Here is a 60,948-nt window from a genome sequence, read left to right as displayed (position 1 = left end):
GAAGTTCAGCCTCAAATGAAGACTTTCTCACCGTCTGATCCAGCTCAAATTTGGAGATAATCAAGAGGAAACAATCAGATTTCCATATCACTTTACATCACAAAGATCCAACGGTGCAATCAAAAGATACATGGAGAACAAGTTGACCCGGTTCACCAGTCTCGGAAGACTCACCCGCGGTAAACACATGTTTTACCTGCCCTGGAAGAGTCTCACCCCTGGTGGACCTTAGGACGAGCCACAAGGCCCAACATCGAAGCCCCTTTGCCATTTTTCTTCAGAGAAGCCCAAAATGAGACCTGGAAGACCTTAGGACCTATAAATACATTGTTTAGCAGTCCTGAACGGGTGTGTGCTCCTGTAATAAGATTTTGAGCCACCTAGGGTTTGGCAACGGAGATGGGCATTCTTCCCAGATCCATTGTTCTTTCTACTTTTTATCTTATTAACTTTTCTGTTTCATTCTTTTGCATTATTCTATGTCTTTTATCATTCATTTTATCATGTAGATTAGTCCCAGAGAGTCAAGTTGTTTGAAGATATATACAAGCATATATATCAATTAGGATTTCTATTGTTCTTAGCCATATTCTGGATCTCATCTCTTCTAAGTTTTTCATAAAGCATGAGAGTAGATTCATGACCTATTCTCTGAGCCTATGATCGATCTGAGCCACAAGAGTGCTGTATCAGATCATCCGTACCTAGCTTCAGAAGAACATAGCCGCTATAGGAGTCGAGAACTATCTATAGAGAAGATGTGAGCAGACAAATTCAATATCTAATGCATGATCTTAAGTTTAGCATGAGAGCTAGAGTTAATTGCTAGATCTAAGAGATTAGTTGATTAAGGTGAAGAGAGTTGGTTAATCATACATATGTCTATTCTAGTTCAATGTAGATTCCCAAAAACAGATGAAGATAAATTGCCCGGAATCTAATTGGAAATGCCATCATACATCGATTAGAGTAACCCGGAGAAGTCTAAATCGCCACCAATGAGTTTAAGAGTCTTTAGTTTGAGTCGATATGCTTTAGATGTTCTTTTAACAATTTGATCATGCATTGCATTTCTTTGTGAATATTAGATTAGGTTTAGTTTAAGATCTTAACCAAAAACCCCAAAAACTTTTTATTGGTTTATGACTTTGCTTACTTCCCAGTTTGTTGTTTCTCGCAAATTAGACATCCTCCCTATGGATTGACATCCTAAGTCCTACAACGTACATCTGTGCACTTGCAAACTCTAGGGTTTTATAAATTTAAAATTTTTGGAGGACCAACGGGCTTGTTAAAAAACAACCCTAGGCCTGCAGGCCCATCAAGTTTTTGGCGCCGTTGCCGGGGAGGATTTTAATCTCTAGAGGTCTAAACCTGGAAGGTTGAAGCCGCAGAAGACTATATATATGTCGAGTTTCTGCCAAAGCAACATAGGAAGTAAACCAAATTAATAAACACCTAACTTTTTATTTTTCTGCTTATTCTCTCTTCTGTTTGCCCTAGTTTCAGAAACCTTTGAAGCATGGATCATTCAAGTTGCAACCTGTGTGAAGCTCCCTGCGCATGTGAATCACCCTCCAGGCGTGATTTTGATCATAATCTTCAGAACCCTATTCCGAACCACCACCATGGAGACTCGCGACCTCCACACCACCAAGATGAGCCCTATTCGCCGCACCTGGTGAACCGTCGACCATCTCATCCTCTTCCTCATCAGATTCTGCACCAAAACGCTGAGGCTGATCGATTTAGGCTCCAACTGAATCGATTACACTACAAGAAATGTGGGTATTATTAGCGGTCCTTAACCGCTATGAATCGTATAACATAGCGTTTCCTTAAGCGCTCTGACAGCGCCCGTCATCGTAGTTCTGGCACTTTAGATAGCGGACTTGTCGAATGCTATATTTAAGTAAATGCCAATAGCGTTTATGACGCTGCTATTATTAATTTTTATAATAGCATGTATTAATTGTTATGATTTGGTTGTATCTATCTGAATTGTTTGACAAAGATAGCATATATTTTTCTGTTATTAAATTAATTTATAATGACCCGAATTTAGATTTAAATAATTATTTTTAATAATAAAAATTAATTTGGTTTTATTAAACTGCAAATTATTTTGGTGATAATAATTTCATAACAAAAAATACCATTCATTAATCATTTCCACGTTTACAAATCCAAAATCATCAGCAACCAAAACCAAAAATCATCAACATTTCCATGTTTATTCTATCAATCAACCACTAATAACCCTTCACAATCATCCCTAACATAAACACTATCATCATCAGAATGTTCACCATCGAGATCTTCAACTTCTGGTACAGGTAAATGTGCAGAACCTAAATCCTCCTCTGTTTCCAACTCATGATAGCCTCTAGGTGGTGCTCTCATAACAACATACCAATTTGAAGAATCATCTTCCCTAGAGTAGAATACCTGTTTCGCTTGAGAAGGTAGAATGAATGGATCTTTCAAATATGCTGCTTGGTTCATATGAAGGTTCACAAGAGTGAAGCCATCTTCTTCTTTCACACCATTCCCTGAGTTGGCCCAATTGCATCTAAACAGAGGTACTTTGAACATGTGGTAGTCCATAAGTAGAATCTCCTTTATCACTCCATAATATGTAAGCATATCAGCTACCTGTCTTGTATCTCGTGCACTTGATCTACACATGCTAAATGCTTCATAAGTGACTCCACTGTTTTGTGTCTTCCGCTTAACTGCATCTGTGTGAAATCTCTGCCCATTGACGATGAACCCTTTATGTGCTTGCGCAACATTTCTAGGTCCAAATGCTAACCACTTTATCTCCTTGGAATGTCCTACAGTTGCATCTGAATGAATCTGATCCAGGAAAAAACCACCAATTTCAGAGCAATCAGTAATCTAAAAATCTGAACATGAACATGAACTAACCAATCCGTACATTTACTGAAATGGTAATCAAGAAGAGTGAAGATGACAACCTTTGTTTTAACCCATTGTGCAAACTGCTCTGTATGGTTTTTCCACAACAAAGTTTCATTTTTCTCACATCGAGCATCAGTAGCTTGTAATTCTTCCAAATGCATCCTGAGTTTACAGTAAACAACAACTATGAAAATGAAATACAAATTTTAAATAGAGCTGAACTAAAAGGATATCCTCTTACCCAACATACGGTTCCATACAAGCCATGTTCATTAGCACATAGCGATGTGCATTGTCTCTATCTTTATCAGAAAGGGTGACCTGTTTACCCTTCTGTAGAGGTCGACCTTGAAGCACCATCCTATCATCCTCAATATCTTCATTACGATTCACTCTTTCTTGAACTGGTACTGAATCTTGAAGGAACTCTAAACAAAATTGATATACTCATAAATTGCATCATTTAGTGTACATATTTTAGTCCAAATCATGTCTTATCTCATGCATTTTAGGTCTTTAGGCATTGTTTTAGGACTTAGAAGAATGCATTAGGTCCAAGAGAGTTTTGCATGGTTTGGAGTGTTAAACAGGTGCTTTTGGAGCCAATTTGGAGTGGAGGATGTGATTCAGATGAAGAAATGGAGTTGGAATGATCAAAAATGGTGAAAAGGAGCAATTTTGGGTTTCTCGGCAAAATGGTGTACTGAAGGTCGAAGGTTCTCGGCCAAAATCCTTCCCGCGGGCAGCTTTCTCGGCCAAAAACACGTACCGCGGCCAAGTCCCTCGGCCAAAAATCCCGGGTGTAGATACATTTCCGAAATCGCATCACCAGAAGATCTTGCCGGCCGATTCAGCTGTCGGAGTCTTCATAGAAGTTGGAGATAATTGAGTCCAGAGTTCAGAACAGTTAGAATCAAAGCATTTAGACCACGGAGCTTAAAGATATGGTAATCGGAAGACGAACAGGTCTCGCATCCATTCCGGAGCAATCCGATACTCCTGAATGATCGCCTGTCCGGGGAACCTTCCGGTCCGATTCAGTTGTCGGGGGCTTCATCAAAGTTGGAGACGATTGGATCATGGTTCCATAGCAAGTGGAATAATGGAATTCGAACGCGTGAGCAGAAAGTTGAGCTCCTCGGAAGAAACCCCTGTCTCGCTGCCGTCTTGGACCGACCCGATGATCTCCGAAGAATTCGAAGGACGGCGCACTTCCAGGAAGATTCAGTTTCCGGGGTCTTCATAAGAATCAGAGATGTTTGAGTCCTATTTCGATAACGTCCGAGATCATCCAATTCGGATCTATGAGCAAGAAGTTAACGTCTCCGGAATGGACACATGTCTAGACGCCTTTCTCTGATCGTGTAAATGCATTGCGAAGATGAGCCCTCCAGGAAGCCTTCCACTTCCCAAGCGCCGATAGTTTCTTCACCAAAGATCGAGCTGAATGAGTTATCTTTCTCATGGAACTGGTTTCAGGTCATTTGGAGTTACGAGCTGAAAGTTACACTGAACAGAAGAGAAGCTGCTCAATTCGGGTTTTAAGAGATGCGACTGTAAGCTAAGTGTTGTGTCCTACCTCGGCGTGAATACCTCCGCATGTTATGCCTAGGAGGCATGTTTACGAAGCCTTGGGACTATACCTCGAGGTAGGACTTCGGTCTTTCAACACCGAGGCTCCCTTGATCACCAAAATGATCCCCAAACGACTAAGTGTTGAAGCAGACCTTGGTGTGAACCCTTCAGCATGCTATGCCGAGCTCCTATGTTACACAAACCTCGGGTACCAGGCACCTCGGCATGTATGCCGAGGTCCTCATCTCTCCAACCCAGATCACAAACAAATCCTCTTCACGTTTCAAAGCTTTAACCGGATCAAATGCCAAGTCTCATGCATGTTCTTCAAGTGTTCATCAAAGTTTCAACCCAGCACATGACCCCCTGGTGTATGGCCCTCGGTGTGAGACTTCTTCAGATGGCGAGGGGTGGTTCCAGCAACCCAGAAAGGGCGGGTCAGTACCCAGTTTGTCCTGGGCTGACCCGGCCCACACCCTTTTATATAAATAGTTTTTAGAGACTAAAACCCTAGTTATGCTTTATCTTATCCTCTAATCTGCTTTCTCTTTGTTTTCTCTCTACTTCTTAGTGTAAAAACGAGTTTGATCAAGAGATAACTAGCAGATTTAATCATCTTAAAGCTGTTTCTTATCATCTAATCATCTCATCTCTGCTTCTAATCATGATTAACACCACCTCTTGCAAAAAAAATGGTGTGTTAATCATGATTAGTGAGTAGTTATCCTTTAAGCTTCTAGGTGTGTAGATTAGGGTGCTTAGATGATCGGTTTATGATGTTTAGGTTCTAGATTCTCATCTCCTTTCCTTAGTTAGCTGCTCTTAATGCTAGATCTTTGCACATCACTCTGATCTAAACCTTAGTCATTTCTCCACCCACAAGGTGTTTGATGAAATATCTGAATGAGCTAAGCTAAGGGTTTATGCCTTTTTCATCATGGGAATGATTTGTTAAATGCATGAATGACATATTAGAACTGTTTCTTAATGCTCACTGATTCATATTTCACAAATGATGATTTGGTTTGAAAGTGGATTAGTGTAGAGATTAATGCCTTCATGAGAGGATTAGTCTAGATTTGAGTTCTAAGTTAATTGCTTTTGAGATCATGTGATTGCTTGTTGCTGCTTTCTGTGTAAGATTCGGTCTCTTTGAAATAGAAACCGTTTGGTCATTATTAGACTTGATACTTTATGCTTGTTGATTGCTTGATCTTGCTTAAGGTGAATTAATCTTGATTAAGTGATTTACAAAGAGATTATTGTCATGGGAATGAATTAATCTGCTTTTGAAGTCTAGACTAAAGAGTAACTTGCATTGCATTATTGTTCTTAGCATCATGAATTGATATCTACAGCACCCTAATCAATGATCACATCTAGAGGTTTAGCTTTTACCATTTGCTTAATCACCATCATCTTGTTTGGCTTAATTGTTTAGTTCACTAATCATTACTTGTTTGTTTCTTGTTTATATTTTCACTTGTTACTTGTCACCAAACCTGTCTTTGATTAGCTTGACTTAAGAACTTATCTTATAAACTAGTGCCTAACTACCACACATATGGATTGACACCCCTTATACTACTTTGACAAGGGGATTGATAACCCATCTAAGAGCCTCAAAACTCTTAGTTATCAATTGGCGCCGTTGCCATATTGTGTGGGGCTAGTTAGCATTAGTTTCTGATATAGTTTTTGAGATCAAGTTTAGTTTGTTTTACTGATTCTCTTTCAAGTTCTGTCTTTGTTTTCAGGTGTATGATCACAAGAGGACAACTTAAAAGACAAAGCGAAAGAGCTGCTCATTTGGAGAGATTGGGAATGGATCAGCACGTTGGGATTGAGCACCAGGCTCAAGAAGCTGCTCACGGTCAAGGAGTTGGTATTGGAGCTAATGGGAACAGAAATCACGTTCCACACGGTCAGGTCCATCAGGGACCAGCTCAGGGTAATCAGAACCAAGACCGGCCTCAGGTTAATCAACCGCAACCCTTCCCAAACCCACCCTGGCGTCAAGAGCCTCCACTGGTCTATGTAGGAGACAATGACCGAGCCAATACACACCAATACAGGGCCGGCATTCAAGCTCCTCCAGTTCAGAACACAAGTTTTGAAGTGAAAGCCTCTATGCTCAACATGGTGCAGAACTCTAAGTTCTATGGGCTGCCAAATGAGGATCCTTTAGAGCATTTGGATCACTTTGATAGAGTTTGTGATCTCACAAAGATCAGTGGTGTATCTGAAGACAGTTTCAAGCTCAGGTTGTTCCCATTCAGTTTAGGAGACAAGGCACACCAATGGGAGAAGAACCTACCTAGCGGTTCAATACAAACTTGGGAACAATGCAAGTTAGCATTCTTATCTAAGTTCTTCTCCACTGCTAGAACCGCCAGGCTAAGGACCAAGATTTCAAGCTTCACTCAGCATTCTGATGAGACCTTTGGAGAAGCTTGGGACAGGTTTAGGAGCTATACAACTCAGTGCCCACATCATGGCTTTTCAGAAGCCTCTCTCCTTAGCACTTTGTATAGAGGAGCCGTTCCCAAGATCAGAATTCAGCTAGATACAGCATCAAATGGGAATTTCTTGGCAAAAGAAATCACTGCAGCTATGGAACTTGTTGAGAACCTAGCCATGAGCCAAGACACTTATGGGGAAGACTATGACCGGTGCTATAGAGGAGAAGGTTCTAGTAAACAACAAGAGCTGGAAAAGACCCTAGAGGAGTTGAAAGTTAAGTTTGCAAAGCTGGTAAAGGTCACTCAGCAACCTATACACTATGTAGCTGAAGAGAAGAGTTGTTTTACTAATGTCAATGAACCTGGTCTTGCTCAAGAGGAGTTACACTTCATTGGGAACCATAATAAGTTTCAAGGGTACCCTCCTCAAGGCTTTGTTCAAAAGAATCAGTACCAAGGTCAACAATCTTATCAGCCACAAGCGGTTCAGGCACAAGGGAACAGCTTCACAAACCAAGTCAGTTTTCAGCAACAAAGGTCTCCACCTCTTGGATTCGGTCAGCCACAGTTTCAGCAGAGTTCTATGCCACAGCAAGGTCCTGATATTGGTATTGTTCTCCAACAGATTTTACAAGGACAACAAAAGCTAGATTCCAAGTGTATTGACCTGACTTCTAAGATGGAGACATTAAGCTCTGAACTTATGACTCTTAGAAAGAACAAAGGCATTTGCACTTCAGAAACTCAGATCCCTCTTGCTGGTACAGCTGTTCAAAACCCCAAAGATTATTGCAATGCCATCTACTCAAGTGATGATCATTCAGCTGCTGTTCAAGAGATTGAATACCTTCTTTATGGTCAAGTCTCTGATGGGTCCAGTCCTAATAAAGAGGAAGAGGACGCCATTATAGAGGACTTCATGAGCTTGTTACCTGATCTCAATGAGGACATTGCAAAGGACCAGCCGGTTGCTCAGGAACAGCCAAAGAATGATGTTCCAAGCCTAGATTCACCAAGTGTGAAGCCTACATCACTCCCAAAGCTGGGTAATCCAGGGAAATTTACAATCTCTTGCACCCTTGGGAAGTTCAGAGTTGAGAATGCCTTGTGTGATTCAGGCTCAAGTGTAAATGTGATGTCTCTTAGCATGATGGAGAGACTTGGGATCAAGAACTTAAAGGAATATCCTTCTTCCATCACTTTTGGCGATTCTTACTCAAAGAAACCTCATGGGCTGATAGAGAACTATCCTTTGAAGGTTGGTGAGTGCATAGTTCCAACTGATTTCATAGTCATGAAGATGAAAAAGACAAAGGAACTTCCACTTTTGCTTGGAACTTCATTCCTTAACACAACTGGTGCAAGGATTGACTTTGATACTCAAAGAGTGGTGCTTACAAAGGTGGATAAGGACGTTTCTTACCCTGTCAAGCCTCCCTTAGCCGAATTTTGTGGATCAGCTGCTCAAGAGATAGAAGAGCCCAAGGTGCTTGAGATGCATTATGTGGGAAGTGTTGGAGTTTTAGGAGAATCTAAATCCCTTTCAGCTGTGGAGAAAGGAGAACAAGCCCACATCAACTATGGTCATAAGGATGAGAATGGAGAGCCTTTGATCAGATTAGAAGATATCTTCCTCACATGGTCTCCTACACTTAGTGAGCTAAAGATGATCAACAACAAAGGTGAAAGTTCAGCATCAAAAGAAAAGAGCCTTGAACTTGAATCTTCTTCTCAAGATTTTACTCTTACTCCTTGGAAAGATTCTGATGGATCCACAAAATACAACCTGGATTGCAATGGGAAATCAGGGTTATTTGCTGAACTCAGAACAGGTCTCACAAAAACGATCTTTGACAAGGATCCTGATGGTATTCAAGCGCTGATGCAAAAGGGTCTCAAGGTGGAGCTTAAAGAACAAGGTTCTAAGGGTACTCAAAGGAACCAGACCTCGGCATTCATGCTCAAGACAATAGAAGTGCTCAAGAGCATCAGTGCTCATCCTCACCCAACCTAAGACAAGGTTTTACAAAGTCAAACTTAGTGACTTTAAACAAAGTGCTCTTGGGAGACACCCCAAGCTTATCCTTGTACATATATCTTTTTAATCTCTTCTTTAGTCTTTCAGAATGTTTTGATGGGTTTGCTAAGTGATCTCAGGATTCTAGAAAGTGTTCTTGCTCAATGGTTTGAAGGAAAAAGTGCAGAGAGGAGCTTAAAGGTGGCGGCCTTATGATTCTGAGACCTCGGCCAAGCACCTCAAGATGATCATTACCGAGGTCTCTTGTTTGATCTTCACGGAACCAAGTGCTGTGAGAAGCCTTGGAGAGCCAAAGCCGAGGTGTTCCTGAGCTAATACCGAGGTGCCCTTGCCACTTACCCAGAAACTTGTCCACCTCGGTGTAGAAGCCTCGGCATGGCTAGGCAGAGGGGTCCCTGAACGAGCATGAACAAGGAGGAACGCTTGAGAGACTTGAGTCCAAGCAGAGGGTTCAAAGCACCAGCATCCTCCTCCATGTCCAATGCCTCCATTCCATCATGAACAAGTCTGGTAACTCTCCAAACTCTTTGTACATATGCATCTAGTTCTTAATTTTTCATTTTGCATTTTTCTTGCTTTTGCCTTTCACTTCTCTCTTATGCTTTTATAACACAGGGGACTGTGTTATTTAAGTGTGGGGGAGGAGTTTAGTGTTTACTAATCATGTTTTCTTTGATCTTATTTTCCAATTTGAGTCTTCAGTCTCATCTAGTTGCATCTAATCAGAAAATTTTCACAAAAAAATGTTCATTCTAGTTGCATTCACATTTTTTAGGATCGAGTCTAGTTGCATCATATAGGTTACATCTTGCTGGGAGTAATGATAGGTTTTCTAAGAGAGTACATCACTTTGAGAACTTGAACTGAATATGCTTGTGAATCTTTTTTCTGTGCTTGCAAAGTCTGAAATGATTTGAATCTGAGAAGCAAGTTTGAATTGAACTCAACTCTAATTAAGTGAGAACCTGAACTTGACTTGAAAATATCTTGTGATGCATTGTTTGAATAAGCTTGTGGATACCAACATACATACTTGAGCTAGAACCATTGTTTTTACCGCCCTTTTTCCTTAGCTCAAGTAGCTGAATCCACATCATGGATCAGTTCCCTCACCTTGAACCCATCCTTCTTTCAAGCCAATGTTTGTGTGTGAATTGAAAGGCCACCTTGGATCAAACTTAGCAGAAAGTGTTAGGTTTAGAGCGACAAGGGCAGGTCTCACTGAGTGCTGTGTTCCAATATTGAGGAACTGAGAGTGTTGGCGAGGAATAAGTGTGGGGGAAAAGACTTGTTGGTGAGTGAAAAAAAGGTGAGATGAGTGGAAAAGAGAAAGTGGAAATAGCTAGGGGAATGAAAGAAAAAGAAATGAGTCTTGGAGTTTTGAGTTAAAGAAAGTGAGCTCTGGTGTCTTGAAAAGAAATAGTCTAGCCCCTAAGTAAAAGAAAAAGAAAAGAAGCCAAAGAGCTCAAGTGTTTTGGAAAGAAAGAAAAAAAAAAGAGGCTAGAGGTTGCAAATAAAAAAGAGCTATGTAAAGTTTGAACTCCAAGACTTGAGAATGAAAATGAAAAGTAAGTCCCCTAGTGAGAGGAAAATGAGTGTGAAAAGTGAGGTTCTTGAGAGAGTGAGCAGTGAGAAAGCTTTGAGTAGAGTGTGGGGTGTGATGAGTCTTTGCCCTTGTATGCATAGGTTGCTTTTTACCTTTAGCATTCTGACAAAGTTTGATCATTCATAGAGAGATCCTTTTGCTGCATTAAACCCGCTTGAACACTGATGAGATCATTTTAATCTCATAGCCTCTCCCTAGCCAAGCCAGCTTGTTTAAACATTGCATCATTTAATTCACTTGATAAAAGCTTAATGAATGTGAAAGAGTTGAGAAAGAGGAGAACTTGTGGAGATTTCTTGTTGAGTTGATATATATCTGAGTATGGCTTTGCATTGCATAATTGAGCATGAACTTGAATTCTCATTGTGATCACTTCTCTCTAAAAGGAAATATGAACTCCCAATGCATTCAACCTCTCTCTCTCATTTGTTCTTTTTGCTTGAGGACAAGCAAAGGATAAGTGTGGGGGAGTTGATATACTCATAAATTGCATCATTTAGTGTACATATTTTAGTCCAAATCATGTCTTATCTCATGCATTTTAGGTCTTTAGGCATTGTTTTAGGACTTAGAAGAATGCATTAGGTCCAAGAGAGTTTTGCATGGTTTAGAGTGTTAAACAGGTGCTTTTGGAGCCAATTTGGAGTGGAGGATGTGATTCAGATGAAGAAATGGAGTTGGAATGATCAAAAATGGTGAAAAGGAGCAATTTTGGGTTTCTCGGCAAAATGGTGTACTGAAGGTCGAAGGTTCTCGGCCAAAATCCTTCCCGCGGGCAGCTTTCTCGGCCAAAAACACGTACCGCGGCCAAGTCCCTCGGCCAAAAATCCCGGGTGTAGATACATTTCCGAAATCGCATCACCAGAAGATCTTGCCGGCCGATTCAGCTGTCGGAGTCTTCATAGAAGTTGGAGATAATTGAGTCCAGAGTTCAGAACAGTTAGAATCAAAGCATTTAGACCACGGAGCTTAAAGATATGGTAATCGGAAGACGAACAGGTCTCGCATCCATTCCGGAGCAATCCGATACTCCTGAATGATCGCCTGTCCGGGGAACCTTCCGGTCCGATTCAGTTGTCGGGGGATTCATCAAAGTTGGAGACGATTGGATCATGGTTCCATAGCAAGTGGAATAATGGAATTCGGACGCGTGAGCAGAAAGTTGAGCTCCTCGGAAGAAACCCCTGTCTCGCTGCCGTCTTGGACCGACCCGATGAGCTCCGAAGAATGCGAAGGACGGCGCACTTCCAGGAAGATTCAGTTTCCGGGTTCTTCATAAGAATCAGAGATGTTTGAGTCCTCTTTCCATAACGTCCGAGATCATCCAATTCGGATCTATGAGCAAGAAGTTAACGTCTCCAGAATGGACACATGTCTAGACGCCTTTCTCTGATCGTGTAAATGCATTGCGAAGATGAGCCCTCCAGGAAGCCTTCCACTTCCCAAGCGCCGATAGTTTCTTCACCAAAGATCGAGCTGAATGAGTTATCTTTCTCATGGAACTGGTTTCAGGTCATTTGGAGTTACGAGCTGAAAGTTACACTGAACAGAAGAGAAGCTGCTCAATTCGGGTTTTAAGAGATGCGACTGTAAGCTAAGTGTTGTGTCCTACCTCGGCGTGAATACCTCCGCATGTTATGCCTAGGAGGCATGTTTACGAAGCCTTGGGACTATACCTCGAGGTAGGACTTCGGTCTTTCAACACCGAGGCTCCCTTGATCACCAAAATGATCCCCAAACGACTAAGTGTTGAAGCAGACCTTGGTGTGAACCCTTCAGCATGCTATGCCGAGCTCCTATGTTACACAAACCTCCGGTACCAGGCACCTCGGCATGTATGCCGAGGTCCTCATCTCTCCAACCCAGATCACAAACAAATCCTCTTCACGTTTCAAAGCTTTAACCGGATCAAATGCCAAGTCTCATGCATGTTCTTCAAGTGTTCATCAAAGTTTCAACCCAGCACATGACCCCCTGGTGTATGGCCCTCGGTGTGAGACTTCTTCAGATGGCGAGGGGTGGCTCCAGCAACCCAGAAAGTGCGGGTCAGTACCCAGTTTGTCCTGGGCTGACCCGGCCCACACCCTTTTATATAAATAGTTTTTAGAGACTAAAACCCTAGTTATGCTTTATCTTATCCTCTAATCTGCTTTCTCTTTGTTTTCTCTCTACTTCTTAGTGTAAAAACGAGTTTGATCAAGAGATAACTAGCAGATTTAATCATCTTAAAGCTGTTTCTTATCATCTAATCATCTCATCTCTGCTTCTAATCATGATTAACACCACCTCTTGCAAAAGAAATGGTGTGTTAATCATGATTAGTGAGTAGTTATCTTTTAAGCTTCTAGGTGTGTAGATTAGGGTGCTTAGATGATCGGTTTATGATGTTTAGGTTCTAGATTCTCATCTCCTTTCCTTAGTTAGCTGCTCTTAATGCTAGATCTTTGCACATCACTCTGATCTAAACCTTAGTCATTTCTCCACCCACAAGGTGTTTGATGAAATGTCTGAATGAGCTAAGCTAAGGGTTTATGCCTTTTTCATCATGGGAATGATTTGTTAAATGCATGAATGACATATTAGAACTGTTTCTTAATGCTCACTGATTCAAATTTCACAAGTGATGATTTGGTTTGAAAGTGGATTAGTGTAGAGATTAATGCCTTCATGAGAGGATTAGTCTAGATTTGAGTTCTAAGTTAATTGGTTTTGAGATCATGTGATTGCTTGTTGCTGCTTTCTGTGTAAGATTCGGTCTCTTTGAAATAGAAACCGTTTGGTCATTATTAGACTTGATACTTTATGCTTGTTGATTGCTTGATCTTGCTTAAGGTGAATTAATCTTGATTAAGTGATTTACAAAGAGATTATTGTCATGGGAATGAATTAATCTGCTTTTGAAGTCTAGACTAAAGAGTAACTTGCATTGCATTATTGTTCTTAGCATCATGAATTGATATCTACAGCACCCTAATCAATGATCACATCTAGAGGTTTAGCTTTTACCATTTGCTTAATCACCATCATCTTGTTTGGCTTAATTGTTTAGTTCACTAATCATTACTTGTTTGTTTCTTGTTTATATTTTCACTTGTTACTTGTCACCAAACCTGTCTTTGATTAGCTTGACTTAAGAACTTATCTTATAAACTAGTGCCTAACTACCACACATATGGATTGACACCCCTTATACTACTTTGACAAGGGGATTGATAACCCATCTAAGAGCCTCAAAACTCTTAGTTATCAATTAATGCAATGCATTCTTCAGATAAATATCCATAGGCCAATGCAACCTGTTAACACTCAATGGATCAGCACGGATTTTTTTTCGGATTTTACTTAATATTTTTACGCGCATATGCATATTAGACTAACATTATTGCATGAATTTCATATAGTAAAGTAATTGAGTACATCAAACCTTTCAAAGGGATACATCCAGCGGAAGTGGACTGGTCCTCCTAAACGTGCCTCTTTTGATAGATGTATTGGAAGGTGGAACATGATATCAAACAAGGATGGAGGGAAGAACCGCTCCAGTTGACACATTGTTTCCACAAACTCAGACTCCATTGTTATGAGTTTCTCCGGGTCAATGATATGCTGGCACAATCTGTTAAAGTAATTGCATAATCTGGTAATAGCAATCCTAGGTCCTCTACGTAACAAACCTCTTAACGCAGCTGGTAACAAGTTTTGTACTAGCACATGATGATCATGCGACTTCAAACTTCCTATATTAGGAGGGTTAACTGAAACACTGTTAGCAATATTACCACAATAACCATCAGGACCTCTAAACTTAGATAACCTTTGGCAAAAAATGGCCTTCTCTTTCTTGGATAACCAATAGGCTGCTGGAGGTAAGTATGTTTTCTTTCCCCTAACCTCTGCGTGCAAGTGCTTTCTGATTCCAATATCTTCTAAGTCTTTTCTTGCTTTCAAACCATCTTTCGACTTGGCAGTTTGCATCAAGATAGACAATATAGCATCCGAGACATTTTTTTCTACGTGCATCATATCAATATTGTGACGCACAGGCAATTCCTAAGACATTAAACAATAAACTGTTAGGCATATACGTATACAAGAAACTGAGAATATTGTTTAGTTAAGTTACTTTACCTTCCAGTAAGGTAGTTCAAAGAATATTGATCTCTTCTTCCACCGCCATAGATCATTTGATTCTTCACACTCATCTTCTTCAACCAGCTCATCATCTTCCAAATCTGTTCTTTTTCTTTTTTTTTCCTTGTCTAGAGGTCTTCCAAAATCATTCCTAAACGCCTTTACTGTCTCATAAATTTCAGCACCTGTTTGTATCCTATTAGCTCTCCCAACTTCAACAGTGTTGTCAAACCACCCTTTTTTAAATCTGTAAGGATGGCCAGGCGGTAGTCTCTTTCTATTTCCCATGTATACATACTTACGGCTAAAGTTAAGCCACATAGAAGGAGTATCCTTTCCACAGACGATGCAAGCTTGTTTCCCCTTGACTTTACTTCCAGACAATACTCCCAAGGCTGGATAGTCACTGATACTCCAAAGTAGTATGGCTCTAAGTGTGAAGTTCTCCTTCGCAAATGAGTCATACACTTCAATACCCTCAGACCACAAATCTTGTAAATCTTCAATCAAAGGTGCTAAGTAGACATCTATGTTATTACCAGGAGCTGATGGACCAGGGATCAACAAAGTTAACATTATATTCTCAGCCTGCATACACATTGTTGGAGGCGTGTTATAGTTGACCAACAATACTGGCCATGTGCTGTGATTGGTGTTTTGCATAGAGAAAGGGTTCATCCCGTCTGTACAAAGTCCAAGTCTAAGGTTCCTTGGTTCGGCAGCAAAGTCAGGCCATCTGTCATTCACTTGTGCCCAAGATATAGAATCAACAGGATGTCGCATTGTACCATCTTCAGTTGCATTTGTTGAATGCCAACGCAAATGCTCAGCCATCCTTTTTGATCTAAACATCCTCCTAAATCTGTCCTTGATTGGAAAATATCTAAGGATCTTTGCTGGAATCCCTATCTTCATCTCATTACTGTGCTTATCTTTCTCCCATCTTGAAACTTTGCACCTTGGACAGCTTTCTAGCTTTTCAAACTCCTTCCTATATAATATGCAATCATTCCTACAAGCATGAATATTCTCGTACCCAAAACCAAAGACCTTCAGAAACTTTTTGATTGCGTCTGTACTCTTCGGAAGCACATTGTCTTCAGGTAGCATATCTTGAATTAAAACCAACAGCTGATCAAAGTAGTTCTCAGACAAACCACTCTTAACTTTGATTCTGTAGAGTCCCATGATTGCTGCCACCTTTGTGTATTTCACACAAGTAGAGTACAATGGAGTTTCAGCTTCTCTTAACTTCGTCCTGAATTCAGTTTCTTCTAGAGCTTCATCCTCCTCATTTGGTTCCCCATTGTCATTCGGATTACCTTCACCTATACAAAATGCTGTCTTCAACAAATCAAAAGCCTCAGTTTCAGATCCAGGAGCAATATCTTCCGTACAATCTCTTTTCTCACCATGAATACTCCAACAAGAACTCTTATACTTCATATCCATACCCCTAATCACTAGATGCTCAACAATCTTCTCTAATAACTGATGGCTTAAATTGCGGCAATCTCTACAGGGGCATAGCATTTCAGACAGATTACCTAATCTTCTTGCTGATGAATTCACGAAATTAGTCACTCCTTCTGAGTACTCAAGAGTATTCCTACATGGTAAATCGGGAAATAGAAGTTAGCCTAACAAGATAAATTGGGAAATACAAGTATAAGATTGAGAGATTGTGTTAAGAAGATCAAACCTTGGCAGGAAAACCCATGCCTTGTCCATATGAAAACGACTGAGATCGAGATATTTCAGTTCGTCTGATAAGAGATGGTGTTACGAAGAATGTGTTATCATGTTAAGAAGAATTGTGTTAGAGATTGTATTAGGGATAAGGAGAGATCGAGATATCGAGAGATTGTGTTGCGAAAGATTGTGGTAGAGATTGTGTTCTTTTTTTTTGTCGGCGCCAAAGATTGTGGTAGAGCTAAATTTTTCATCTCAATCTAAATTTTTTCGGAAATTCACCTTTTCCCGGTTAAACGCATTCATCAGTAAAGGACGGCTCAGATTAGAGATGCAAAGGTGGAGAGACATATCCAACGGTGAAGTAAAGGCCACGTCTGCGATCTGCGTATAATTTATTCATTGGTCAATCTGTTTATTCCATTTTTTTAGTTTTAAAATAGGTTTATGGTATTAAAAATACGTATATAATCCAATTTTTTTTTGAAAATTTATAAAAATCAGTTTAAAAATATTCGAAAATTATTTCTTATATTTTGTATTCATATTTCAAATTAAATAATACAAACACTTGTTTGTATCCTACTTTAGGGTATATAGTCTACTTAAACACTTTAGGGTATAGTATTAAGTCAAACACTTAGTTGTAATATGTACAAAGAAGTTTTTAGTATGTTTTATGTTTAATCAAACACTTAGAGTATCAATTCATATAATCCAATAATTAATTTTAGGTATAAAGTTAGCATGGTTTAGGGTTTAAGAGTCTACCACTTTAGGGTATAGAATATGGTTTAGCTTTTATGGTATAATTTCATATAATTCGAAAATTAATTAATTTTAGACTTAGAGTATTGGTTTATTTTAAAATCATTTAGGGATTAGGGTATATGTATTTTTAAATAATTTCAGGTAATTAATTGTAAATAATTTAGGGATTAGGGTATAGAAATCTTGAATAAAATCAATTTAGGGATTAGGGTATAGAAATTTTGAATAAAATCAATTTAGGGATTAGGGTATAGAAATTTTGAAATAATTTCAGTAATTTATTATCATATTACTTCTTATATCTTTTAATTTCAAAATTGAAAATTTCAAATACCACATATTAGTGCTAATATCACATAATATAACATAAGTATCAGACTATTACACAAAATACAAAATACATCAAGTTTTAATTAAACGTAAACCATAACCGGAGCAATCAAACCGGACCAGCATATAAGACTATTACACAATCTTAAGTTTCAAATGAACAATATTTTGTCATTTGGCCATGCCACAGTTGAACCTATCGCATCAGAAATGTATTCAATCTCTGAAGTTGGTCTCCAGACCTTTGCAGTACCAATCTTAGCCACTTCAACCCAAACCTTGCTTGCATTTGGACCTAAGGGTACAAAGTGGCACACATCGTTCGGATCCGTTGAAGATACTCTTCCTTCAGCTACCTTTCGTCCAGAGTTGTTGCAGTCTAACAGAAAACACTTACTCTATGCACTTTTGGTAGAACTATTGCTGCCTGGACTCTACAATTCAAACCAGAAAATAGAATCAAGTATCAACATCAATACAATAGAATCAAGTACCAACATCAATACAACAGACAAACAAATAAAGAAACTTCAAATAAATCGCATACCACTGCTTTTGGCTCAGATCCTTTTAGCTCAGCTGTTTTTGTAGGTGTTGCATCTGCAGACATGATTTCAACCTTCAGAACTGGCCATGCAATTTTCTCGTTAATTGCATCACCAATCAAGAACTTATCAGCGGTTGGCCTCCACAAATATGCATCATTTTTATACACCTTCACAACTTCAATACTAACAGCATTCGGACCTAGAGGTATATTGTTAACCATCTCTTTTGAATTAGTTGAGCACATGATTCTTTCACCAATAACCTCCTCCTCTTCATTAGTCCAATCAAATATTTTGCATCTTCGAATATCATCTTCATCGGTTTGCTAAAATGTAAAAAGCTAATGATTAGAGATATGGAAAGGAACTACAAACCAAGATTTACAAACCAAAATTACAAACGACTTACCCTGGATACATCGACAGAAGAGTTTGGAGCCCTGTCTAAAATGACTTTGTCTATTGGCCAAGCTATTTTGCATCCCACAGCTTGCTGAAGAGATGACATATCTACTGTAGGCCTCCAAAGAGAAGCTTCTGGGTTTACTGCAGACTTGACAACAGTGGCCACTGCATTGGGACCAATTGGTACACGACCAATTTTGTACATCGGTTCAGCAGTGTAGAATTCTCCAACACCAACAACAACATCTGTTGACTCAAACCAGTCCAGTATTTCTACTCTCACTCCTTCTTTCAAATACCCACTACTCGCAGATGTTTCAGGATCACCATTACTTTTCTGAAAGAAGGAAAGTGAATTAGTAAATGTCATAATACTAGTTAACCAACTGACATATGAAAATACATAATTACCTTCTTCGCAGCTAACTCGTTGACCATTCCTTTTAACTGTCTAATCTCACTTTCCATATCAGCAATCTTTGCGTCTCAAGAATGCAGAAACGCTAACTTAGTAGCTGTAATCCCTCTGCCAAACCCCCTTACTCGGCCAGGTTTGTCTTTTCCCAAAACCTTGCTCACAGCATCTTCCCTGATATTTTCAGAAGCTGATGTGGAGTCCATTTGACTATCAAGTGACCGTATTTGTTCCTGATACAGATATATGTCCAGATGTTAACTCAATGATCATAATCCATTAATTGTACACAATATCTCAAGTTCAAGAATTCTTACAATAGTCTCAGCAAATTGAGGCTTCACAGGTCTACCATCACCATGAGTGTGTCCCGCAATCCATATCTTACTCCTCGTTACCTTCCTTGGGTCATTACTCTTTTTTTTCTATATAAAATACAGACATATGTTAGTACCATTTTAATTCAAAGTAATTAATAATATAGATGTTTGAGTAACTATTTTACCATATCATGAGCTAATCGAAGCATTCCTTTGCGACTGGTGGTGTGAGGAATCTGATTTCTTCTCAGCTCTCTGTACTTGTCACTTATTACCTACAATATAAATCTGAATCAGTTTAAATCTATAAGACAATATTACATGTAAACAAGAGAGTGTCTTATTTAAAGATGGCTAACTAACGTTGAAATTTGTGCTACACTTGCTCCTAACCCAAGAGTTCCATACTTGAATGGATGGGATGTTGCTGGGTTTTAAAGCTATTCTCTCAGCAGCAGTCTTCGCAGCTCGTACTTCTGTCACTAGCCTTGACTTCCCAGCCCTCCACAAACTTCCTAACTGCTTTATAATAACAGCTTTCTGCCACTCTTCATGCACGTTAAACCTCCCCTGCAACATAATTTGCAGAGGTCAAACATGTTTACAATTTCATATATAGTTATTAACAAAACGTAATATGCAAATATACCTGAATTTCCTCCCACATTGTGTCTCTTGTCACTGGATCAAGTTGTCTCCAATCACTAAGAGTAACCGGAACGTGTTCCCTCACAAGAGGACCAAGAAAAGATGATAGTGTTACTGAACCAGGTCCAACATGATCACCACACTCAGTGAATGTAACTTCAACCTTTTCTTGAGGATTTTCAGCCACCTTCCGCATCTTTGTTGGTCCTCTTCTCTTTTTTTCCTTCACTACATCTTCTCTTTGTTGGTCCGCATCTTTTTCTTGAGTGTTACCATTGGTAACTCCATCTTGTTCCATATCGACAGCTTCTTCATTTTCATTATGTTCCTGTCCAGGATTCAAACCATCTTCTGCTTCCTTCTCAGAAACTTCTAACTCAGGAGCTTGATGATTAGACTCTTGTTCCTCTGAAACTGCTTTGTCATGAACTTCTTTCTTAGAAACTTCATCTTCGGACTCCTCATTATAATCATCTTCCCCATTGGAAGCTGACAAGCTAATAGGCGTAGGATCTTCTACCTCTTCACATGGCACTTTCTTTTTTCTACCACCATTGCTTTTCTTAGCAACCTTTTTTCCTCTCTTCACCTTCAGTGTTGTTGCAGGTGTGGCCTCCAAGCCTTGATTACGTCGACTACGACGGGAAGCAACTTGTGATCCTCCTCTTGTCTTTACCATATCTGAAATGGATGAATACACAAAATGAAACTCAAACTCAATCCAAACTAAATAATCAAAAACTCCAACAAGATAAAAGATTCAAAACCCAAAAAATCAAAATCTTCTCCTTAATATATATACAACTCGAAATCAAACTAACTTTTCGACAGAACCCAACATGCAACCAAACAAGATAAAAATCGATGAACCCCCAAATCATAAGAGTGAATCGAGTGAGAACAAACCTTTTTCATTCGATCGACAATGAAGCTTCGATTCTATTAATACTCACATTTCTTGTAGTGAGGGTAAGGAAAAGGAAAAAGAAAGGGAAAGAATCACGGTAGAAGACATTGAAAAAGAAGTGGTAGGAGAGAAGGATGGAGAAGAAGTAAGAGAAGATACATCCCGGGAAATCCTTGGAGAAGACCCGATTCCACCTCCACCAACTCGTGTCTATAAACCTAAACCTCCATATCCTAGAGCCTTAAGAGCCCCTAAGAAAGAGAAAGAAAAAGCTAAGCTGAAAGAATTAATCGATCAATTAAATGTGAGATTACCTTTCGTAGAAGCTTGTGCTATGATTCCAGCTTTAAGAAAATACATGAAGGGTATTCTAACAAATTCTTTAACTCTTGAAGAAGGCGTTATGATGATAACCCATGAATGTAGTTCTATCCTGCAAAGCCGAATCCCTGAAAAGAAAAATGATCCTGGAAGCTTTGTACTTTCATGCACCATCAATGATGTCGCTTTTGAGCGTGCTCTCTGTGATTTAGGATCGAGCATAAACATGATGCCTCTTTCAGTAGCAAAACGTTTAGGACATCACACTTTCCAGCCCACTAAAATTTCCTTAGTATTAGCTGATCGTTCTGTTAGACAACCTGTAGGTATCTTAATTGATGTTCTCGTAGAAATAAAAAAATGTTCCATACCAACTGATTTCATAGTTCTAGAACTCGAACGAGAACCTAAGGATCCACTTATTCTTGGATGACCATTCTTATCTAGAGCCGGAGCCATAATCAATGTTCCTGAAGGAAAAATTGACCTTCATCTAGCTGGTCTAGTTATGCAGTTTGACATGAACAAAAGTTTCGATAAACCGACTCTGGATGGCAAAATTTGTTGGGTTGATGAGTTAGACGGAATTATTGAGGAAGTCTACGAAGATCTGCTTCTAGACGACCCTTTAAGTGTCACGCTTTCACCTGCAAAAGATGAACGCAATTTCCTTGAAGGAATTTCAAGTGAGTGTGCACGTATGCTTGATAAATCCAAAACTTATAGGAAACCTCTAAACTATCTAGATCTTAAGGACCAAACAAACATTCCTACACCTCCTAAAGACACTGCTGCAGCAATTAACGATCCTTGGAGCGAGCTTAAAGCCCCTAAAGTCGAGCTTAAACCTCTTCCCGTCGGACTTAAGTACGCCTTCCTTGGACCAAATTCTACTTATCCTGTCAAAATAAACTCTGGTTTGACGGAAGAAGAAACCACAATGCTGTTGACTGAGCTGAGAAAGCATAGAAAAGCCTTAGGATATTCACTTGATGACATACCTGGAATCTCTCCAGATCTTTGTATGCACAAGACAAATCTAGAGGATAATGCTAAAAACTCAATCGAAAGTCAAAGGAGACTCAACCCTAATCTCAAGGATGTTGTCAAGAAGGAGATTATGAAGCTTTTAGAAGCTGGAATAATCTTTCCTATCTCAGATAGCACTTGGGTTAGCCTAGTTCATGTTGTCCCAAAGAAAGGAGGAGTCATTGTCATTAAAAATGATAAAGATGAAATGATCGCTACAAGAACAGTAACTGGACATCGTATGTGCATCGATTACCGGAAACTGAACGCAGCAACTAGGAAAGATCATTTTCCACTTCCCTTTATAGATCAAATGCTAGAAAGATTAGCTAATCACCCTTACTATTGCTTCCTTGATGGATACTCTGGATTTTTCCAAATTCCTATTCGCCCAGAGGATCAAGAAAAAACGACATTCACTTGTCCATATGGCACATTCGCTTACCGACGTATGCCTTTTGGATTGTGTAATGCGCGTGCTACCTTCCAGCGGTGCATGATGTCGATCTTTACAGATTTTATTGAGGATTTCATGGAAGTGTTCATGGACGATTTCTCTGTCTATGGATCTTCTTTTGAAAAGTGCATAGGCAACCTTGGTAAAGTTCAGTAAAGATGTGAAGATAACCACTTAGTATTAAATTGGGAAAAATGTCACTTCACTTCACAGAATTTCGGGAAAAGGAATTGAAGTTGACAAAGCTAAAATCGAAGTCATGACAAGCCTACAATTCGTAGTTTCTTAGGACACGCAGGATTCTATAGGCGCTTCATTAAAGATTTTTCTCAAATAGCTAGACCTCTTACGCGTTTGCTTTGCAAGGAAACAAACTTCGAGTTCGATGATGAGTGCTTAGCTGCGTTTCATAAGATCAAAGAAGCCATTGTTTCCGCTCCAGTCGTGCAAGCACCTGATTGGGAACTCCCATTCGAAATCATGTGCGATGCCAGTGACTATGCAGTCGGAGCAGTGCTTGGCCAACGAAAAGATAAGAAACTGCACGTAATCTACTATGCTAGCAGAACTCTAGACGAAGCTCACTGCAATTATGCTACAACAGAGAAAGAACTTCTAGCTGTCGTATTTTCATTTGGGAAATTCCGTTCTTATCTCGTAGGATCTAAGATCATAGTTCATACTGATCATGCTGCAATCAAGTATTTAATGTCTAAGAAAGACGCTAAACCTCGGTTGATAAGATGGATCCTCCTACTGCAAGAATTCGACATCGAAATTCAAGATCGGAAAGGAGCAGATAATGGAGTTGCAGACCATCTTTCAAGAATTCGAGTTGAAGAAAGATTGCCTCTAAATGACATTTGCCAGAAGAAACATCTATGCAATGGATACTACCCCCACCAATTCCAATGCTGCACAACCACGTCAACTCTTGCGACGAGCAGATGCTTTCAACACCCCATGGTTTAGGCACATAGCAAATTACTTAGCAGCTGATGTAGAGCCCCCGTAATTTTTCAGTTATAGGAAGAAAAAGTTTCTGAAAGACGTAAGACATTATTTTTGGGATGAACCCTATCTCTATAAGAGATGTGCTGATGGGTTATTCCGAAGATGCGTGGCTGAAGAAGAGATGGAAGGAATTTTATTCGGATGCCATAGATCGTCTTATGCAGGACATTTTGCAACCTTCAAAACTGCTTCAAAAATCTTACAAGCAGGTTTTTGGTGGCCTACTTTGTTCAAAGATACTCAAGCTTATATATCGCGATGTGATAAATGCCAAAGGATGGGCAACATAAGCAAAAGGAATGAGATGCCTCAAAATTTTATTCTCGAAGTCGAAATTTTTGATGTTTGGGGAATAGATTTTATGGGACCCTTTCCTACTTCTTTTAGAAACCAATACATCTTAGTAGCAGTCGCTAGTCCCACCAATGATGCGAAAGTTGTCATGAAGCTATTTAAATCGGTAATATTCCCGCGTTTTGGAGTTTCTAGAATTGTGATAAGCGACGGAGGATCGCATTTCATCAACAGAGTTTTCGAAAATCTTCTTAGAAAGAATGGAGTTACACATAAAGTTGCTTCCCCATACCATCCCCAAACCAGCGGTCAAGTAGAGATCTCAAACAGAGAAATCAAGTCAATTTTGCAGAAAACTATTGCAGTTCATCGCAAGGATTGGTCTACCAAGCTTGACGATGCATTATGGGCATATCGAACAGCATTCAAGACACCATTAGGAACAACACCATTCAATCTAGTTTACGGAAAAGCATGTCACCTTCCAGTAGAACTCGAGTATAAGGCGCAATGGGCTATCAAGGAGATGAACATGAACATGAAAACAGCTGGAGAAAGAAGTCTACTTCAACTTCACGAGTTAGAAGAAATCCGACACAATGCCTACGAAAACTCGAAGATCTACAAGGAGAAAACTAAAGCATATCATGATAAGAAGATTATTCATAGAACTTTTGCTCCTAACGATAAAGTTCTTCTTTTCAATTCTCGTCTTAAGCTTTTTCCAGGAAAATTACGTTCAAGATGGTCAGGACCCTTCACGATAAAGGAAGTCAAGCCATACGGAGCCATTGTCCTGTGAAACAGAACCGGAAACTCATTTACAGTGAATGGACAGCGTGTAAAGCCATATCTGGCTGAAGAAACAGAAGACGAAAGAGAAGTGATGTTTTTGATTGATCCATCATCGGCCAATGATGAGACCAAGGAGTGTCACGACCCCGGTTAAGTCTAATCGAACAACAATGTCAAGCTAACGACTTGAAACAAGCGCTTAGTGGGAGGCAACCCACTTGGTATTTTATCTATTTCCATTTGACCTTTATTTTCTATTTCCATTGCTTTGTTTCTGTTTCATTTAATTTCAGATTTTCAATAAGGAAGAACAAATAAAAAAGACGAGCAGCACTCTCCAACACGATAAGTTCACTTAAACATTTCAACTTTTCTATTTTCTTTACCATTCTTTCCAGATTTATCACACTGAGGACAGTGCGAAATAAGTCTGGGGGAGGATGTTCATCCGTTACTTATGAAATTTGATTTGTTTTGAGTTTGTTTTGGACACATAAAATTTTTCAAAAAGTTTTTCAAAAAGTTTTTCATAAAATTTTTCAAAAATCGTTTTCAAAAAGTTTTTCAAAAAGTTTTTCATAAAATTTTTCAAAAATCGTTTTCAAAATGTTTTTCAAAAAGTTTTCAAACCAGGAACACAATAAACATTACTATGATGAATTTAGACCAGTGTGTTTCTACGCTATTTCTTTGTTTTTTGCTCTTTCTGTGATTTAGCCCTAGACTAGACGGTAGCTAAGTACTTGCATTACGAAATCCCACCAGATGACTTCTATTCATGGAGATTTTTTCTGACATGATATATTAGTTCATTTTATCTGGACTTAATTTTGACTTAATTTTCTCATTAAAACGTTAGATCAGGGGAACGAATCATACATTCAGGACTCCTTATTCCTTTTACCACTCTTTGTTGATCCTGAATGGCTAGTTCATCTTTAGCTAGTTCCCACCAAACCTAACCTCTTTTAAACCACATGCATTCTTGTTTTTCATTGTTCTATATGCAGATATGTGCAAAAACGTCGGAGAGAAAGAGGATCAACGCGGTTTTCAGTCACTGAAGACGAAGACCTGCGATTTCATTGGAATGATTCAACAAAAGGAGAAAATTCAGTTTGCCTCTGAAAAACTTCAAAATCTTAGTACAATTTCGTCCCTTAGACTCTCTCTCTCTATAAAAGGTTGTTTCCTTCAAAAAAAAATAATAATAATAAAAAAAATCCGAAAAAGAAAAGAAAAATATGAAAGGAAAGGAAATTTAAAACCTTAGAGAGTCTATGAGGATCGAATTTTATACTTGAGGCAAGCTAGAATTCGATTATATGGAGATTTGGAGATTATCTTATGATTCCCGGAAAAGATCTAAGTCTGGGGGAACAGCTGTTTACAACAAAGGAGGAAGATTATGCAACAACATTTGGCAAAGGAGAAGTGACTGAAAATCTGCGATCACCAACAGGTCATTTCTCTCTTGCGGTTTTTCATAATATCTTGCATCCTCCATATTCTTCAGGTAACCCTAAACACTTAAACTCCACCACTTAAATAGCCTTAATGCCAAACGCCATCTACCCTGAATAATGTCTTTAATGAAAATTCACCATTACACTTAATGAATGTAGGGAGCTAGTTGACTGGAAGTTAGATCTAAGTGTGTAGATTTTTCGCATGACGGATTAACGGACTAGTTTGCTTGTATTTTGGTGAGAATTTTCTAGACTAGATCCAGATAGATGTTTCACGATAAGTTATGGTTTAGAAGGACGGTCACTGAGATATTGTTTAGTTCCTGCGATTTTCAATAATTTCTTTCCTGACTTAAGTTTGTTTGAGGACAAACAAAAAGGTAAGTCTGGGAGAGTTGATAACACCGTATTTTGACCACTTTTATGGATCATAATTATGTCTTATGCAGGTGTTTTAACTCTGTTTTCAATGGTTTTTAAAGTGTTTTCAATGTTTTAGAGTTTCAAAAACTTTTCAGGAAACTTGGGCAAAAGATATGCAATTTGGAACAAATGAGCAATTTTGGATAAATGCAGACCGTCAGAAGTATGACAAGCGATGAAGGCTTTCTCACCGTCTGATCACCCCCAAAGTTTAAGACAACATAGAGGATCCAACCAGCTTTCTAATGCACTTGGTTTGGAGACAATCCAACGGTTAGATCTTCAGATACTCCCGATGCAAGAATGACAGAAAATGCAGTTCCGGAAGAGAGCCGTGTGCCGGGACCGCGGCCAACACCTGTTTTCCCGAGGGTAGAGCCACCGCGACTGCGGAACTTGGTCGTTCACTTTCCAGACGACTTAATTAAAGCCCAGATCAATTCCTTTCGTTATTTTTGAAGCCCTAAGTGTCCAGGACCACTCCAGAAGCTATAAATACCCCCCTTTAGGTCATTCTAAAGGGTGTGTTCTTTTCTGTACTTAAATTTTCATGTGAGACTCAAACCCTAGTGAGGGAGGCCGCCGTTTTTGAAGGAGGAGCCACCGCTGGAGGAAGACATCGCGCCTCCATCTGCTTCTCCGTTCTTCGTATTTCTTCCTTCTTTTCTTTAATTTTCTGCACTTTCAATATCTGTGATGATTGTTTACAATATGTTTGAGTAGTTACCCAGTTGGGTTTAAAGGGATTGTTCAAAGGGAATTTCATGTGTCTTTGCTTAGGAATTGATAGATTTAGGATTATCAGTCTTCTAGATGTTCTTCGTTTGCCTTTAATCTTACTGCGTGATTCTTTGCTGGCCACTTAGTAGCAAATCTGATATGATATGTTGCGAAAGTTTTCATTGATTGTCTGAACTAGGGTGAAACGAGCAATTCTTCTATAGGAGTGGAAACCTACCTGTAGTTGAGTTGTGAATGTTGATGAGTCTTGTTCTGCTATTGCATCTTCTCCCTTCCAGGATCAGAGTGGAAACCTACTGATCAGGGTTGCGAGAGATAGTTGTTTAGTGCTGCGAAAGTAGGCTATTCATACTTCAGTGCCTCGAGTTCTAGAACATACGTAGTTGATTACCTTTATCATTTGTTTAAAATCGACATAGCTTAGTCCATGAACCCCTGCGAAACCCCTTGAGCCCCAACGTTTGTCTTTCATTGCTTATAACCTTCAATTTTAGTTTGCTATTCATTCGCTTGTTCTTTGCTTCAAATTGCCTCTTGTTTAATCGCCTACTACTTGCTTTTGTTTGCTTTCGTTTTTGTCAATTGCTTTTTAGTTTTTAATTGCTTTCTAGTTTAGATTTAGTGACAACCAAAACCCAAAACCAAAACCCAAATTGTTTAGTTCTAATCTGATTTAAGCATAGCCGTGAATTCGTACTGAAACAACTACGTCTCTGTGGATCGATACCATAAGTACTACAGCGCACATCTGTGCACTTGCAGACATTTAGGGGTTATAAATTTAAAATCTGAAGCTTAGTAAAACGAAAACCGACCAACCCCGTTTACAATCGCATCAACATGTCGAAATAGTTAGCCAGCAAGCTGTATCTGAAACAGAAATTGTATGGGTTGAAGATGGCAGAGTCAGGCGATCTTATTGCTCATGTCAACAACTTCAACCAAATCATTGGAGATCTGGAGCGTGTGGATGTTAAAATTGAGGACGAGGATAAAGCCATGATCTTGCTGTGTTATCTTCCTCCTTAGTTCGAGACTTTGGTGACAGCTATTACAGTAAAAAAACGACTATATCACTGGAGACGGTTTGTACTTCGCTGCAATCCCATTGGGAAAGACAACAGAACAATCTCGTTGCTTGAACTCCATAAAAGGCCATTATCAAAGGGATTTTCCTAACAGAAAACAGAACCGTGGATCTGGTTCTGCAAACATGGTTCAGAAGGAGGATTCAGATGATAGTATAGACGATTTGTTGGCTGTGACATCTGGTGATCACACAGACTCTTGGATACTAGATATGGGTGCATCATTCCATATGACTCCTCACAAAGAATGGTTTGAGATGTATAGGAGTGGGAACATGGGATCTGTTCAGGTGGCAAACGACATGTCATGTGGTGTCGTAGGTTCTGGAGAGGTCAAGTTTCGCATGCATGATGGCATCATCAGAACATTGACTGATGTTAGGCATGTTTCACGGGTTAAGAAGAATTTGATCTCTTTGGGTACTCTTCACAAAAAAGGATTCAGACTCAGAAGTGATGCAGATGAAGACGTTTTGAAGGTTTGTAAGGGATCTATGGTGGTGATTAAAGGGAAGATGACAGCTGGGAACGTTTACAGGATGTTAGGGAGTGTGGTTGTAGGTGGAGCTGCAACTGCTGTGTCTGAATCTGATAGCACGGCTCTTTGGCAAAAGCACCTGGGGCATATAGGAGAGCATGGGTTGCTGGAACTCCATAAAAGGTGTCTTCTGGATGGTTTAAAGCATTGAAAGATGGATTTCTGCAAGTTCTGTGTGATAGGAAATCAGTCCAAAGTTTCGTTCAAGACATGACAACATACGACAAAGGGTCTTTTAGACTATGTTCATTCTGATGTGTGGGGTCCAACTCGGGAACTGTCATTGGAAGGGTCTAGATACTTCGTCATCTTCATTGATGACTTATCCAAGAAGGTTTGGGTGTACTTCTTAAAGCAGAAATCTGAAAATTTTGCCAACTTTAAGGTTTAGAAGGCTGAAGTCGAAAATCAGGTGGAGAAGAAGATTAAGTATCTGAGATCAGATAATTGCACGGAGTATACTGATGGGGAGTTCTAGAAGTTCTGTGAGGAGCATGGCATTCAAAGACACTTCACTGTCAGGAAAACACCACAGCAAAACGGTGTCAGTGAGAGGATGAACCAAACTATTGCAGAAAAGGCAAGGTGTTTGAGGTTGAATGCAGGGCTTCCTAAGCAGTTCTGGGCAGAGGCAGTAAACATGGCGGTGTATCTCATCAATAGGTCGCCTAGGAGTTCCTTAGAAGGGAAGGTCGCTGAAGAGATTTGGACTGGGACAGATATTGATCTGTAAAACTTGAAGATATTTGGATGTCCAGCTTACATGCTGGTTCCAAGTGACGAAAGATCAAAGCTGGATTCAAAATCTAAGAAGTGCATATTTCTGGGTTTTGGAAAAAGTGTGAAAGGCTTTAAGTTATATGATCCTGTTGATAAAAAGAAGGTATTCAGTCGAGATGTGGTCTTTGATGAGCAATATATGGTGCAGCAGGCGAGATCATATCGAGTTCCTATGATCATTGAGACTGAAACAGATTCTGGTACATCACAGAAGGAGTCTAGTGAGACTAGACTAGCAGCAGGACGTGATGGGCAACCTGTTGAGGTGGAGCAGGACGTTCAGCATGGAAAAGCAGATGAGAGTTTGGCACTTCAAAGACCAAGACGCATCATTAAACCGCCTGAAAGATTAAGGTTTGAAGACATGGAGAGTTATGCTCTGATGGTTGGTTCAGGTGATCCAGCAAACTTTAGAGAGGTTATCTCAAGTCTTGAGAAAGATTTCTGGATTGGAGCTATGACAGAAGAGAATGAGAGCCTGGACAGAAATCAAACATGGGATCTAACGCCTTTACCAAAAGGCAAGAGGGCAATAGGATGCAAGTGGGTTTTCAAGGTAAAACCTGGGATGTCTGAGAAGAAACCAGTTAAGTACAAGGCAAGATTGGTAGAAAAGGGTTACTCACAGAGGAAAGGGGTTGATTATGACAAAATATTCTCCCCAGTGGTTAGGCACACTTCTATTCGAGCTGTGCTGGGTTTGGTAGCGAGCTGGGATTTCCATCTTGATCAAATGGATGTAAAGACAGCATTTCTTCATGGAGATCTGGATGAAGAGATCTATATGGAGCAACCAGAAGGGTTTGTGAAACCAGGAGAGGAGAAGCTTGTGTGCAGACTTAAGAAGTCTCTGTATGGATTGAAGCAGGCTCCTAGGCAATGGTACAAACGTTTTGACTCCTACATGGTGAAGATTGGTTACACAAGCTGTGAATATGACTGCTGCGTCTATGTAAGGTATCTGGACGACCATTCTCCCATATACCTACTGCTTTATGTTGATGATATTCTCATTGCTGCGAGAGATATGGAGGATATTGATAGGCTGAAAGAGTTATTGAAGAAAGAGTTCGATATGAAGGATCTTGGTGCTGCAAAGAAGATCCTTGGGATGGAAATTCGCAGAGAAAGAAGCTCTAGGAGATTATGGCTTTCTCAAAAGAGCTATATTCAGAAGATTGTAGACAGGTTTGACATGAAAGATGCAAAGATAGTATTTACACCTTTGGCGATGCACTTCTCACTTTCAGCGTTGCAGTGTCCTAAGTCTGATCAAGAGATCAGAGATATGCAAAGGTCCCTTATGCAAGTGCAGTTGGCTGTTTGATGTATGCTATGGTATGCACTAGAACTGATTTAGCACAAGCAGTTAGTCAAGTGAGCAAGTACATGTCTAATCCTGGAAGAGAACACTGGAAAACCGTCAAATGGATTTTCAGATAATTAAAGGGTACAAGCGATCTTGGGCTTCTGTTTGGTGGTCAAGAGTGTGGCTCAGTTGTGGGATATGTGGATTCACATTATGCTGGTGATCCAGACAACAGAAGGTCTACTACAGGATATGTCTTTACTCTTGTTGGAGGTCCTATTTGTTGGAGATCTGTGCTGCAATCTGTTGTGGCAATGTCTACCACAGAAGCTGAGTATATGGCAATGGGAGAAGCAGCTAAGGAGTCAGTTTGGGTCAAGAGACTTGTGACAGAATTGGGTGTTGATCAAGGTGGAGTTCAGCTATACAGCGACAGTCAAAGTGCGTTGTCTCTAACCAAGAATCTGGTATATTATGCAAGGACGAAGCACATTCATGTCAGATTTCATAAGATCAGAGAGTTGTCTGCATCTGAAGAAGTCTTGTTGGAGAAGGTGCACACGTCAGAGAATGCAGCTAATATGTTGACCAAGCCCGTTACTGTGGAGAAGTTCAAGCATTGCTTGGATTTGCTCCATGTCTTCAAGTGTTGAAGAAGATGAAATCCCCCCCCCCCTCCCCGGAAGTGATTGGAGTTTGCAGGTGACTCTTAAGGAGATCTTTTGTCAATTGGAGATTGTTGTTTCTAAGTGACAAAATATTCTAAAGGGACCCTGCTAGAGCGAGCTGATTCGGCCTGTACAAGCCGGCGAGTTCTAGCTAGGCCTAGTGGGCTTCATTAGGTCAAAGGTGAACGCGGATTCACTTGGGGTGTGTGTGGGGGGGGGTACGGTTTCCTTATTGGGCTAGACTTAGGTTTTCCTTTTTCTAGTGGATTTGGAAGTCGGGTTTTTTGGGGCTATAAATACAAGGCTTAGTGGTTGTAATTATTCATTCACACAAATAATAAGAAAATCCTAAACGGGTGTTTGCCTCAATTTGCGATTTCTCCCTTAAGTTTATTGCTTTCTTCGTGCTTGATTCACAACACTCTTCAATCGAAATCATGCGTCTATGCGTTCTGTTATCGAGAGAACTTTTGGATGTTGGAAGAAAAAATGGAGAATTGTTAAGGAATTTCCAAAATACAGTGTTAAAAATCCAAAAGAGAGTAATAATGGCTACAATGGGATTAAATAATTTTATCAAAATTTCAGATTTCGCTGATCCAGATTTTGCAAATGCAATGGTAGAGACGAAAATTAACGATATAGATTCTTAATATGATTTAAATGACATTGAATGAGCAAAGGCAACTGATGAACATTTTATGGACCAAATAAGAGACATAATTGCAGATATGTTGTGGAATCAATATATTTGATGATTGTTTTTATTGTATTGTATTTTATTTATTATGAATATGGTTTTATCTTATTGAGCAGTATTTGTATTGCAAAAAATAAACTTTTATTTGAAATAAAATTTAAATATTTGAAGTTTATAAATATATAAAAAATTATTAACCAAAATTATTAATTTAATTACAATTATACTAATTATTATATATTTTATAATATATTTATCTATAATATGTAATCCATACCGTTTAGTCTTATTCACCATTTAAATATTTTACTGTGGACCGCAAGCTGTTTTTTCACCAATCAAATATTTTTCTGTACCGATCATTATATACAAACCGCACTTATCCCACAAACATATTTTCCCACACGTACCACAGTTGAACCGTACCACACTCATAATTCTCTTTTCCCACACAGCTAAAAACGCTGTCACCATTCGGAACCTAATTAGTATAGTGGTATTTTTACTACTCCCTCTGTTCTAGAATAATTGATGTTTTAAAAATCTCACTTTTATTAAGAAACAATAAATATGTGCTTTTCCTAGTTACTTTTTCGTCTTTCCACTTTCCAAAAATTATTTTACTCACTTATTAAATGCTCTATAATCAATTATAAATAAATTTTGTTCTGCATCATCACTCGGTACGACACTCTTTGTGAAATGGAGGGAGTAATGGTTTGCTTACAAATGAAAATTTGTTACTTCAAAAAAACTAAAATTTTATCAAAATTTTTAACTTTGGAGCCACAGTTTCGTTGCTTAAAAACAAAACAATTTAAAATGGCGCCAAAACAAATATAACCATGTCCATTAATTTTCTATATATACATACAGATTTACACCACTTAGTCATATTCATCCATGACTTTACAAAGCTTTGATCTAAATATACCACTTTAAAATAATGAGTTTTTTATTGGACCCCAAAAAAAATTAGTTTTTGTTTCATTTTAAGAGAAAAATGATAAATGTTGAAAAAAAAAAATACTATTCAATAAAGTTAACAGAGAAGGAAAAATAATACTAAGAAAAATAAGTGACTATCGGTTTATAGGAAAAATTGTCTAAACTTGATTAGTCTGTAATTTGACTTTTTATTCATTTTCCCATAAATACACTGTTAAATCATTTTTGTTAAATGTAATAGTACTAAATACTCCTAAAATGTCATCTATTTTGAAATAAAGAAAAATCTTAAAACATGAAATATTCTGGAACGGAAGAAGTAATGATTAAATCTTTCACATTTTTGTGATTGTACCTAACAGATTTAGTGATTTAAAGTTGTTGTGATAGTCATTTGGTTTATTAAAAAAAAAATAGTCATCTGTTCGTGATAGTCATCTGTTTTGTTTAGAGAAAAGAAAATATAGTCGTCTGTTTTGTCTTTTAGTAACATAAGAAAGAAAATATTACAGTTTTTGCAGATCCATGTGAAAATGTTTTTTCTATATTTTTCTACCTTTTAAACAGTTGACTACTATTATTTTTCTCAAATAATTGCTTTTCTATAATATGTGACTAATACTTTGGTTCAGACATAATATTCATGCAATTCACCATTTCTTTAATTATCTGGACCTGATAAAAAGTGTTTCCAAAAAACTAATCCTTTATATAAGACTTTTGTTTTTCAAAATTGTTACTAAATCCCTAAGTCCTCGCACTTTTGCGCTACCCAGTTGGGCTGAACCTGTCTCTTCATTACAGAGATAATGGAAAACATGGAGAACGACATTGTTTTAGTAGATAAGTGAAAAAGTACAAACCTTTTAAACAAAACAAAAATGGACAAAACTTTATCTTCTTTCATGATAAATATGTAAAGCTCTTTATATATATATATATATATATATATATATATATATAATTAATGATAAAATGTGGATAAAATATATTAAAATATTATTTATGAAGATAGAATCTATTTCATTTTGAAGAAAACTATAAAGGTAACTAGGTAACCCTTAGAGTTACTCTTAGTAATCGCCTGTGAAACTGATAAGCTTGATGTGCTTTTGGCTTTTGTGAAGAAGAAGCAGAGATCTGAAAGAGAAGCTAGAAGGTGTGAGAAGAAGATTGTTGGACAAAATGGCTAAGTGTGGCAAAGACTCGGTTATGGGAATAGTATATAGTTTCATTCAGTAGTATAAACTATGTTGTTTTAGCTATAGTTTCATTAAGTAGAGAAACTATGTTGTTTTAGCTATAGTTCACAATTTTAAAGGGTCTAATGTTTAGTGTTTCCTTAGCTTACAACATTAAACTATCCGCCTCCTCTTATATCTTCTCTCTCAATTAAAACTCTATATCTTTCTCTTCTCTTCTATCACTCTCACTCATTCTTCACTCTTCTCTACTACTGCTTCTATTAGTGGTATCAGAGAATCAGGTATACCACAGATTCCAGAAACTCCAGAGAGTGCTGCAACTTGAAAAGGACACAACTTTGGTTCGTGAAGCGTTGGGTCAGATTATCAGGAATCAGGTTGGTGATGCTACTCAGACTGAGTTTACAACCCCTGTCACCAGAGGTCTGACTTTTTCTCAGGTGAGTTTATTCACTTTGACTGCTGAGAAACTGTCTATGCCGGTGATGGAAAAGCAAACTAGAGCGGGATCTTACCCTCTCATTACCATCAATAGAAAATCCAAGCACTAAGATTTTCAATATCTACCATTGTGTGAAGGGCAAAACCCTGACGAATACTTTACAGGGTATAACGTATTTTGCTTCTAACAGAACAGCTGAAGGAGAGAAGATCGAGCAAACGTTAACTTGTTTAACAGGAAATGTAGTGACTTGGAGTACATCAAGGAAGTAATCAGGGACTGAAAGGATTTTTAAGACAATTTCAAGGATAGATTTCGACCTAGTCGTGGGGGGAACGAGTGTGGATCAGTTTATAGCTATAACCCAAAAGGGTTCGGTTGATGAATATCGAGTGTAGTTTGACAAAATCTTGGTGGAGGTTCCTTCTCGATTTCTTTGAGAAGTTCCGACCGATTTCGTTATGTCAGGTTCGGCTTAGGAGCTCGTTCGGGCAAATCTTCCCGGTATAGTTCCTTCGTCAATCGAGATTAGTTCGTGCCGATCTCGGTTTGAACCGGGAAAAACCGGAGGTGCGGTTTTCACCTCCCACCCCCCCTCAATTCGGCGAAAGAGGTTACTTTTGATCGAACTCTCTCGAGTTGAATTTCAGCATTATGTAACAAATCGAGCTCAGCAGATCCAGTCGATTCGCTTTCTCGAGCGTTTCAAAATGCTAATTTAATGTGGCACATGAAATCCGGAGTGTTGCAAAAATCGAGGAACCACGTTTCCCACTGTTGCTTTATAACGCAAGGTTCACTTCGCATTCCTCATTCTTACTTCAGCATATAAAAGGTACGCCGCTCTCACTTCTCTCTAGAATTGTTTCTCTCTCTAGTTTTTTGTTTGTTAGATATCTTAGTTCTGTCTGCCGCTCTCCTTGAATGTTTGATCAATCTTCAAATTTTCCGATCTATCTTCAAACTTTTCCGATCCATCTTCAAATTTTCCGACCTATCTTCAAACTTTTTCGATCCATCTTCATCCTGTTATTCAAATCTTCTTCCTCCGACTTCACTTCCCGATCTAAAATGTCTTCCAATTCCTCCACAAACGACGTCTCTTCTAACCAAATCCTTCCAGAAGATCATCGCGAGCCTTCGAGCCCAGCTCCTCATCTCAGAGTTCTAGGTCGGTGAGTAATCCTCCGACCTTAACTCGTAAGAACTCCAGGTCGGCGGTTGCTGGAAGTAGCCGACCTAGATCGACAGTTGAGCCGTCCGAACAGTTGGCGAATGAGGCTAGAGAAACTAGGGCCCAGATTGCTCCAGATGCTGACAAGGATGATAATGATAATGATGAAATCGAGGAGGTTAACGAACTCGAGGAAGGAAACCTTGAGGAGGGAGACAATGCCGAGGTCAACGCCGAAGTCCGAACGGTGAATGTTACCTATGCATAAACATCAGCTCGGAGGACGTCTGTCCTCGCGACTTACCCGCCTCGACGTGCTCTCCGGGAATGATCCGTACTGCTCTTGAAGCATGCGGACTCACAGAAGGTGCAGCTTACATTGCTCCTGACGCCGGAGATCGTCTATGGGATGCCCCCAAAGATTTCCTCTGCGTCTACTTAGACTACTTCACCCTATGCGGACTGACGCTTCCGATTCTGTCTTGTTTACTCGGCTACTGCAACCGATGAGGTGTGGCTCTCTCGCAATTGATGCCTGCATTGGTGACAAACTACAAGGAATTTTGGTCTCTGTGTCCCGAGCTAAACCAAGACCCGACCAATCGTCTTTTTGAAGACCTTTTTTCGGTTAATCTACACCCGACGAATAATTGGTTCTTCTCGGCTAATGCCAAGCCTCAGAGATACATCGTTACTGGGGTGAAGTCCAGCAAATACAACGACTGGGAATCGTATTACTTCTTCCTCAAGATTAACGACCTCTTTGTTAGTGAAACTAATATCCCCGTTCGGTCGGAGTGGCGGATCCTGATTGGTAGTTTTAGACAAACTAAACTTTCACTCTTAATTTTTATCTGCTCTTTTAACCTTATTCGGTTGTTTGTGCAGGTCAGCATCTCCAAGTGTTCTTCTTAACTCCGGACTCACAACAGAATTCCAAACAGCTTTCAATGAGGCCGGTAACGCCGTTGGCCTGAAGCTTGGGAAGACATCCTTCGACGCCGAGCTAAGAAATCCGGTAAGTGTTATTTAGTCATTTTCCTTTTTACTTTAACTTGTACGAACTTACTTTAACACTCTCTTTTCCGTCCCTTCTTTCAGTTAAGGAACCAAAGCCCCTCAAACCGTAAAGCCGAGCTAAGAAGCCGCGTCCTCCTCCGAAACGATCAGCTCCAAAGCCGCGAACCAAACGCTCAGCCAAGAAACCCTCGCAGATGCTTTTGCTTGACGATATCCCGACCTTGTTCGACGATGATAAGCAGAATGATGCAGTTCAAGACCCCATTCCCACTACTGAAGGGGCTGAGCCGAGACTTGACGAGGTGCCTCCGGTTACGAACTCTCCTGACCAGGCTGGTCAGAAAAAAACGAAGAAAAGGAAGTCCTCAAAGAAATCCAAGAGGGCAGAAGGCATTCCTCAGCTTCAAGATGCTGATGCCGACCTCAACCCTGTTGGCCCTACGGCCTCCGAGCTTGTGATTCGTCAGGACCAGCCCGAGCCATCAAATGCTTGAAAGAGGCAAGATCGGGACCATACCGACGACTCTCCTCAATTCGAGCCGACAAAGAGGTCCAAAGTCCGGTTCGTCTATGACGAAGAGGTCCCGCTTGAGAACAATATTGAGGCTTGCGCCGACCTCTATCACAAGATTTCAGGTAAAGTACCCAGCATGCCGAAGGTCTCCGAGCTGCGGTATCCAACTTGTACAAGGGAATCATCCATACGACCGCTGTGGTGAGCACTCAAACCTACTTATTTATCCTAAGTATTTTTCTTATTATCTCGGACTTTTTTCCTTATTGTTTACAGCTCGCTAGTCAAACCAACACCTTGGTCACCGGGTATGAACTTGCCTTGTATGAGGAACAAGTGAGGGTTCAGGAGCTTGAGGATCGGATTACCAAGATTGAGGAACGCCTCGCGACAGAACTCCAGATGAACGAAGAACTCCACAACGCCGTTGACTTGCTGAAACAGAAGAGCTCCGAGCTGAAGGCCGTGAAGGCCGAAACCTCCTGTCTTGGGAGTTCAAGCAGGACAAGGAACGGCTGCAAAGGATGGTGGCTTGCGAGCGAGATCGTGCTAAGAAGGTTCATGCTAAAGTTTGCTCACGCCTAGAGAAGGTTATCAAGAGGCTGGACGATACTGACCGAGCTCGTAAGCCTTACCTTGTGGTGAATCAGCTCACTGGAGTTCTCGACTTTATCAAGAACCTCAAGAAGAAAGGGATCTACGAGGTACCAACTGACATGGTGGCGGATCTCGAATCAAAGTATGCGGCGGTACTGCAGTAGTACAAGTCTATTGACGTGTGCGTCCTTACCGAGGACGACAAACGCATGTGGCCCCTTACCGAGTCAGATGCCAGTGATCCTGTTGAGGCTCAAAACCAGGCCGGAATCAAGGAGTTCGGGTCGAACGAGGATATGATCAATGCTGATCAAGCAGCTGCTTTGAAGACCGCTTGATTCTTTTTATCTCTCGCTTTTACTTCATCGAACTTAATTGTCTTGGATGGGTTTAATGTATTTGGTTTATTACTTTTGCCCTCGGTGGGCTTTTGCTTAACTGTTTTCCCCTTGGTGGGTTTTATTTTATCGTGAGTTTTCAGTCGCACAAAATATGCTAAGTGTTAGGACGGACTTAGATGATTTTAGATGGATTCTTTAGCTTGGTCCAAACTTAATCGTATTTATCTTTATAGCGAGTTACGTTAACTTGGTTTACGCTTACGAGTGTTGAGAACTTCGGTTTATAGTGCGAATCTGAGGAGTTCGGCTTTTGGTGCGAGCGTTAGGAGCTCGGCCTGGGGGACCCAAGTGAGTTTTATCATACTGGAAGAGTGAGTAATCGAACCCTTGTAAACACATGATACAAACTCAAGATCTCCTAAGTCGAACCTACGTGTACGAGATGGGCTCGACTTATTGTTCTTGGTAACTTAGAAATTTTATTGCGGGATTGGCCACGACATAATGATGTGGAGTTTACCACAGCACCGTGTGGGTGTTAGCGAGACGGATCTCGGCTTTTTGAGTTTGCATTCATGTGGAATGCTATCGAACAACTGACCAGGAAGTCGATGTGATAAAATTTGAGTTCGGTATTTCGTAAGTACGAACTCAGACGTCTCAAGATTTAACTTAATAAAATTTTTATTGAAGTTATAGCTAGACTTGGAGACGAGCTGCCTACGTACACTTAAAAGGGATCAAGCCATTCGTAGTTCTAAGTACAGAGAGTGATCTCTCCGAACATAGTAGTTCAGAGGCTTTTTTTTTTGTCGGGATCATCGACCTAGTAATAGTAACGCTTGAGATGCATTGAGTTCCATGATCTTGGAATCGGGGTTCCGTCCATCTTCATTTGTTGGTAGACTCCCGGCTTGACGACTTTCATGACTTGGTAAGGTCTTTCCCAGTTCGCACCGAGTTTTCCTGCATTCTTTTCTTCGGTGTTTGGGTAGACTTTGCGAAGGACGAGGTCGCCATCTTCGAAGTGACGTTCCTTAATCTTTTTATTGTAGTAGCGAGCTGCAAATTTCTGGTAATTCTGTATCCGAAATAAAGCCCGTTCGTTGCTCTTCGACTAAGTCGATCGTGTGTAACAACATGTCTTTGTTGACGTCTGGTTGTTGAGTGAGCATAGTTCAGGGAATACTAGAAACGTTCAGTTCGGCGGGGCACATGACCTCTGTTCCATAGGCAAGAAAGAAAAGTGATTACCCAGTAGATCGTCGAGGTGTAATTCGGTGGGACCAGAGAACGCCGTCGAGTTCGTCTGCCCATGTTCCCTTTTCCGTGTGGAGCCGCTTTCAATGATTGTCTTGTTGGTTGCTTCAGATTTCCAATTTTCTTGTGGGTACCTCGGAGTGAAAAAGCTCATACGACTCTTCCACTTAGCGCAGAAATCAGTGAAAATGATGGAAGTGAATAGAGTGCCGCTGTCTGTGACGATCTCATACGGTACTCCGTGTCAGCAGATAATGAACTTCTAGACAAACTTCTTGACATCGATGTCGTGGATTTCAGGGTAAGCCTCAGTTTCGACCCATTTGGTGAAGTAATCGGTAACGATGAGCACACATTGCTTCTGACTTGTTCATCGATAAAAGGGTCTGATAATGTCAATTGCCCATCGCATGAAGGGATATGGTGTTGTAGAAGTCATTAGGAGTTCTATAGGAAGGGTGATCATTGGGCCGTGACGTTGACACCTCTCGCAGCGTGCAGCATATTTCTCGTAGTCTGAGAGCATCATGGGCCAATAGTAGCCGACCTTTAATTTTGAATGCCAAGGAGCGAGCTACAGATCGATTTCCCCCTTCGCCTTCGTGTACGTTTTGCATGACTTCCATGATGTTATTTCCGTGGACGCATATTAAGAGCGTGCTGGATGCATTCCATCTGAGTAAAGTTCCCTTGATGACGACGTATCAAGCTGCTTGAGCTTTGAGTCTCCGAGCTGTCCATTTGTCCGCAGGAACCGTGCCATCGCTGATGTAACCTACAATTTCCAAGGTCCACTTTTCGGGCTCGTCTTCGCCTTCAACCTCGATGTCGATTGGGGCGTGTTGTCTTTCGGACTCATCATCTGGATTGGACTCGGTGTCGCTAGGTGCGTCGGGTTCAACATTGAGGTCGGCGACCGGCTCTGCGGTCTTTTTCTTCCTTGTTAGAGGTGGTGCTAAGTTTGGGTGTGCTTTGTAATCGCGGCATCTCGTGATAATGTTGTAGACGGGTGCCGGGTCGAAGCTAGGTCTGTCGATTATCAGGATCGGGATCGTTCGTCGAAGATCAGGATCCAAATTAGACGCCAGAGCAACTAAGGCATCGGCTGAGGCGTTCTCATCGCGTGGTATTTTTGTGAGCTCGAAGGTTGAGAAATCTGAAGCAAGATCTTTGAGGATCTTCAGATACACATCCATGCGATCGTTCTTTGCTTCATATTATCCGTGAAACTGGTTTGCCACGAGCTGAAAGTCGCAGTATGCATGAACATGTTGAGCGCCGATTCTTTTGGCGAGTCGTAATCCAGCGATAAGTGCTTCATACTCAGCTTCATTGTTTGACGCCAGGAATCCAAAGCGAAACGATTGCTCGAGGATATAGCCATTGGGAGATTTGAGACGAATACCGACGCCAGATCCTTTGTTAGAAGAGGAGCCATCGGCATGAAGGATCCATAGTTGCACAACTTGGTTGGTGTCGACGAGCTCCGAAGACAGTTCGATCAGGAAGTGTGCCAGTACTTGGGATTTGGTCTTGTTCCGGTTCCTGTACTCAATGTCATATTCACTGAGCTCGATTGCCCACTTGACAAGCCGACCTGACTGACTTGGGCTATGGAGGAAAGTGCGAAGTGGGTGATCGGTCAGAACGACGATGGCATGTGATTGGAAGTAAGTCGTAGTTTCTGTGCTGAGATGAAAACGGCGAAGGCGAACTTCTCCACAGTTGGGTATCGGAATTCCGAACTGTCGAGGGACTTGCTTATGTAGAAGATTGGTTTCTGCTTGCCTGTGTCCTCCTTAACGAGTACGCTGCTGACTGCATACTCTGAGATCGCGATGTAAAGATAAAGTGTTTCTGGTTTGGAAAGAATTGGGGGAGTAGACAGGTGCTTCTTGAATTTGGTGAAAGCTTCTTTTCATTTGTCGTTCCATTCTAAGTGCTTATTCCTCAAAAGAATTGATAGAACAGTAAGCATTTGTCAGTGGATCAGGATATGAACCGGTTGAGTGCCGCTATTCATCCTGTTAACCGCTGGACTTCTCGTTTGGTCGTAGAAGAAGGGAGTTCGAGGATTGTTGCGATCTGTTTTGGATTAGTCTGGATACCTCGTTGAGTGACGATGTACCCGAGGAATTCGCCCGACGTTACGCCGAAGGTGAACTAGGTGGGATTTAACTTCATGCCGTACTAATCAAGTATATCGAAACAGGTGCGGAGATGGCCGACATGGTCAGTGGCGACGACTGATTCGACAAGCATATCATCTATGTGGACTTCCATAGTTTGACCGTGTTGACTTTCGTACATCCGGTTGACGAGGCGTCGGTATGTCGCACCAGCATTCTTCAAGTCGAACGGCATGACTTTGTAGCTATAAATGCTGTGGTCCGTGATGAATGACGTCTTCTCCTGATCTTGAGGATGATAAGGATCTGGTGGTATCCGTAGAACGCATCCATGAAGGAAAGGAGTTCGTTCCCAGCAGTTGCTTTAACGAGTCGATCAATGTGTGATAAAGGAAAACTGTCTTTGGGGCAGGTTTTGTTGAGGTCGGTGAAGTCAACACAGATTCTCCACTTGCCGTTTTTCTTCTTAAAGACCACCAGGTTTGCCAGCAAATTGGGATACTTATCTTTGGTAATTGACCCTGCCTTGTGTAAACGCTCGACCTCGTCGTTGACGGCCTGTGCCTTCTCTGGTCCGAGCTTTCGGCGTTTCTGATTGATATGTTTGTAAGTTGGGTCAATGTTGAGCTCGTGACAGGCGATCTGTAGATCGATTCCGGGAATATCTTCGACCGACTATGCGAAGGTGGAAGAGTGCTGCTTCAAGAAGTGAACGAAGTTTTCCTGGATCTGTGTGTCAAGCTCAGCGCCGATACTGACCTGGCGTTCTGGTCGTAGCTCGTCGATGCAAACTTGAGTGATGACTTTCTGTTTAGGTTTTGACTTCTAAATGATGAGGTCGCTTGTTGTACCCTGTGAGCTGATGATGCAAGCTTGATTGAAGTTTGCATTTGTTGATGTAGCACGACCGAGCGATGGCTTGGTTACCTCTGAGGGTGTATATGTCATCGGGGGTTTGAAACTTGAAGAAATGGTGATAGGTTGAGGCAACTGCTTTCATTGCATGGAGTCAAGGCGTTCCTAGGATATCATTATAGATTGCTGGTTTGTCGAGGATGAGGAATTGGATGATCTTCGCGACTCCGGCGAGGTAGATTAAAATTTTCACTGTGTCGACCGTCATGCAACGTTCGCCGTCCAACCCGGTGAGTATGTCGAGCTGATCGAGTGCGTCTTTGAAGATTATGTTGACCGAGCTGCCGGTATCAATAAGTATTCGGCTAACTTCGACATCGTCCAAAAGGAGTTCCACGACTAGAGCGTCGTTATGCAGCTTATGTAGTCCAATTGTGTCAGCTAACTTCGACATCGTCCAGAAAGGTTATATTTTATCGGCTGAGATGTCGAGCTGATCAAGTGCGTCTTTGAAGATTATGTTGACCGAGCTGCCGGTATCAATAAGTATTCGGCTAACTTTGACATCGTCCAGAAGGAGTTCCACGACTAGAGCATCGTTATGCAGGTTATGTAGTCCAATTGTGTCAGCTTCAGTAAAGACCAAGGGCGTTCCTTTCGCGGTATCGTTTAAAAGTTTAGGCGCGGTGGCGGCCTGCCGGCTGTACTCCTTGATCGCCCGAACTGAGTAACTGCAGGCTTCAATGGCTCTCATGATCATATTAACGCAATTTCTGGCTTTGGGGGCATGGTTCTCCGGTGCCGGTTCGTCTCGGTTACGCTTTTGTTGCTCGGTTGGGCGGGTGGATTTGGTAACATCAGTGGAGAAGGTGGTAATGCTAGCAGGTCCTCTGCTGGGGCTTGGCCATCGGGCTGTGTATTATTAGGTCGGGGCGACCTGCTTCTTTGTGCTGTTGAGCGGCGGAGGTCGTCAAGCAAGATTTACCCTTTCTGGTACTGCGCAAGCTGGTATTCTTGTAAGTTTCTGTAGTCTTCGATGCTGTGTCTTTTGCGGTTGTGGAATTTGCAAAACAATTTCTTGTCTTCGTCCTCGTTATTACGAATCCATTTGTTGTTATATTGCTTATTCGGCTGTCGGATGGTATTGGTGTAGAACCTCTTACGGTTTTTGTATCCTCTGCCGTAACATGATTGGGGTTCGTAAGTGTCAACTTTAGGTTGTTTAGGATATTTAGCTGTGTAGCTTTGGTCGTGGTCTGCTTCCTCCTCTTCTTCTACTATGTAAGTATTAGCTCGGTGCAATGCTTCCTCGAGGGTTTGGGGTGGGTTATGTTTGATCGCGCTTCGGAAACTCGTTTTTATCTAAGCTCCCTTCGGCTTACATAGGAAGGCGGCTTCGTCGCTCATTGTGCAATGGGCGACCACTGTTTTAAAGTGAAGGATAAAGTCGCGGAGGCTCTCGTTTTCACCTTGAGCTATCTGCCACAGCTCGGAGTTTTTGGTATTCTGTCCGATGAACATGGAGAAGTGCTTGACGAACATTGTGGTTAACTCCTTGTAGTTGTTTATCGAGTTTGCCTCAAGTTGCGAGAACCAGTCGAGAGCAATTCCACTGAGGCTTTCGTCAAATAGTTGGCATTAGACCGCGTCCTTTTTTCAGCAGATCTGAACTGGTACCAGTTGATATAGATCTGAACTGGTATCAGTTCATACAGATCCCGAACGAGGTTAGGAAGTGACGCAGGTCAGTGTTGCCTTTGTAAATCTTGATCTTGAGTTTTTCCAAGTGCCGAACGGGTGTACCTGCTATGCCCGGGGTGAAAGGCATCTTCTGCGTCTTCTGGATAACACAATCGATCTCCGGAGCTGCGCTTGTTGCTTGATGAATTTTTGATGTGATTTGGCGAAGTTGTGCCTTCATTGCCTCGATCTCAGCGTCACAAGTTAGATCTGTCAGGGTTGGAGCGTCTGCTGTCCCAAGAGCGGTGAATCGCGTGGTTCCAATGGGATCTCTCTCTTTGTTGAGGTCGTCAATGATGTACAAGCTCACAATAGAGTTCGGGTCTGACTATTCGGCGATCTGAGCTGCCATCTGACTAAAGTGTTCTTTGCTTCTTTTGTTGATTGCTTTAAACTGTGCAGTAAAGGCTTTGAGGAGTAGCTCAACATCGAGGGCTCCGGTGATGGAGTTCGTTGGGGGAGCTCACTTGTTCCCTGTTTCGGCGTTTATGCCGGTTCTGGTACCGGCATGGATTCTCCCTGTTTTGTCTGCGGGAGTTCGGTTATCACCGTGCTCCTGCCCGAGGGGACGCTCATCCCCATTTTGGGTGTCGATGAGATTGGGTAAGTCTGTCATGGTCGATCCGATTTTTCCGTATTCCGATCTTAAAACTGTGTTTTTATGTTAACTCCCCTCTTCCTGGCACGCCAATTGTTGATATGTGATATCACACAAAGGGACAAAACAGTAACTTAGATCAGAATTTTGGATTTTATTAATATTAGATCGGAGAAGAATACAACTGAGTTCGTTTAAGAGTATGATAAACGAACTAAGACTTCAGAAACTAAGAAGCTAGCAATATCTTGAGTTCTCAGTCTCTAAGTCTCTTGTGATTTTCTTGTCTCTTTTGGTTTCGATTCCTCTCCCTTTATATATGTATCCTAAGTCGATTTTCGCGATATATCTCTTTGATATGGGACCGAGAAGACTTTCTTTTTCTCTCAGGAGTTTCTTTTTCGTTTGGGAGTTTCCTTTTTCGACCGATCTCAGGATCCTTCTCGATTCCTTTGAAAAGTTTCGACCGACTTCATGTTAACAGGTCAGGTTCGGCCCATGAGCTCGTTCGACCCAATCTTTCTGGTATAGTTCTTTCGTTAACCGGGTTTAATTCGTGCCGATCTTGGTTTGTACCGAAGAAAAACGGGGTGCGGTTTTCACCTCCAACAATGCATGAGAAGTTTAACTAGATCTATCAACCTACCCGTAGCTGATACAAAAGATTTTGGTGTCTGTGGGTAACGACCATATCATTGCTGGAAAAGGGAAATGCTTGGGTTAGTACTGGAAATTCAGAGACTTGAGATAATTGAAGAATTCTTCTTGTTTAACTTGACTATTACTGATGTGGTTCTTAGGTATTCATGGTTGGCTTCCCATGGAGATACTTGCATCAATTAGAAGCTGAACCCTCGCAGCTTCAAAATCAACCATCAATGGGTGACTTTGGTGGGAGATCCGACTTTGATGCGGTCTCAAATATCATTAACTCAATGGTGAAGATGTTATATGGAGGGGAGATGGATTTCCTTATGAAGCTCACGACCTTATTCGAAGGAGAAACGAGACATAAGACTAAGCTAGTGAAGGCTAGAATCTTGTGCATATTATAAGAATACAAGCATGTCTTCCAAATGCCAACAATCCTTCCACCTCACCGAAGTCGAGCAGACACTATTAATCTCCTCCCAGGTATAACATTGATCAGTCTCAGACCTTAGAAATTCTCTTTTGCGCAGAAATAGATTGATCAAAGAGATGTTTCAAGCTTAGGTTATGCAACCAAGCATCAGTCCCTAATCCAGTCTGGTTATTCTTGTCAAGAAGAAGGATGGAGTATGGAGCTTTTATGTGGATGTCAGGGCATTGTACCAAATTGATACCCAGTTCCAGTTATCAAATAGCTTCTAGATGAGCTCAAAGGAGCATCTATCTTTTCCAAGATCGGTTTAAAATCCCGATGAGAGAAAGGGATGTGGAGAGACTGCATTCAGTAAACATAAAGGGCATTAGTCATTCGGCTTAACGAATGCGCCGACCACCTTCCAATCGTATATGAATGACATCTTCAGGCCATACCTCAAGAAATTTTGGTTAATGTTTTTGATGACATCCTCGTCGTCACTTGCTACTCACAATCAACACTTCCAGGTTCTTTTGTAGTTTCTGGTACAGAAAAACTTCTATGCCAATGAGAATTGTCAATTTGGTCAAGGAGAGATAACGTATTTGGGACATGTGATATCTGGAGCTGGCATATCTGCAGATCCAGAAAATTTTGAAGCAAGAAAGAACTAGCCTCAACTTAGGACTTTTTAGGGCTGACGGGCTATTATCGACTGTTCGTTTAGAACTACGTAAAGAAGCCCAAACCACTCACTGTACTGTTAAAAGAAGGATGGATTTAGGTGGAGTAAAGAAGCTTTTGAAGCCTTCAACTATCTGAAAGAATGATGATGAAATTGCCAAATCTGGTGCTACCTAATTTTGGAAGCCCTTTATGATCAAAACTAATGCATCTAGAAATGGTATAGGCACCGTCTTTTCACAGGGAAACAGACATGTCGCTTATATCTATCAAGGGTTCACTTCCAAAGGGAGACAGAAGTAACTTGCTGGCTATAGTGTTTGTTGTCTCCAAATAGCGGGATTGTCTGTCAGGTAATAACTTTGTGATTCAAACTGACTAAAAACATTTGCAGTACTTACTTGACCAGAAATCTGTCACTTCCGAGCAGCAGAAGCGGGCTTCGAAGTTGTTTGGGCTGAACTACAAGGTAGAGTATAATACGGGTGTAGAGAACAAAGTTGCAGACACTTTATCTTGCAGACCACTCGATGAGTAGCTGCTGCATCTTAGCGTCACCGTACCACTATCCTTAGACAGAGATGCATTAGCATCTAAGGTATGTGTTGATTTTAATTTACAGAACAATTTTAGCGCTAACCAAGGGCCAATTTGCTACAAGATATACATTGGAACAAAGGTTGTTGTATAAGGAGGGGAAGCTGGTTTTACCTAAGGGATCTCCGTTCATCCCAAAAATCTTAGAAAAATTCCATGCCAGCACTATCGTGGTTATGAGGGTGCACTGAAAACATATAAACGCCTGGCCCGAGAAGGCTGTTGGAACAAGCTTGTTGTGCCTTTGGCTTGCAAATATGGGAAGAGAGGCTAGAAGTTGTGAGAAAATGATTGTTGGACAAGTGTGGCAAAAACACGGTTGTGGGAAAAATATCTAGTTTCATTCAATAATATAAACTATGTCGCTGTAGCTACTGTTAATTATTTAAAAGGATCCAATTGTTTAGGGTTTCCTTACCTTATCAACATTAAACTATCAATCTAAATATTCTGCCTTCTCTTATCTTTTCTCTCTTGACTAAAACTCTATCTCTTTCTCTTCTGTTCTATCACTCTCACTCCTTCCCTCTTATCAACGCTTTAGCTACTGTTAATTATTTAAAAGGATCCAGTGTTTAGGGTTTCCTTACCTTATCAACATTAAACTATCAATCTAAATATTCTGCCTTCTCTTTTCTTTTCTCTCTTGACTAAAACTTTATCTCTTTCTCTTCTCTTCTGTTCTATCACTCTCACTCCTTCACTCTTATCAACGCATACGTACTTAAAAAATAGCTTATCTAACCTCAGAATTTAAATAGTAAAACTGATTCATCTTTGTTTGGTCTTGTTCATAAACGCAAGACTAAATAAAATATACCGCTGATCCGTATTTCTGTACATTGACAATATATACCAAAGTTTTCGCTTCATTCAACAAGAAAGAATCAACCTTTTCATTTTTTCTTGGCATCGATAAACATAGCGCGCGTCCAGTGTTCAACATCCTCGGACTGTGATGGTGGTGGTGGGTACTTGGGATGCTCCACCAAATCCCATCCGTTCATATCGTTGCTCTTCCGAATCTCTGATAATTCAGTTCCAGAGAGATAACTGGCTGCTGAGTTCGGATCCTGGTTATAGCTTGCGTTCCTCTGTCAAAAACATACAATTTAGAAACAAAACACATGAACTGCTTATGCAAAAGGAAACATCCATCGACGCGGATTTAAGTACCCAATTCATCGAATTAAATGCCAGAAGAGCCCATCAACATTTACAAACTTTCACCATTTCTAAAGGATTTGGAAGAAAGATCTAATGTGTTATGACATAGCTGGAACTCTATAAAATTTTCGAAATCGTTCGATGGGTTCTAAAGCGACTTGATATTTTTCTTGATCAAGTTTGGGATAGGAATTAGCGTGTACCGGAAGATGGGAACTTTCAAGTATGGAGCTTGAGATGACAGAGTGAGCATTCCAAATGGATTTGTTGAGCTGTTGAGCCTGCTTGCATGATCTGCATCATCAGAACACAGAAGAACTCTTAACCATATCAGGAAACTATAGAGTTATACGAAATCCAAATACAACATGTGAAAAGGAATAAAGGATTTCTCAAAAGATATGGGGATTTGAGTGTTGAACATAAGATTGGTTTACCTTGAAGAAGCCATTTTCAGGGAGAAAACAGACCGGACCTCCTTTGATGACGAAAGTGTGGCCAATAACTTGGCAAAAGCTTCAAAAGTTGAGGCCTCGGGAGGTACTTCAAGGCAAAGTGAATTGTAACAATACGCTGTCAAGCACGCAACACTTTTTTTTAGAAGAGCTATCCCTTTCTGCAGATCTCTGTGTGACTCAACCGAATGAGGAGAAGCCGAGGAGTAATTAAAGCTGTTCCTCCCTGTAGAGTCCAGACGTGCTTCTTTCCTATCAGATTCCATGGAAGCAACACCAAAATTGCTCGAGTTTTTATCTGTCCATGAGTTTTCAACACTTGTTGAACAATAATTTTGGCGGGGTATGAAGAGAGGATACTCATTGCTGCAACAGAACGATGCCTTGTTTAGTTTCATGTATTTTATTTTATCCTCCTTCAAAGCACGGCTATGTAGAATGAAGTTTCCAAAAAGGGATAACACCGATTGTACCTTCGAGTAGAAGGACGTGCGTCCCAATAGGAATCTCGTTGCCATATGCGCGAGCAAGAGCCCTGTGTGGTGAAAACCAACAGACATGGACGAGTTTACAAGGCCGAAACGCTGAGAGCTATTATTACTTTTGTATGTGATTTTTACCATTTGCAATGCAAACTTATTGAAGATGAACAATCATACCGCAAAACCAGAGTTATGAAGTGCAGGAGCGGCCAGGTTGTGAACAACAAGGTTCAGAAGCTGGACCATCAACCTACTCCACATGTCAGAAAATATCTTAATATAAAATGTACCGATACGTATAGCTATAAAAAAAGGGAGACGCAAACATTACCCCAAAGAGGCAGCGAGCTCTTCTGATGGGATGGAATGAGGGTCCAGACCTTTCGGGAGACGTGAATTGCAAATAAGATTATACTGACCAACTGAACCATTCTGACTCTCTCCGTCAAAACTAACCTGGATTTCTCAAAGTAAATTCGATTGAGCTAAGCAAATACGATTTATTTAGTCCAAGAAGCTAAGCAAATACGATTTCTCAAAGTAAATTCGATTGAGAGCATATAAGGTGTGAATTTCAGGAGTCATATGCAAAAAAAAGAACACAGAACCATTTAATCTAATATACGTACTCGGCGTTGAGGGAACAATTTGCATACTTGCTTCATAACCACTGACTGCTTATGAAGGCGTTCAGAGGATATTGCCATCTGCAATTAAGAAATTCAAACTCATTACATCGCATCAGAGATTCCATATCCATGAACCAATCTGTGTGCGCTATAGTTCCTTACATGGCCGAGGCTCTGCGTACATATAAGATTGGGAAAATACTTTTCCACTTGTTCAACTCTAATTCTTTCCAGCTGCAAACACAGTCCCGCACATATCAAGACCGTATCAATAAATTGCAACAAAACCGCTCTTTTGATTCACATATGCATCATTTTCATGATTTATGAAAGCATTTGATTTTCTTACCGTCGAGCGAGCTGAGTCAAGAACCCCATATTTAAGTTTGAGATCACGAGATTCTCTTTCAATCTTAGCCTTCCCTGTAATTATCACATAAAAGAAACATTACTTGAACAGAGGACGTTAGAAGAATAACAAAAGCACATTGTAGAAGTGTTGTCATGATTATCCTAGACCGAAACCTAGACTAATAATCCCCAATAGAAAGCAAGGTACTCTTGCCGTTTTGGTCTATAGTGGCCAAGATATAACCAGAACGATTGTCGTAGATTGTGAAACTCGATCCTGATCTTAGATTCACAGAACGAAATTCTCTACTATTAAACAAACCACTTGACCACTCATAGTAAGAGTGTTGTTATGCATTTTTCCGAAACCTACTAATCCTCGATAGAAAGCCCGGTATTCCTGCCATTTTAAAGGCGTCTACAGTGGCCAAGAGAGAACCAAAACGATATTCGTAGATGGTGAAACTCGATCCCTGATCTTGACTCACACAGAGCAAAATCCTCTACCACTAGGCCACACGGTTTTGTTTAGGAGTGTTGCTATGTTGACTCAAAACATACCTTGAGTTACTTGTTCCTTGTTTCGCCGAAGGTTATTCTTCAAGCCTGAAAGTTTCTCATTTTGAATCAATTTCCAATTCTTCTGATCATCAGCTTTTCCCTAAAAACGTGAACTTTGAAATTGGGTTGCAAGAACAAAAAGAGATAATAAAGACTGATGCTTTTAAAGAATCTCGTGACACAAAACCTTAGCTTCCAATAGCTCACTCAGCTTTGAATACAAAGCGTCTCGTCGAGTCTTAAGTGACTTTAACAAAGTGCTATACTCGATCAATCTGTAAAGAAACAACAAAAAAGAAAAATTAGAATACGAGAAAAACTCACTTTCACAAGATATTGGTGGAATCGATGTTACCTATAATTAACGCAAACGCTGCAGATAGAAGCTCGATTAGTATTCTCGCAGATAGCGCAGTTACTGGATCGTTTTATCATCGTCTGATCCTTCGTTTCCACAACAATAACCTAAGGATTTTTTTCTGATTCAAAAGGATTGTAGAACAGTGAATGTTCAGTCTGCGAAGGCGAGACTGAAAATTTTCAGAGTAAGCTTTCGTGGTCACCAAAGAAAGATTCGGGGCGAATCATTGGCGGTTTTGTGGTCGGAGTCGGAGAGAGGAATATTTTACAGTCGTAGGCGACAGATGCGGATTGCGGAAGGCGACTTCTGGTTTTGTCAAGGTAAAAGTTAGGCCGGGGAATTCTGTTAATCGAATCGAACCGGTCCGGTTTTTCGGTTTATTCAGTTTTTAAAAATTTACCAAACTTAACCGAAAAGTTACGGTTCAAATCGGTTTGGATTAATATTGGTTAGTTCGGTTTTCAAACTTTTAACCAAAATCAACCAAAAATTTACTGTTCACTTCGGTTTGATTATCAGTTAGTTGAGTTCAGTTTAAATTTTAATTTCGAAAGCGGCCGATCGGTTCCCACCTCCAAAACAAACAGAAACCAAAAACCAAAATATTATTCAGTTCGGTTCGATTTGGTTAAAATTCTTAAGTATCGTATAAACAAAACACTCGAATCTATTATGTAAGACTAATAAGACTCAGTTGAATCTCACAAGCTTGACATATCAGCATCCAACTTTTTAACATATCAGATTAAAAAAAAGATCAGCGAGCCCCATCACGGAATCGAACCTGTAGCGATAGAAATATCGGCGAGGCCGAGCTGGTCGAGACATGCTTCCGTATATATGCATATTCCAGAAATTATGGTGGTTCTCTGAGGAGTTTGGCCTGGTCCGATCGTGGCGAGGATAGCCTCATAGATGAAGCATTGCTGTAAGTTTGGGTATTGAAGCTTTGACGGTAAATCGGCCGGCGGTGTAGGTCAGTCGGTGATGAGCAAAGACCTATCTTATTGCAAGACACGTGTTTCTGTTTATCTTTATGGTTTTTTTGGGTTTAATTAAGGGGCATCGATCTTTTATTATAATGCTATTCTGGGCCTCAATGCTTTATGAGTCTAATAAATGAATTAACGACAAAAAAATAAACATTTCTAATATATTTATACACGGTGTCATTACATTGTCAAAACATATTTGTAAAACAAACATGTTTATATTCTTTTTCGAAAAGAAAAAATAAATGAAAGAAAATGATTATTTTTTAAAAAAATTGGTGGAATCTCTTAAAAATAGTCAAAGTCGCAGATAAGTGACTTAACAAAAACAAAAATCTTTGAAAAAAAAAACGAGACTCTCTCTTTTATTTTTATTTTTTTGTCGTCAACTTCAGATTTGTATTGAAGCCATTAAGGCAAGAGTAAATGATACATAGGCGTAAGCCCAAAGTCAAACAGCCCAATAAAACGTAAAATACAAATGAGACATGTATGAGAATACATGTAAACCCATTAACCTAAGGAATAAGTGTCGTCCATTGAGCTGATCCATCACCACTTCTGTGTTGATCATCACCGCTTCCATGGCGTCCTCCGCCGCCGGTGACTCTTCATCTTTCTTCACCACCGTGCTGCTTTAACAACTTTGTTGTTTCCGCCAGTACCATCATGTAAACATCTTCTACATAGAAAGTGAATTAGATCCTGAGTGGCCGGTTATCTTCTCGTCTCCTTAAGATTTTCTTCCGATCATCACATGCTCGTGACTTTCACCCTTCGCCTTGATAAAGGCTTCTTTTTAAGGGAAATTAGGGAGAAATAACTCCCAGTCAGGAGAGGACGATGCCGAACATTAGAGTATAAGCTTCCACGACCATCTTTGAATCTAGGTCTTACCGCTTCACTTAAGGGGATTAGCCAGATTTGTAGAAGAGTGACATAGAAACTAAACATGGAAAAACCTTTTGCTTTATCATCTAAGAACACAACATAACCAATTCTTCAAACATGTAGAGATTCTTCACTCCACTAAGGACTAGTGAAGATTACTCTCACCATATGAAGAATCGATCTTAAATAGCAAAAGGAAATCCAAAAACTGAAACACAAAATCCGTTAAAACGGAAATATAAAATCCGACTAAAAAGATATGATACAGCAAAAAGGAGCAATCTAGTCGGAATTTTTATTCGGTCTCGCCGAAACATATAAGATCTGATCGAAATCAGAATATTAACAAACAAACAGGACATAGGCTTTCTCTCTCTCAAGGATACGAAAGAGAGAAGAGAGAGAAGCCTCTTTAGCGAGACTCTCACTATAATTCAAATACATGTTTGTATTTTGATAAAATGATAAAAAATCATTTAAATTATTAAAATTACTAATATATACAAAATAATATTTTAATAAATATAATTTACATATAAATTGAATTAAAAAATATATCCACGCGTAGCGTGGACGCAAAATCTAATCTATTATATAAAGACTCAGTTGAGTCTCACAAGCTTGACACATCAGCATCCAACTTTTTAACACATCAGATTAAAAAAAAATTAAGAGAATTAAATAATTAAATTGTACTAATTTCGTTTTTAATTGAACACAGAAACCAAAAGAGAAGTGTATATTAATTATGGTTCATAATGAACTGCAAATTAATTTTCATTTTGGAAGTTGAAAATATGGAATCTCAAACAATCTCCAATGCTTTCTAATATCGACTCAAACTCTACAAGTCAATAGGTAAGATTTTTTATTCTTCGTCTCCTCTTTGATTTATGGGTTTTTGAAAGCTGCATTATATTCCCTGTATTGAATTCATTCTGCTTTTGTTTACATAGACATTGATCCATTTTCTTAGTATACAGGCATATCCACCGATGACAACGCTACTACTGGGACAAAGGGTTGAGACTTGAAGTCTCAGGCAGAAATCAACAAAAACAAGGAAGAACACAACACTGTTTGAGCACAAAGAATAAGTACGACAACATGGAGAAGATACTTGGTGAGACGAGGCAGAAAGTAGAGGATAAGATGGTTTTGAAGGGAGGATTCGAAGTAGAGAGTAAGCTCTAATAATTGTTCCCGTTGGGAATTTGCCACTGATTGTTAAGAAAAAGCTCATCTCAAAGGAATTTAGCTAATCTTGAACGATTAGCTTCAAGTTATGTTCATTGATTTTTTTTTTATTTCCTTTAATCTTGATTGATTAGTCAAAGAAGACAAGGAAATGAGCTGTATTGTTTAAGCAAATCAACGATAAAGCTTCAAGATCAGCTCTTAAAATTCTAAATTCTAATAAAATCTATTTTGAATTTTGGTTGAAAGTCTCTTACTTTATTCGATGTATGATTTGAAGTTTCAGTTATGATATTAAATATGGGATGGTAGATATAACTTTTCATCAAGAAGGGAAGTTTGAGGGTGGAGCTTGAGACAAAAGTGCCATAGATATGTGCAAAAAGTTGATGTCCTTATCCTTTGGTTGCCTGATTGGCTCGTGTCTCATCTGCTCTTTTAGGCTTCTGATCTTCATCTATGATATCCAAGACATGTTTGCAATGGAAGGTAATGCGGAATTTTTTTTTAAAGGACTTAATTTTTCAAATAAACCTGTAATATGGACTGTGAACATGACAAGTTTATAGGGTTTAATTTCATACTTGCTCTTTACTTCCAAGTGCACCAAGTCTCTCGACAAAAACCATCTTCTTGACGCTCTTCCTATTTGTAGTGATTAGACATAAGCTGAAGAACCATTAATAAGGCCAGTTGGACATATAACATTTCAGGTTGCTCAGTTCATCACAAAAATAGAGGTTTCGTAAACTACAATATCATATTTTTTCCACTTTCACTCTCTCTGTTTTAATCTTTAACACAAAATATATGCGAAAACATATTTCTGAATAATGGAAATGCGTTAAAAATACCGTTTGGTGAAGATATTAAATTTTTCTTACAAAAACATATTTTTATCATTAAAAATTAACTAAGAAACAAAAAAAAAAACAGGTTGAATAATAATGAAGAAATATTTGGTTGGATGCAAAAATAACAAGTATTACATCTACAAAAAATAATGACTACATTTTTACGAGTTCATATGATATTCATATTACCAAATACAAAAAATTAGATTAAACTTATAGAAAAATGTCTATTAATAAATTATATTAAAACAAAAAAATCACATTTAATGACTATAGTTTTACAAATTTGGATGATATTTATATTATCAAAAATAAAAAATAGGTTAATTTTGTAAAAAAATATAATTTTATAATATATATTAAATCAAACAAAACATCCGCATGTACACACAGGTATTCATCTAGTATATCTTAAGATGTAAAATAAAGAAAACACATATTACCAATTTTATGCAAATTCAAATTTGAATTTATATAAAAAATACTGATTTTTTTTAGAGAAATTGTTAATGGAAAATTAACTTAGAGAAAAGATTAGTGTTTTTATTTACAAGAAAAAATATAAGTGTGATTTGAACCAAAAACAAAGAAGCTCACGGCACATTGACACTACGACAAGTCTGAATTTGTCAGTACACTACAAAAAAAACAGCTTATTATCGTCGATATTTTCCGACGATTTCAAATTGTCGCTAAGTATCGACGATTTCACAATGAATTAACGTTGATTTATTAAATCGTCGTTAAATCGTTAGTACTTAGCGACGATATGAAATCATCGGTAGTTAGTCGATAATTAACGATGCCTTAACGGTGATTTAATAAGTCAACGTTAAATCATCAATTAACGACTACTTACCAACGATTTCATATCGTCGCTAAGTACCGACGATTTACCAACAGAATTGGAGTAGGTAAACTCATTTTTTATTTGTGTACCGGTTTTAATAGGCGACGGTAAATCGTCAGAAACTTGTTAAATCGATGTAAATTCGATGTTTTTATTCATTGCTAATTCGATGGGAAATAAATCAAAAGTCTATATATAGTGGCCACTCCTTCACTCATTTTTTAACAAAATTTCCAAATGTGATTGAATTGATCATAAGGAAAAAAATATAAGTTTTAAAAACACTTTTCTCTTATTTAAGAGTTGATAGTGATTAAAATTATATACGAAATGTTGTCAATTTACGAAATTCGTAAATGGATGTACAATCGTATTGATTCGGCGGGATCACTAATAAAAGAGTTTAGTGAAGGGGTGGAAGGATTTATGCATGAGGCGGGAAAACTTCCAAAGACTATTACTAATCCTATTATATATTGCCTTTGTCCTAAATGCATGAGTAAAAAATTATCAATATGTCAAAGGTGTGGTCGCATATATTAAATAAAGGGTTTATGCCGCATTAATATATATGGTTTCATCATGGAGAAGGTCATGGAGACAGTTCAGTTAGTAGTAGTAGCAATTGTCAGGCATCAAATTTAATTAGTTTTTATTTAATTTTTATTATTTTTGGATATCTGAACCCGAACCGAACCCGATCGAATATAACCAAACCCGAACCAAAATTCCAAAAATCTCCGAATGGGTTTTAAATCTAAAAACCAAAAATCCGAAAATCTGAATTATCCAAACCGAATCCGATTGGATACTCGAACGCCCAGGCTTAGGTAAACCGTTGGTAATTTTGCATCGGTTTTCCGACAATTCGTCCACAAATCGTCGTAAATAACGACGAAATAGCGACGACCCCCGTCCTCTATATAAGTGCTTCATCCTTCCTCAGGTGCTTGCCATTCCACTCTTAACTCCTCTCTCTCTCGCCAATCCATCGCAAATTCAAGGTAAGTTTTTTTTTTCAATTTTTTTAAATATTAGATTTTAGGAATGTAATTAAATAATAGGATTGTTTTTAGAATTAATTTGTTAGATAGATAGGAATGGAATAAATATTAGGAATGGTTTTGAGAATTGAAATTAGATAGATGTTTTGTTTAGGAATTGATTTAGATTTTTTTTTTGTTAATTGTAGATGCGGAAAAGTCGTGCTCATTACGGTGATTTGTTTACTGATGCTGGTGGTTCATCTTCGGCCCGAGTTCCCATGTCTTGTTCGGGTATGGAGACAGATGTTCCGCCCACACAGACCCAGAATGCACCACTTCCACCACCTCCACCACCTCCAGCTCCAGCTCCACCTCAGCCGGTGCTTTATTCGCATTTGATGGTGTATGATATTCTTGCACAGCCAGGCCGACACAGGCTTATGAAACTAGATCCAGACCTTCCTCCGGAAGCACAATGGTAAAATATAATTTAATTATTTAATTTCTTTTTGTCTAATAAATATTGATTTTTGAAATTTGTTTCAGGCTTGGTACGCAAAGCAAGGTTGGCCGCACCGTTTCTGATATCATCAAGTCCTACTTTGTTGAGCCGCATGCCAACTGGTCTCAGCTCTCATGACACACAACCGACACATGGTTCAAAATATTTGGGGTAAAAAATTTTTTTTTAACTTCAATTTTTTATTTAATTATGCTAATTTGAATTCAAATATTTAATTCTATGGTTTATGTTTGTAGCAACGATATGATTGGGATGAATCAGTGCATACAGAGGTGGAAACACTTTTTCTCGAGAAAGTCAAGTTCCATCTTAACAACACGATTTCTGACTGGAAGAAAGCGTGGAAGCGCATTGGCTATGAAGCTCAAGGACAAAACTGTCTGGGATGGATTGGTCCGTTTTTTGAGGCTTCTGAAGTCGATAATTACTGCAGAGAAGTGTTCAAACTCCCGCAACCATGTTGGTCTGGACGGGAAGCTCGCCAGTCTTCCTCATACGGCTGGCCAAACACTGTTTGCGGGAGTTAGACTTCAGATGGTACATAAATTTATTTTTTTGTTTAATTTAAAATAGTTCTTATTACAAAATTTTAATAATTTTTTTATGTAGGCCGAGGAGAATTTAGGCAAACTCTCTCCTATGACAAAGGTTTTTGAGAAGTGCCAGCGAAAGAAGGATGGTACTTTTGTCTCCGAGAGAGCAGAGCAGATCTACAATGAGGTGACGTCTAAGGTTACTGAGCGGAAGACCCAGCTATCTCAGCAGCAATCACCTGGAGGTAATGTTTTTAAACCCGACCCAGAAAGCAAACCGGAATACCTTCCGGGTCACTAGGTTATTGGGTCAATCAGGGTCAAGCCGGATCAACCGCAGGTCATTAACTTAACAAATTTATATATAGTATATTGATATAAGAATAAAAATATCCATACTTTGTTAAAAACAAATTATTGCACAAAAAATACCTACATATTTCAATGAGATATGATAAAAACATTGCATAAATACAGTAACATTTTTTGAAAAGCAACGATATGAATTAATTAATTACGTAATGATATGAAGTAATGATATGAAACAATTAAAGTGAACAATTAATTATGCATAAAGACAAAGAGAAATTTAAAAAAAAAGGTTGAAGATACAAACATGTTTTAAGTTTTCCCTAGTCGCAACTTGTGAATAAAGAAAAAAAAATTTTAAAACTAATTGAATAAACTGTAAATTCTATGTTTCAAAAACCTTTAAATTTCTTTGTTATTTTGGAAAATTTTCATTATCCGGTATCCGGCCGGTTTATCCGGGTCGCCGGATCACGGGTTAATGGCAGTTTTTTTCTGGATTTTACAGATTTTATAAGTAGCGGGTTTTAATACTAAACCCAAACCGAAATAGTGACTGGGTCTCAGGTTTACCGGTCCGACCGGGCGGGTTGGTCCGGATTTCAAAACATTGCCTGGAGGTTCCTCAGTTCAATCTGGAGGATTGACCACTACCGACATTGATCGAATCTATGAAGAAGTATTAAAATAAATCATATAATTCTTATTTCTTTACGTATTTCAAATTAAATACTAATCAAACTAAATTTAAAATGTAGGTTGTCTCTAAGAAAAAGGGGAGAGTCCTAGGGATGGGATCTATTCAAGATGTCCCTACCGCTTCATCATATGCTCCCCGCCGACGAGGACCAGAAGATGATCCCTCGTTGTTTTACAGGTAAAGATTGCAACTCTAGAAGAGACTCAAACCTCTTATCGACAAGAGGTTCAGGAGGAGCTCTCTGAGTATGATTCAATCTTCGAGATTATTGCCGTCGGAAATCTGGAGGTCGCAGCTGCTTTGTGAGCAAAACGGATGAAGCGTGCAGTGGAAAAGGCGGCCAGAGTAGCAGGACAAGGATCGAGTAGTGGGCAGACAACACAAGTTCTGCAAACCAGAACACAAGTTCCGGAAACCAGAACACAAGTTCCGGAAACCAGACTAGGAGCAGAATTTGACTATGAGATTGATTTCGATACTTAGTATAGGTTTTATTTTATTGTATTTATAGTAAAACAATTTTATAGAATTTCTTTTAAAATTTAATTTAGATTGAATTTTTTTATAAATTTTTAATGTCGACGCCAATTCGTCGTAATTGAGCAATGAATTTACTTCGACAAATTAACGTCGATTTTACTTTGGATTGCAGTTTACGATGGTTTGGCGTCGACAAATTTTACAACGACTTGCCAACGATTTGCCAACGATTTGAAATCGTCGTATAATCGTCAGGAAATTAACGTCAATGTTACAACGAAATTTTATCGACGATTTTACGTTGAATTTTGTTTGTTGTAAAGTTAACGACGAATTACCAACGATTTCGCATTAACGTCGATCAATTTACGACGATTTTATTTTTGTCAGCAATTCGATGGTAAGCCCTGTTTACAACGATTTACCAACGAATATGGTCGTTGTAAACGGGGTGTTTTCTTGTAGTGGTATTATGTTATGAATATTATTCTGTTAGTTTTGATGCCAGCCGGATGCGATGAACATGACTTTAATGCATACGGAGATATGTTTCTTTCAAATGCAGTGGGAACTGGTGTGACACACCATCTTTCCGAGGGGTGGAGGGGCAGTTGTAGATGTGATATGACACCAATGGAATAGTGCATCTCAAGAGCCAAACTAGGTTACTAACTCGGATTAATAAGAATATATATGATAAGTGTACATATGAATCTGTAGCTTAAGTTTTGGATTTGGGATTATGTCTTCCAAAATAAAGCATGTAATATCCAAGACAATTGTAGTTTCAGTCACCTCGACAATCAAATGAAGAGAGAAATCTTCAAAGGTTCTCACTCTACCAGGCCATGTCGCCTTGCCACTTTCCGGAGACGAGGCGATTTCATGGCTGAGCCATGGGGAGAATTGGCCAAACCAAGCAAGTAGTTCTGCTCGGGAGTTGACATTGTGGTTCAACAAGGATATTTGAAGAAAGATCGACAAATTCAAGATGACTCTAGAGATCGATGAAGATCGATCAGCAAAATCAAGGTCACCCCAGAAAAATTTGAAGAAGG

General features: G+C 39.6%; 2 protein-coding genes and 1 non-coding gene across 3 annotated transcripts; all 3 read right to left on the bottom strand.

The window, feature by feature from the left end:
• Positions 1 to 6,894: 6,894 nt before the first annotated feature.
• LOC112085674 lies at positions 6,895 to 7,001 on the bottom strand. The gene has a single exon (XR_002898974.1). It is a non-coding gene; the product is annotated as a small nucleolar RNA R71 (small nucleolar RNA).
• Positions 7,002 to 9,335: 2,334 nt separating this feature from the next.
• LOC112085425 lies at positions 9,336 to 16,468 on the bottom strand. The gene is made up of 4 exons (XM_024154638.1): positions 16,440 to 16,468; positions 14,735 to 16,346; positions 14,031 to 14,656; positions 9,336 to 9,507 (listed from the first exon to the last, which is right to left on the bottom strand). The coding sequence occupies exons 1-4, from the start codon at positions 16,466 to 16,468 to the stop codon at positions 9,336 to 9,338; spliced, it is 2,439 nt and encodes an 812-aa protein (XP_024010406.1).
• A 31,853-nt stretch (positions 16,469 to 48,321) lies between these two features.
• Positions 48,322 to 51,854, bottom strand: LOC18014678. The gene is made up of 12 exons (XM_006397217.2): positions 51,570 to 51,854; positions 51,402 to 51,489; positions 51,215 to 51,314; positions 50,652 to 50,725; positions 50,465 to 50,536; positions 50,303 to 50,380; positions 50,005 to 50,129; positions 49,851 to 49,923; positions 49,665 to 49,726; positions 49,174 to 49,557; positions 48,940 to 49,030; positions 48,322 to 48,663 (listed from the first exon to the last, which is right to left on the bottom strand). The coding sequence occupies exons 1-12, from the start codon at positions 51,647 to 51,649 to the stop codon at positions 48,466 to 48,468; spliced, it is 1,425 nt and encodes a 474-aa protein (XP_006397280.1). The 5' UTR covers positions 51,650 to 51,854; the 3' UTR covers positions 48,322 to 48,465.
• Between the last annotated feature and the right edge of the window lie 9,094 nt (positions 51,855 to 60,948).

This window comes from Eutrema salsugineum, unplaced genomic scaffold (assembly GCF_000478725.1).
Source record: "Eutrema salsugineum unplaced genomic scaffold, Eutsalg1_0 scaffold_3, whole genome shotgun sequence".
NCBI lineage: Eukaryota > Viridiplantae > Streptophyta > Magnoliopsida > Brassicales > Brassicaceae > Eutrema > Eutrema salsugineum.
Note: the sequence above shows the minus strand (reverse complement) of the source record. Positions and strands in the feature narration are given on the sequence as shown.

Coding starts and splice junctions, on each gene's coding strand:
- LOC112085425 (XM_024154638.1), bottom strand. CDS start 16,468: ATGGACAAGGCATGGGTTTTCCTGCCAAG. Junction 16,347..16,439: donor GCATGGGTTTTCCTGCCAAG/GTTTGATCTTCT, acceptor TTTACCATGTAG/GAATACTCTTGAGTACTCAG. Junction 14,657..14,734: donor TTGAACTACCTTACTGGAAG/GTAAAGTAACTT, acceptor TTAATGTCTTAG/GAATTGCCTGTGCGTCACAA.
- LOC18014678 (XM_006397217.2), bottom strand. CDS start 51,649: ATGATAAAACGATCCAGTAACTGCGCTATCTGCGAGAATACTAATCGA. Junction 50,130..50,302: donor AATTGTTCCCTCAACGCCGA/GTACGTATATTA, acceptor TGAGAAATCCAG/GTTAGTTTTGACGGAGAGAG. Junction 49,924..50,004: donor GAGCTCGCTGCCTCTTTGGG/GTAATGTTTGCG, acceptor CATGTGGAGTAG/GTTGATGGTCCAGCTTCTGA.